This window comes from Mastigoproctus giganteus, chromosome 4 (genome assembly GCF_048544385.1).
Source record: "Mastigoproctus giganteus isolate SK-2022 chromosome 4, ASM4854438v1, whole genome shotgun sequence".
Taxonomy (NCBI): Eukaryota; Metazoa; Arthropoda; class Arachnida; order Uropygi; family Thelyphonidae; genus Mastigoproctus; species Mastigoproctus giganteus.
Genome location: NC_143578.1, coordinates 33,596,913 through 33,669,001, shown reverse-complemented (window position 1 = coordinate 33,669,001; position 72,089 = coordinate 33,596,913). Strand labels below are relative to the sequence as shown.

The 72,089-nt window shown below is 37.2% G+C and overlaps 1 protein-coding gene across 2 annotated transcripts; it reads left to right on the top strand.

The window, feature by feature from the left end:
• The first annotated feature begins 35,222 nt into the window (after nucleotides 1-35,222).
• Nucleotides 35,223-67,252, top strand: LOC150086612 (uncharacterized). Of its 2 annotated transcripts, none has more exons than XM_090372624.1 (33): nucleotides 35,223-35,450; nucleotides 39,670-39,846; nucleotides 39,974-40,054; nucleotides 40,153-40,275; nucleotides 45,292-45,402; nucleotides 45,640-45,816; nucleotides 45,933-46,013; nucleotides 46,130-46,255; nucleotides 46,995-47,039; nucleotides 47,215-47,391; nucleotides 47,477-47,557; nucleotides 47,661-47,786; nucleotides 49,765-49,815; nucleotides 49,940-50,122; nucleotides 50,215-50,295; nucleotides 50,411-50,536; nucleotides 54,000-54,095; nucleotides 54,199-54,378; nucleotides 54,489-54,569; nucleotides 54,676-54,801; nucleotides 55,041-55,097; nucleotides 55,306-55,473; nucleotides 55,562-55,642; nucleotides 55,781-55,906; nucleotides 58,676-58,777; nucleotides 59,847-60,014; nucleotides 61,337-61,417; nucleotides 62,216-62,341; nucleotides 62,526-62,582; nucleotides 62,728-62,904; nucleotides 64,148-64,228; nucleotides 64,583-64,708; nucleotides 67,124-67,252. In XM_090372624.1, exons 1-33 carry the CDS (start codon nucleotides 35,381-35,383, stop codon nucleotides 67,207-67,209), a joined length of 3,735 nt encoding a protein of 1,244 aa, XP_090228750.1. In that variant the 5' UTR covers nucleotides 35,223-35,380; the 3' UTR covers nucleotides 67,210-67,252. The 2 variants fall into 2 exon arrangements, with proteins under 2 accessions (XP_090228750.1, XP_090228749.1); XM_090372623.1 differs by having other exon boundaries at nucleotides 35,224-35,450; nucleotides 45,289-45,402.
• The last annotated feature ends 4,837 nt before the right edge of the window (nucleotides 67,253-72,089 follow it).

Below are 72,089 nucleotides of genomic sequence, written 5' to 3'. Positions count from 1 at the left end.
CCTAGGGTACTAAATAGATTTGGAGATAGGCAAATAGGATAATAAACAACTTGTTGACTAGTGTAGATTTCAGGCTCAGGAGAAGTTATTCTAACTCCAAATTAAAATTCTTAATAAGAAAACTTGATACTCAATGATACAGTAGATTAGAATTGCTATGCAGATAAATTGCTATCTCTCTCTCTCTTTGCAGTGCAGAATGTACTATGTGTTGTGATTTCATTATCTTTTCTGTTAGATAACAAATTTGTATGCAAAAACTGTTGTAAATGAAGAATTACAACTTGTCAAGAAATTTACTTTTCTTAACAAGTTCATTTATTGTAAACAAATTCTCTTGATAAAAATAAATTGTATTTTATTGTAATGGTATTATTATTATTATTAGCCGTATAGTGCATGGAAGCCTGAACCTTATACTTTACCAGACAAAAAAATTTCCAAGTTACCCTTAGCGAGAGAGAGAGAAGTAGAAGGAAATCACCAAGAAAGGGAAGAATGATGATATCCAGCTCAGGACCCTAGGTGTGCCAAGCCCATGCTCACCAGATGTGATCCCCTGGGGTGTTAACAGATAATTAAATGTACTGTATGCAAATGTTAGCTGTCACATGGTGTGATCACAAGTTCCTTAGTATCTTGGCGCCTCCATAGCCAGTTATGGGAAGGAGCAGCAGTGCGTAGCACACGCTTCTTGATTAGACCGGGGTTCGAGTCCGTCACCACCAAATACGGAGGATGCAGAAAGGTCAGGGAATGACCACCGCATATCCCGGAGCAATATGGCCTTAGTTGCTAATGCTCCTAAAAAAAAACCAAAACCAAACCTTAGTATCAGATAAATACTGTACGCTTTACAGGAGTTACACAGTCCATAATGGGGAAAACAGGTGATCTTTCTGATTTTCAAAATGTTATTGTTGGGGACATTTAGTAGGAGCAACAAAGGATATTACTGGTGTATCAAAAGCAACCATTTCAAAAGTTTATAATGAGTAGAAGATGAAAGAAGAATGCAGGTATGAAAGGAATACATGTGCCATTTGGTACTCCAACAACCACAACAATTTAAAGTAAATTATGCATCAGAGAGAGAGAGAGAGAAAAAAACTGTCATATTAGTAACAACCAAGAGCTCTTATCTGTGCATGTCTGTTAAATAAATTGTGTGTATTCTCTTGTAAATTTGCCTGTTTTGCTGGCAAAAAGCCGAAGTTTCCGGTGGGGCTTTTGTTCTCCATGACGGACCCCTGGACAGCAGTTGGTTTAATCACCATCCTCCCTACACCGTGTGGAAAAGACCTCTGTCGAATCCAATCCGGTCGATGATGAGACGAATATTTATGGGTCTTTTTCAACATGATTGAAATAGTCAGCCTCAGGTGAGGTTGCAAGTTGTTTTTTTCCTGCGGAAAACTCGGATTTGTCGTCCAGTAAACAGCAAATCGACCACAATTTACAGACTTATACTTCACAATATGGCCTATATTGTTGATGCACCTAAGACCGACTACTTTATCCATAGAGTGAAAAAAAAAAGCCAATAAAATTTCCTTGTGTCATTGATGGGATTGAACCCAGGCCTTTTCCACTTTGTCTAAGGAGAATGGTGTTTATAACCACTGTGCTACCACGCAGGCCGTCAGAAGAGAAGATTCGGTGTTCAGTAAATGAATGAAGAATTCAATTTAGATGATGAAAAAATTTCCAAAAAGTCCCAGATTCTCCAATTCTTGCCGAATTATGAAGCTGTAGTTGTAGTAATAGGGTTTTTTCAGGAGCATCAGCGTCTAAGGCCATATTGCTCGGAATGTACTGTCTGTAAATAGCATGTATTCTGTGGTTAATTTTCTGTTGGATGAAAAACTCGAGTTTCCATGAGGAAAAATCATGCTTCCCTCGCCTAACTCAGCCACGTGAAAAAGGCCCATAAAAATTCCCCGCGTCCTCGATGGGACTTGAACTTAGGTCTTTTCCACCTGGTGTTGGAATGACAGCGACTTATCAACTGTACTACACAGATGGCAATTATGATGTGAAAATTGAGGAAACTGGAATTTGGTAGTCATGTGCCTATACAATAGCCACTCTTTCTGCAGTGGTGCTGCTGCCGACGCCAAGACCGGAATGTGGAACAATGGAATAAGGTCGTGTCTTTTTTTCCCGCCAAAGATAGGGTGAAAGCGTGGTGTGAACCTCATCAAGCGCCACCCAAGCGACTCGTGGTTGTATCATGATATGGAGTACGTTATGCTAAAACAGGCTAGGTTTGATCATACCGTTAGGGTACAGAACTGTCTGAACTGATGCCCTGCAGGTCATAGCTGAAGTATTACCTCTGGACTTGCACATTTTACATCATGCCTTCTGCTGCTTTCAAAAACAGACCTCCATGGAATTCTATGGAATACAGAATGATGTCCTTGTAGACACCAAAGCTGAAAAAACCCGGATTTGGTCTGCTTTAACAAAAATTTGACAAGATCGTTGGAATACAACCCCTAAAGGCAGAACAACATATAAATTTATACCAGATGTCTCCTTTACTGCCACCAAGAAAAATTCCCTATGGTTCTCTCCAAACCTCTACACATCATTTATCATAACTGGACATGGCTCTTTCAACTCCAAATTCTTTCAGTTCAGAATAAGCAATACCGATTCTTGCCTTTGTCTTCAACTGGAAGACTGGAACCACCTGCTTTATCACTGCCCTCTTTATGCTGACCTACGGAAATCCCTAGAAGACTGTATAAACACCTCACTTGGCAACGAAAAACATCTAGTAGAATCTGCCTCACACTTAGAATCCTATAACAATTTGCTTCTGATTTATTTGCTAGAAGAAAAGAAGAAAACTTCTGTTGGCCTCAACTGTGAGCAGTGTCTTGCAAAGATAAAATATTGTAAAATAGCTCTTAGAAGATCACATAGATCCAGTTTTTTATTTATTTTTAAATTTTTTTTTTTACTTTTATCCCCTCAGGCCTGGGCAATCTGAGGATTGCTGGCACCCACTGGTATTGCACTGCCTCCAGTGGGTGCAGGATTTGTCCAGTCTTAGACAATTCACTTTTATTTATTTTTTATCTATTTTTTTAAATTTTTTCTTTTAAATTTATTTATATATATATTTTTTCTCTTTTCTTTTTTTTTTTCTCGTTTTTTTTTAATATACTTTATTTTTACTTTTGTGTAATTTTTTTTTCTTTTCTTCTATTTTCTTTAGTCGTACCAGGTAGAGAAAATAGAAGAAAGTCTGGGCAAGTGTTTTTTTATATAATTTTACTTCACCATCATTTTATTTTTTTTTAATTTAATTTTTTATTTATTTTTTTTTTTTCACTCTTCTCTATAAATTTTTATCTTAGTTGATTTTATTTATTAATTTTTTCCTCTATGCTGGTACCCTAAGTTTGGGTAGCTGTGGGTACGGGATTTGCTGGCACCCACTGGTATAGCACTATCTCCAGTGGGTGCGGGACTTCGCCCTCTTCAGGGCAACAAAGATTGTAATGGTCTATCTCCACTTGGCTAAGGACATCTAGTTGTGGCCCACCTCCTCGTGGTGTAGACGGGCATCAGGCACGCTTTCCAGGAGATTGCCTGCCCGGTGGCAAAGAGGCCAGAAACAACTAAACAACACATATACACAAACATAAGACTACACGTTTCTGGCCGCTCTACAGAGTTTTGTATCATCACAGAGTAACAGGGCAGAGATGAATTTATGTTCCTGGAGCCGCTATACAGAAGATACTATACATGTCTACATACCGTTAGGGTGTGGTCTGCGCAGTAGCACAGTGGTATCATCACCATCTGCGTGGGTAGCACAGCGGTATCGTCCTCCCCACGTCGGGTGGAAAAGGTTCAGCCACGGAGTTTGAATCCCGTTGATGACGCGAGGAACTTTAGTGGGCTTTTTTCACTCCGTGGCTGAGTTAGTCAGTCTCAGGCGTAGATAGCAAGTTTTTCCCCCAGAAACCGGTTTTTCTGTTCAGCAAACAAGAAAATGGATCAGAGAACACACGCAATTTACAGACAAAATAAATATGGGTAGATGTAATCATTTACAGGGGACCCTAATATCATAATTTTAAATAAAAAAAAAAGTTGTATCGTCACCGTCCTCCCCACACCGGGTGGAAAAGGCCCGGGTTCGATTCCCATCAATGATGCAAGGTCACTCCGTGGCTGAATTAATGGGCTTTCTTCACTCCGTGGTTGAATTAGTCGGTCTCAGACATAGAAGGTGCCTCCATAGCCAGGTGGGAAGGAGCAGCAGTGCGTAGCACACGCTTCTTGATTAGACCGGGGGTTCGAGCCCGTCACCACCAAATACGGAAGATGCGGAAAGGTCAGGGAATGACCACTGCCTATCCTTGAGCAATATGGCCTTAGTTGCTAATGCTCCTAATAAAAAACAACAGTAAAACAACTTTTTACCCAGTGAGTTCATACCTTCATAGGCATAGATGGCAAGATTTTCCCCCCAGAAACTGGGGGGTTTCCATCCAGCAAAACTGACAAATCGACCAGAGAACACTTGCAATTTACAGACACAAATACAGGTTTATGTAATAATTTACGCATGTCCTTAATATAATAATAATAATACCGTTGGGGTGTGGGTTACCTCCAATGAATATCTTTCTGTTGTATTGGACCAACTTCGCCCTGCAATACATCTTTTTTACCCGAATTACAATGGATTCTTTTAAGACAACTATCCACTGTGCAAAAATTGTATCTGAATGGTTTGAGGAACATTTTTTATGGTTCCAAGATATACCCTGCCCGTCTAGTTTTCCAGATCTGAATCAAAGAGAGAATGTGTGGGATTCGTTGGAAAGAGCAGTCCATCTTCTCAGCCTCTAGTGACTACGATACAGCAGCTGACAAATAACCTGATGGAAGAATGATCAAATCTGGAGTTAGACTCCCTAAGACACCTAGCGGAATCCATGCACAACGTTTACAGCTGTAATTCGGGCTAAAGGTGGCCCTACTAGACACTGAATAAAGATTTATAATTTTTTACCCAGTGAGTTCATACCTTCTCCAAAGTAAAATGCTGGAATAAACATCAATGTATATCAGCAATGCCTACTAGCAATCACTGGTTGTTAAATATTCCTACTTCTCACTGAATTGAAAGCTCTGACCTAAAAGTGTAAAGCAGAAATCCTCGAAAAATGAGCCAAACCACCTTCATTAAGTATCATCATCCTCGCTTGTAGCACTAGTTGAAGGATATTGAAGGTTGATTAACATTGAAGGATGTGGATTTCGTTATTTACAGAAATGCATGGCTACTGTCTTTTGTTTTGATAGATGATAGCCATTGCAGTTTGCCTGGGCAATGGTTCCATTGGTTGTCATTTGCAATTGTCGTTTTATAAAAGCCATATCTTGAGAGTGACGTTATATTTATAGGTTGCCTGCAAAAAAGTACATTTGCACTGATTTTAGTAGTTCATTAGTTTGCTTAAGTCTGAAAACAGAGAGTGGGGGCTTAGTACCGATCTCTGGAGTACTCCTTCAGGTTCAATCCGTCGATGAAGTAAGGAACTTTTATGGGCTTTTTTTACTCCATGGCTGAGTTGAGTTAGTCGGTCTCAAGCGTAGATAGCAAAGTTTTTCCAGTTAAAACGGTTTTTTTTTTCCAGCAAAGCAGGAAAATCGACCACAAAACACACCATAAAACATGGCTAGTTGAAAGAAACGTTCCAGGTGATCCTAATATAATAGTTTAGTTTAGTTTTATTTTATTTTTTTATTTTTATTAAAACTATAGGCGGCACCCAGAACATAAGTTCAAATCCGCCTAACAACTCTCAACTGAGTATCTTACATCTTTCATAAAATAAATGAATAAATACAACATTGCAAAAACATAAAATATATAAATTAATTAAAAATATATATAAATTAATTTTTAAAAAAAGAACAAGAACAACGAATAAAATTTACACTAGCAACTCATCCATATCTTAAAGAATTGTGGCTATCAGGAACTCTAACATCAAAAACAGACTTAAACACTAAGCATTGTCCAGGTCTTCTTGGTGAAACGAATCTTCTAGTCCAATTTTGTCTTCAGACTTGATTGATTTTGGGCAGAACTGGGTTCGCCCCCAGAATAAGCCTCTTCCTTCGAGCAAAAACTTCTTTTGCAAATGCCTGGAGTTCTGCAAGATTACTTGCTGTTTGAATTAGCTGTTCCACTGCAGTCGAGGAGAATGCCTGGACGTTATTCCTCAGCTTTTCTCTGGATTCATTATTTTGTATAGCACAGTCGAAGAGTATGTGGAACCAATTCTCCTTTGCTCCACAGAAACAAAGCTCTGACTCTGAAAGATAAATTGAAACAATTTCTCATTGAGGGCCCCATGTCCTGTAACTAGATAGGAGGTTTCCATCGTGAGAGTAAACCATTTCGTAACAGATTTTGCCATTGCAAAGGTAACATCCAGTATGAAGTTTTTCGTGACTAGTCCCTTGTTGGTTGTGTCCCATCGTGTCTGCCATATATGAACTAGCTCATTATAGCAGCATAGCTTCTCTCTTCTCACGTCCGTGTCTAAGTTAAGTCGGATGCTTGGAATTGCTGCAGGCATCCTCCGTATTCTGCAGCATAGTCCCCTATAAACTACAAAGAGGTCCAGTGGAAGAAGCCCTGCAATGACTTGTGTTGCTGCTGTGGAGACTGTTCTGCAGATCCGATGGGTGGCCAGGAGAAGTCCCCGTTGGGCAGAGTTCAGCTTCTCTTTAGTTTTACACTTAAATGCCTGGTGAAATCACGCCCCTGCAGCAAACGTGACTATGGGGAGGAACACCGCCTTGTAGTAAAGGAGTATTGTTCGCTTGGAGAGTCCCCAGTCACTGGAGATCCTGACTATTGAGGCTGGGAAGTTTCTTACTTTTATGTTGAGATTCTGAAGGTGAGAGAGGAAAGTAAGTCTATGGTCAATGATGACCCCTAGGACTCGGGTTTGGGTCACAAGAGGTAACTGCGTGCCTTGGATTTTAACTTGGGGAGGCCTTCGAAGGTCGAGTTTGGCTCCAAAGATCATCATATCAGTTTTTGTTGGATTGATTCGGAGCTTATTGGTTTGAGTCCAGTCGGCAAAGTCGTCAAGAACGTGGTCTCAAGGGCTCGCCGAGAGTGACCCGAGAAGATGATGGTGAGATCGCCTGCGAATGCAATGATCTTGGTACTGTCGAAGCTGCGGTGAAGCCAGTCCTGAAGAACTAGGTTCCAGATTAGGGGGCCCAATACGGAGCCCTGTGGGCATCCTCTGTAAATTGGTCGTGTTAGTTGTCTATGTCTTGCCTGTACTGTAACAGTTCTGTCGGTGAAGTGATTAACCAGTAGAGTTGTGGTGGACAATCAGCACATAGTGACATAGTATTTTTCGACAGGCGGCACCGGTGCTTTCGCACAACTCCCCATTTGAATCTCTTGTGAAGTAAGACAGTACTGTCAAGGCCAAATAGCATATGTTAGTGTATGTTCATGTTTGCTTAGTGCGGTTTATGTTGTTCATCTGGTCGCTTAGCCTAGGGTCTGTGGAACACCACAGACCGCTAGTTACCGTCACTGGCACTGGGAGCCGGACCAGGTAAGTGGGAGGAGAACTCTGGCTGGTCTACCCCAGAGTTAGCCTGAGCTTCCCAGGGAGGGCCAAAAAAAAAAATAATAAAATAAATAAAAAATAATAATAATAATAATCTTCTTCTTCTTTAATGCTGCCGAATGGCGTTTGCGACTTCGTTTTGATATTGTTCTCTGTCTAGCGCTGCGTGTAGAATTTGTGCTGTTGTCATGTGAAGCCAGATGTTGATGTTATCTAGCCATGCCATTTTCGGTCTGCCTGGGCGTTTCTTGCCTTCGATCTTTCCCTCCAGGATGAGTGGTAGTAGGTGATATTTTTGTTGGTTCCTAGCGATGTGACCTAGGTATTTGCATTTCCTGCTGATGATGGTTTTGAGCAGGTCCCGTTCCGTGTGCATGTCCTGCAGGACCTGTGCGTTGGTTATCTTGGCTGTCCACGGAATTTTCAGCATTCTTCGGTAGAGCCACATTTCGAAGGCCTGGAGCTTTTTTGTAGTGGCTGATGTTAGAGTCCAGGTTTCTACACCGTAGAGCAGTATTGGCCAGATGTAGCATTTCAATGTGCGTAATTTGAGCATGATGTTCAAGCTTCTGTCGGTGAGGAGGGTTCTCCATTTGGTGAATGCCTGCCTGGCTTGTTCAATTCTGCTTTTGATTTCGGCCTCATGGTTCAGCTGGTCATCAATGAGTACTGCGAGATACTTGAAGCGGTGTATTTGCTCTAATTTTTCGTTGTTTAGTTTGATCGTGATTTTGCTTGCAGTCCTGCTGACCTTCATCACCTTTGTTTTCTTTTTGTTGATTCGTAGCCCCCATGCTTGGCTTTCTATGTCCGCTTCGTTCAAGATGGTCTGTAAATCTTGTTCTGAATCCGCTATTAGTGCTGTGTCATCGGCATATCTTAAGTTATTGATGTAGTGTCCGTTAACTTTTATGCCGATGTTCTTGTCAGCCAGTGTTTGGTCGAAGATCATTTCCGAATAGATGTTAAAAAGAATGGGAGATAATGGACAGCCTTGCCGGACGCCTTTTTTTATTGGAATTGGGTCTGTCAGATCGTTGTCATAGCGAAGCCGGGCTGTTTGATTCCAGTAGAGAGTTGTAATCAAGTTGATATCATTGTTTTCAAGCCCAAGTTTTCTCAGTCGGTCAATTAGGCGGTCGTGGTCTACTGAATCGAAGGCTTTCTCGTAGTCAATAAAACATATATACACGTCTTTTTGATGTTCATAGCACCTTTGTAGCAATATTTGTAAACAGAAAATTGCTTCTCTGGTGCCTAGTCCCCTGCAGAATCCGAACTGTGTGTTTCCTAGTGCCCTTTCGCACTTACATCTTATCCTTTGCTGAATCACCTTGAGGAAGACTTTTAGCACCTGTCTCATTAGACTGATCAGCCTGAAGTCTTCGCATTTCCGGTGGTAGCCTTTTTTGGTAGGGCCACAAAGATGGATTGGAGCCATTCGGATGGAATGTCGTTGTTGTTGTAGATTTGATTGAACCATTTCGTTAGTTGTTGGATGTTGCTGTAGTCTAGTTGTTTCAGCAGTTCCACATGAATCTGATCAGGTCCACAGGCCTTGCCTGGCTTTGTTATTCGGATGGCATGTTCCACTTCAGATGTTAATATGTGGAGATTGTCTTCCTGTGTTTGTTGTTGCGTTTCTGCCGGTTTTCTGTTGGTGCCGAACAGATTGTATATATAGCTCTTCCAGGTGTCGAGTTTGGCTTGTTTGCTTAGTATAGGTTGATTGTTGTCCGTATATAAACTAATAATAATAATAATAATAATAATAATAAATAAATAAATAAAATAAGATAAAATTAAAATTAAAAATTTAAATAATAATAAAAAATAAAAATAATAAAAACATAATAATAATAAATAAATAAATAAAATAAGATAAAAAATAAAGATAAAATAAAAATTAAAATTTTTTTTAAAATAATAATAAAAAATAAAAAATAAATAAAATAAAAATAAATAAAAAAAAATAATAATAAAAAATATATATATATAAAAAATAAAAAAATAAAAATAATAATTTTTTTTTTTTTTTTTTTTTTTTTTTTTGAAATAGGAGTTTTTTTTTGAATAGGTGAGAGATTGAGAAGAAAGAAGGTAAGCAGAAGAAAGAGGGCGAGGTAGGGTGGGCTCCCCACCCTACCTCAGGAAGAAGAGAAAAGATTGTGAGGTCAAGTGACCCACAAAGTCAGTTGCCTAATAGCATGACCCTACATTTGATAAGTCAAATGCCAGTCCCACTCCCAGAGGAGTATTTATGTAAGTTCCTACACAAGTAGGAAAATCAGTATTGTCCTACACCTCGAAGAGAAGAGGTGCCAGCAAGTGAGTGGGTCCCAATAGTGGAATTATAGTATCCTTATAATACCGTGATAAATCTGACTAAAAAATGAATAGCAAATGCTTAGAAAACGGTACTCACCTTGTATAAATCTGCAATAAAATTTTTTGGTAGATGGTGGTTAAATTTAGGTTGAAAAGAGCATTAAATAGAACTAAGGCGGGGAATGGGATGAAAATATTTTCGACAGATTTTAAAATGAGCGCAAGGAACAAAGAAATCAACCTCTTTACATTACAACAGATAGGTATTCGCAACAACATTCTGCCCCACATGTTCGGAATAACCAAGTTACACAAACCTGGCCACCCACTAAGACCTATCGTTTCTTTTAGTAAATCAGCTTTTGCTAATTTATCCACCTTCCCTGTCAAAATTATATCCCCGCTCACTCGATTCTCTACATTCAAAATTAATAATACCAACCAAGCATTCCAAAAAATCAGCAACACCACCATATCCGACGGAGACGTATTAGCTTCTTTTGACGTCATATCCCTATACACTAATGTGCATATTCCTTTCACCCTGCAAGCATTACGCGTACTTCTAACAGCTGATGACACTTTAACGAAACGTACCTCTCTTTCAGTTGACCACATCCTTGAACTTACCACTCTTTTACTAGACGCTAGATATTTTAGATTCAACAATAAAATTTATCGACAAACATTTGTTTTACCAATGGGTTTAGGCATTTCTGCCCCCCTTTCTGAAATTTATCTCGCCACTATTGAAAACCAAATTTTACAACCTTTCCCCTCTGAAATTAAATTATACATCCGCTACGCCGATGATATCCTAATAATAGGCAACAGAACAACCATAGACAATCTTTTTTTAAAATTCAATACAATACATGACAGGCTAAACCTTACCCTCGAAATCGCAACGGACAACCAGATTAATTTTCTTAACCTCACTATTTATACAACAGACACAAATTTAAATACCAAGATTTTCAGAAAAAATACGCACACCGGTAAATATCTACATTTCACTTCACATCATCCCCTTAGTACCAAAAAAGCCGTCCTACACAACCAAATCTACAACGCTATCAAATTCACCTCTTCACAAAACGATCTACACAATGAACTTCAATACCTTACTGATAAATTCATAGCCAGGAGTTATCCCCCTCAACTCATCCAACACACAATATCCACCGTTAAAAATAGTATTAATAACCCCACCAGACACAGTCACAAGACAAATACTCGCATAGTTCTCCCTTACCATAGTGAACTCGCAGCACAATTCCAACGTACATTCAAAGATACCGACATCTCCCTCCCCTTCTCCACTTACAATAAACTAGGTTCCCTATTTAATTCTTAAAAAGATACACACAAATATCCCATCAATGATCTCAATAACTTAATATATCTCATAAAATGCCAACCGAACTGCGACACCTGTTACATCGGCAGCACAACCACCAAGTTCGGTTCCTCCACAACTTCCAATACCCGCGCATACTACCACTTCAACAGTTTCAAGACAAGTCAATCCTGCACTGAGTTAACAACCCAAGCTCAAACCCACAACCACACCCCCCTTGTTGACTCTGCCATCACTATTATTAAACTTAGATCGAGCTACAGAATTCTTCAATATGAAGCCCTCACCATCGAATGGTACCGACACCATTCTGATCTCAACATTATTAACGCTAAACGTCCCTTCAACCTTTCACCGTCTTGGAACCTCTCGCGGCTAAAGTTCCCATCTGTCAAAAAGAGCATCATGGGAATTTAGATAAACTTTAAAATACAACACACGCTCACTTCTCTTCCATTTGCCAACTGATGACGGTTTACTCACGAAAGTCCGTCGTAACGACTATTGGCACCACCGGTCTTCTCTCTTTTTTTCATTTTTCATTTACGTCTTTTAACCTCTTTATGACAACCAAGGATTGGAGATCGGCATTTCTACTTCCTTGCGCTCATTTTAAAATCTGTTTAAAATATTTTCATCCCATTCCCCGCCTTAGTTCTATTTAATGCTCCTTTCAACCTAAATTTAACCACCATCTACCAAAAAATTTTATTACAGATTTATACAAGGTGAGTACCGTTTTCTAAACATTTGCTATTCATTTTTTAGTGAGTGGGTCCCACATTGGGCAAGAGCCCAGTGTCAGTAATTTAATCTTCTTCAGCCAAGGGTGACTTGTAGGCAATGAGCAGTGTCCCACACTGGGTAGAGGACTTGGATAATCTTCTCTTAGGGGATGAGAGGAGGCACATGGATTCATGAAGCTCAAGGATTGCTTGGAGTTCTTGTGTCTACTGTAGAAAAGTCCTTTTTTTGGGTTGGTGGGTTTGTCAGATAGCTTCCTTTGTGAACGTCGAGAGATTTCTGTTAGGTCAGGATAAAGATCAATATCCTGTTAGTGTTATCTTTGATTCCATTCAGGATATGTTCTGTGAATTGAGTTTTGGGTTCATTATAAGATGGGGGTGCGCTGAACAGTTTGCTGTAGGTGAATTTGACGCATTTCAAATACAGTCTGGGCAAAAGTAGTGAAGGCTTTGTAGTTGGTTTCGTCAATTAGGTAGAGATGTTCCTGCCCACTGGGTATATTTCCAGTTCTGGTAATTAGGAGATTTCTGGGTAAATCATAAAGAGGGCAATTATACATGAGGTGAATCCAGTCTTCATTGTCACCACATGTGCAGAGGGGAGAATCGGTGAGACCCAGGGCATGCAGCTTGGCCCGAAACGATCCATGACCAGTGAGGAAGAACGAGACGTGAAGGCCTGGTGAGTACCACGGAGGAGGTTTTGGTGCAGTTATCATAACTTGTGGAAGAAATCTTTTAGTTGTTTCACCTTTGGCTGTTTGCTCCCAAGATCTTTGCCAATGCTGGAAGAGCTTAGAGTAAATCTGTTTCATTTCGTTTTTTGGATCATTAGCTAGATCGAGTGTTATATCCAGAATGGTGGTGGGAATTCCTCTCTTTATGCGGTATGCAAGGCCGCGACGAATAACCTCCAGGTCCAGAGGAGAGTACCTGCTAAGACCTGCAGGGCAGGATTACTGACTGTGCGGCAAGCTCTAGTCACGGTGAGTAGGATATTGTGTTGAATTGAATGTAGCTTTGCTTTATTACGTGCAATGATGGCACGAGGGAACCATACGGCTGCACCATAGCACACAGCTGGTAAGAAGATGGTTTTGTAAAGTAGCATGAGAGTCCTCCTCTTCAAACCCCAGTCTGCTCTGCTAATTCTTACGATCATGGCAGTATAACGACGTATTTTGTTGGAGAGGTAATTAAGATGAGGTAAGAATGTTAATCGGGAGTCGAAGGTTACTCCTAAATATTTTAGTTCTGTTTTGAGTTGCAATGTCTGCCCAGAGATTTTAATTTGGGGCGGTCTTCTTATGTCCAAGGATCCTTTGAGGAGGATAGTCTTCGTTTTTTCCCCAGAGATGACTAACTTGTAGTTGTTTGCCCAGTTTTGGAGGATCGTTAAGGCAGGGGAGGCAATTTGCTCAAGCTCAGTTCTAGAATCAGCTTTGATAAGGAGGATGACATCATCTGCATAGGCCATGCAGTCCACAGGACCTAGATCCATAAGAAATTCATCTAGTATTAAGTTCCAGAAGTAGGGCCCAAGAACTGAGTCCTGTGGACACCCTCTAACAACTGGTCGGGAGGTTTTCTGAAAATTTGTTTGAACGGTTACTGAACGGTTGAAGAGGTAGTTCTGGAGACAGCGGTAGAGGTTGAGTGGAATATTGAGTTGACGTAATCTCCTGACAATGCTGGGCCACCAGATGGAATCGAAGGCACCAGCAAAGTCAATGGAGATAGCCAGTAGATATTTTTCTGTGGTTGAGTTTGCTGTGTTGAGGAGATTGTTCATAGCGTCTTCAGTGGAGCATCCTGGCTTAAAGCCATACTGCTTTGGAGAGTCTAAGTTGGCTGTCTGGTAGTAGGTGGATAATCTGGATTGAAGCAGCCGCTCCATTACCTTTCCCAAGACCGGGAGAAGAGCAATGGGGCAGTAAGATTTGGGTAGAGTAGGATCTTTATCTGGACCTTTTAGGATGAGTCGAAGCACCGCCTGTTTCCAAGAATCAGGGAAAATTCCTTTTGCAAGGCATTTGTTGAACAGTGCTAATAGGTGGTTCGGGAGATGTGTTGCTGCTTTCTTGATGACCTCAGCCTCAATATTATCATGACCAGGGCATTTATTTATTTTTGTTCTGTCAAGTGCTTTGTTCATTTCCTCAGAGGTGAAAGGAGGTTCTATTTTATTGTTGGAGAAGGCCTGATTGTCTTGTTTAATTTGCTTTTGTTCATCATTGATGGGACTCTCATCAGTCTGAAGTAGGGCATTCAGAATATTATTCATGGATTCAGCCCATGTATGTGTTGGATTGCCATCGGGAGTCAGGGTTGCATTTAACATCTCTCCCCTGGGCAGCTTGTTCATAACAATGCGATAAACGACCCCCCAAGGATCTGCGTTACCAGTAGTTGTCACAAGGTTCTGCCAAGACACTTTCTTTTTCTGCCGAATGAGGCTTGTGTAGTCGTTACGATATCTTCTATATACTTCCCGTAGAGCCTGGACCTCAGCAGGAGGCTAGGAGTGCCTCGCTCTCTGGAAGGCTTTTCGGGCAGTGTGGACTCTCACATGCTTGTTGGATTGTGGTTGTTGAGAGGGAGAGGTGCTGGATCGAGATGGTTTAGTTGGGATGTATCCATTTGTAGCATTGATTTTATATTGTCCTTGAAGGCATTCCAATCAGCTGTTTTGGTGGAGTATCTGATGATATCGTGGTATATGGGAGGAGTACTATCAAGTTGTCTAGATAGATGGAAGGAGATGGCCCTGTGGTCTGAGGTGGTCCAGGCCTCATGAACCATCCATGATGAGAACTTTAGTGCTATGGACCGTGTGGCGAGGGTAACGTCAATGTTGCTTTCCCAGAGGGTATTTCTGAAGGTAGAAAGGTGATGTGGTTGGTTAAGGACTTCAAATGGAGATGAAAGGAAATCTAATCGCTGTCCATTCTGGGAACTACGTGGCCATCCACCCGGCTATGCCACAATCGAGACCTACAATTGGCATTCATCGTTACTAGGATTTTGCTGGAAGGTAAGAGAGTTATGACTGACTGGAGATATTCAATATATGGTGCAATATCAGTTCGTGGTCGGCAGTACAACGAGACTACGTGCAGAGAGCCTTGTTATCAGATAATGTGTGCACAAACACCAAAGGGGATGCATAACGAGTCGATCTTTGTGACTGTAATTGTAGTATTCCTAATAATGATGGCTGCCCATGGAGTACCTGTGGTTGTCTCAATGATCCTATATGCTCGAGGGTAGCCCTGTACCCGTCCCTCGTGGGTGTAGGGCTCCTGAGCACAGAGGATATCAATTTCTTCTTCATCCATTTTCATTCTAATTTGTTCGACCACATTTCTGGCTCTTTGGGCATTCAGTTGGAGAATCTTGAGGACGTTGGTGGAATGGCGATTATGGTGTACAGCCATAGTCGGTTTTGTTCTGGATGGTTCTCAATACCCTTAAATAGATTGGACATTTGACATCCCGGACGGAGTGATTGTGATCCATTTTTGCTGCTTTGCAGTTGGCGCAGTTAGGGGCTCGATTTTTGTTTGGACAATTGTTGTAGGTGTGTCCGCGTTCGGCACAGTGGCCACAGGTGAAGTCTTGTCGGGCACAGACATGGGATGTGTGTCCGAATCGGAGGCATTTAAAGCGCTTGATGGTAGGTATGTGCTCCTTAAACCGGCAAGAGCTCCAGCCAATAAATATTCGTTGTTGTTGGGATAATATTTTCCATATCTTCGGGGACAGTTCGACTACCCAATTGCAACAAGTACGCGATCTGGATTTGGTCGAGTACTTGACTTTAAGTTCACTTTAAATTTCATGTCTAGTGATATGATCAGCAAGGTTCCTGTCATATATTTCCCCAAGGAGGTCATCTTTGGAAATTCCTTTTTCGACATCGAAAAAGGAATTTTCCTCATTAAATTAAATTCTAACAGGAATTCATCCTTTTAGAATTTACTTATGTAAATTCTAAAAGGATGAATCAGATTGGTCCACTGGATCTCGATGGTTCAACTATTGATGATCCTGCTCAGGTACATAACAAACTAAATTAGTATTTTGCATCTACATTCACACATGAGGAATTATTCAGGGAGGGGAATGCCAGAGGTGAATTAAACTCTGGCAGTAAGCTAGATAATCTAGTAATAACTGAGAGTAAAGTGGAGGAGAAATTGTTGAAGATAAACACAAGAAAGGCACCTGTGGTGGATGGAATCTACCACAGGATCAAAGGGCGACACAAGTAATCACAGATCTGTTAGTTTAACTTGTTCCAGGGAAATCAATGGAGGTACTGGTTAAAGAAGCACTGCAGGATCATCTAGACAAGACTTCAGTTATAGCTCGGTATTTAGACATGCAGACATGAGTTTGTTAAGGGGAAGTCTTGTCTGACTAATTTGATTGAATACTATGATGTAGTCACAAAGGAACTGGACGCAAATAATAACTTTATCATATATTTGGATCTCAGAAAAGCCTTTGATACTGTTGCACATCGAAGACTGCTGCACAAATTGGAGCAGTGTAGCATTGGAGACAAATTGCTGCTATGGATAAAGGGATGGTTGAGTGGGAGAAGACAGAGAGTGGTAATCAATGGACACTGGTATTGGTATTGGTATTATTAGCCATATGGTACAAGGAAGCCCGAGGCTTATGCTGCACAAGCCAAAAAAAAAAAAAAAATTCCCCAGGACTAATGTTATTAGTGGAGTCCCTCGGGTTCAGTGTTGGGTCCATTATTGTTTTCTGTATTTATTAATGATATTGATGACGGTATATCAGGCTTAATGTCCAATTTTGCAGACGATACGAAGGTCGGCAGGGTTGTTAATGACACTAATGACAGTACGCTGCTGCAACAGGATCTAGAAAAGTTGAGTAGATGGGCTGAGAGGTGAGAACTGAAGTTTAACATTGGCAAATGTGAATTGCTGCGTATGGGAAGCAGTAAACCCCAGAGTAACATATCAACCGTGTGGTACTACACTGACAGTGGTAGAGAGGGAAAAGGACCTGGGGTTAATTGTGCAGGCAGATATAGTTTTCCGACAGTGCTAACGATCTGTAAGAGCAGCTCATGGTGTCTTGTCAATGATATACAGAAATTTTTCTAGCAGGGAAAAGGAGGTGATTATCCCATTGTATAAGGCAATGGTCAGGCCACACTTTGACTAATGTATACAGGTCTGGAGGCTTCATTTTAGGAAGGATGTAGCGCTGCTGGAGCGAGTACAGAGAAGGGCAACAAAATTAGTGAAATGAACAAAGGGATGCTCTTACGAAGAAAGGCTTAAGTTTTGCAAATTACAGTGTCTGGAGACTAGGCACCGGCGAGGTGATCTGATTGAGGTGTATAAAGCCTTGAATGGTTTGAGCATGCTCAATGCTGATGGGATTCTTCCTCTTGCTCAGAATAATCGCCTGAGAGGACCTAAATTCAAATTTAGGAAAGACAGTTGCAGGACAGATGTGTGGAAGTTTGCCTTTAGCCAGCGTGTGGTTGATTGCTGGAACAAACTTCCATCTGTCATTGTAAAAGTTTATAGCTTAGATCAAGGCAGAACTACAGAAACATTTGGAGCAAGTGGATGGGTGAAATTAGGCTTTTTTTGGCTGATTCTACATAAGTTTGCTTTATTGTATCATGTGCCTTTACTAATAATACTAATGCTAATACATTTCAATGAACCGATCTTCGATGATTCAATCGTCATCAAATCACCATAAAAAGTTTTATGGTTTGATTTCTTTGATTTCGCAAACAGGTTAGTGAAGCGTGAAAATACCACCTGAGCCAGAGACCTACTGGATCGGCCACAGTCAAAAAGAAGGGGATATATAAAAACCGATAAAAAATTAATAATTGATTAAATAACACCTAAACCAGGAAATTGTTTAAGTTTATTTACTATCGCAAGATGGCGCCACCAACTGATCATTTTAAATTTGTTTTTATGCATTGAAGTAATAATGGATAAAATGAGTCCTTTGGGTCGTAATTCGAACTAACAAACATGATCACTTCATGAGCCAATAACTTTAATTGCGCATTTATATTATTCGTTTTTGGTTATTCATACAGTACAGGAAAATTCGCAATGTTTTGTATTGTATTTCTACATGCAATGTAATTAATGCATGGAGAAATAAAAAAAAAAAAAAAACATTGTAAAGAAAATTACCCATTAAATTAAGATGTAAAAATACTATGTATAGTGGGTAAATTCAGTATAAAGCGACTAAATAACACAAACAATAAAAATTACTGAATTTTTTTTTTCAATACCTTCCGGTTTAGTTTTTGAACAACTTCCGGTTTCGTATATGATTTATTTTAGAATTTTTTTCCATGTCCTTGAATTTTGAGTTACTTGCATCTTTTGTCATTTTTATTTATAATATAATTATTCAGAAAAAAACTGATATATAATACAAATGAATAAACACATTTAAAGGAAGGATACTCTTCTTTAAGATACAATATTATAGGTGATAATTTAAAATATAATGTGGAGAAATCAACCAAACTGCTTATTCCATAATTTTAAAAACAATTTCAAAAATAAATATTAAACTAATGACTTTTCCCCCCATATCTTTGAATTTTTAGTTACTTTTATCTTTATTATTTTTATTTCTAATATAATTATTCCTTAAAATTTGACATATAGTACAAATTACACTTTTTTGTCAACTCATTTAATGAATGACAGCTAAAGAGAGGTTGCTCTTCTTTGTGATAGGAGTGTTTTCCAGTTTCAGTTTACAAATATACATCAATGTTGCAAGATAATTATTACAGTTATGTAAATTATACTTATATTCAGGAGAAACCATTATCTGAAAAGTCTATAACACATTATTGCTATTTGAGCATTCAATGCTGAAGGATTTTTGAATTCCCCCTCCCCTATTATATACATTAATAATTTTACATTCCTTTACAACTCATAATCCAATATATCAACATCACAAATCAGTTCAGCTGTTCAAGCAAAGCATTTTTTCTTGTTTGAAATACTATGCTAGTCATAACTAGATATACATATATACAATAAGACCCAATACATTTGCAGGTAGAGATTAATCTAAATCTTCAACTGCAACATTTATTCTCTTTATTACAAGTATTAATCATTTCAGGAGGCAGACATAAACTTCAATTTTAAAATTTGTCTTGGATGAGAAAAAAAAAAAGGCAAATTTGTTATTCTTATTTTTTTTCATCGTCTAATAACTGTTGTAGTGATACATGATATTAGTATGTATGTGAAAAGGATTGAAATGTCTGTGAACTCAGACCATACTGGAACTTGGATCTTTAATTCTCGTGCCTTTAAAATGTCTTTCAGTTTACAATTTTAAACCAACGATGAATAACTACTATGAATTTAGTAGTATCTTCCCACCCATTTAAACTGGCATGCATTCATTTTACTTTGTTTTATATTAACAAATACATTGAATACCAGATATATAGTGATAAACTCATGGTTTCTATTTGTTTCTTTGAATGGAATTTGGGGCCCCCAAATTCCAGTGGTGTATAACACACCACTGCTGCATTTGTGATAGTTTGTTTTCTCCTATAAATACAGAAAGCTCCAAGCGTGGAAAAACAACAAGACTTCCACAAATCATTGGATATTCCTTATTTTCATAATTATTAAACCATTATTGTCAAAAACGCCGCATAAAGAAAAATCGCTTTTTATCAGAGATAGGATACAATATCATTAAGAGAAGCAATTTTTGAGTTATCGACTTGTCCAACGTATTAATCATACTTTGTTTAATGGCACTAGCAATTGGGAAGAACTGTTGTTTTTTTCATTCACTCCACGTGCATCTTCTTTTTTGCCAGATGCTTGTTTAATGTGGTGCAACTTCTCCAAATATAGCTGGATATGCATTAATGGTAAGTTTTGGCCTATCTGTTTTAACAATTATTAACTTACCTGTATTATCTACAAAACTAGCTTTAATGATTACACACTCTTTTAGAAAATGACAAATATTTTGTGCATTTTAGCAGTAATCGGAGACAGTATAATTCTCATGGTGAATTTTGACCAGCCACTTCTTTTTAACATCTTCATCATTTCAAAAATGAAATACACTCACATAAGCTTTCCTGCAATTGGAAGTACATCCAGGCATGCAACACTTCAATACCATTTTTTTTTTCCAAATACAGTACTACTCACATGAAACACGTGTTAAACTAGGCTTAACGACTTACTTCCAAGTTTCACATTCCAAATAAAATCAATCCACACTTCACTATTAATCAACTACATCAATATTAACGTTCATTGTGATGTTGGAACATGTTAAGATGGATTAATGCTAAAACTAATTGAAAGTTTAAATCTAATTGAGAAGCACTCATTCAAACATCTACACCAGCTACCTTATCCTCGTGCAATGACGCCAGAAGCAATGGTGCATCTTCATGGCACAGTCTGGACTCTAATGGGATTCCCAATTTAAATACAGTGATATGTTTGACAGGTTTCCCAACCTGTGGTCAGGTTGGTAAACCTTGAATACATATCATTGTATTTAAAAAATAACTATTAATGTAGAGATTGAGTTAGAATTATCTATATACACTAACAATCCATAATTTGTGTACTCATAATAAATATATTTTTTAAATTCCCAAATTCAAAAAATATTTAAATTTTAGGTTCTCATCCACGCAGGTAAACATCCTTTTGCAAGGGGATGATTTTCACTGCACCAGTAAACATAGTTGTAGTGATTCAAATGTCCATTTAATTTCAACGTAGCTTCGTCTGACCATACAAATGCATCCTGAAAAGCATTGATTCCACCGTTTTTATGATAATACCATTCGCAAAATTGTGTTCAACGATCTGGATCATATTCCTGCATAGCATGCAGTAATCAAAGTCTAAAAGGCTTCAGATTTACATCCTTAAAAATTCTTATAACACTCGATGAACCATTGGCAGTTCTTGTGAAGGCTGTCTTGTTGACTACTGTGGGGAATGTTCAAATGCATTCACAACAGCTTCAACATTTTCAGTACTTCTGGATGTCCTGTTCCTCCCAATGCTTGTCTTATTGATATTGTGTACAAAACATTGTCATATTAGGGCTACCTGAGAATAACTGACCTGCACATGTGCAACATGTCCATAAATTGTGTTTACTGGTCAATTTGTCTCTTTTGTTGGGGAAAAAAAGCCATGTTATGGGGGAGAAGCACTGCTATCCACACTTGAGACTGACTACTCAGCCACTGAGTGATAAAAAAAAGGCCCATAAAAGTTCCTCATGTAATTGATGGGATTTGACCCCTGGTCTTTTCCACCCACTATGGGCAAGATCATTAACACTGCACTACTGCATTGTGGAACTATACACAATTTGAAGGACTGATATTGAGTATAGTTCCATGTTTCTCAAAAATATCACACGACCATGGCTATTGTTAGACGAGTAGGCACCCTTATTCTATATTGTCTTTTCCATGTATGCTGTACATCTACGACATTTTCAAATTTCCAGTACTATTTAAGAATTGCTGTTCTCTCATCAAAATTTAATTTCGATTTCTCCATAATTTCTATGGGTTTCGGTCAATCTAAAAAAAAATAATACTAATAAAAATAAATAAAATAATAATAAAAATCCATCATCAAATTAAAAAGTTATGGATTGCTGAAGTGTGCATATATAATTTCGACTCTCCCTGTATATTCGCACATATAATTTAATATTTTTTTGTGATCCATGGTCTCTACCTCAAATATAAAAGTGGGCTGTGGTTTCCACCTCAAGTATAAACCTTTTCCGTATCTGAAAAAAAATAAAAATAAATAAATACATTTGGCTAGACTTTTCTAGGAAAAAAAAAATTTTAATTTTAACTCTTAAATGCAATATCTAGCCATTCCTATTAATCTAGAGACTGAATGAGTAATTGCTATAAGAGTTTCTTTACTTAAAGTAGCCATAGCAAAATTTTTGTTTTTCCAAAAGTCTGACCATAATATATAAATCTGTTTAAAACTGGTAACAAATATTTGCCCAATGGTTTTAATACCATTTTGCCAATGAAGGCTCTCGTTTCCAACATTTCATTTATAACTGCCAACAGTGTAATAAGATATTGTGTACAAAACATTTAGGTGACGTATCAATTAGAAGAAAAGCAACATAATAATTCATTTCTTTTTCTAACATACCATTCATATGAAATTTTGTAATTCTCTAAACACTGTAGAAATTTCACAAATGGAAAATTGTTTTACTTTATCATACTCTTCCTTAGAAGCTGGAAGTTGACAAATTGTATGTTATAAATTTTCATTACAATCTTTTTCTCTGCTGATCTGCACTTTTGTTGGTTGATGTCAATGAAGAGATGTTCCAGACAATTTATTAAGAGAGAAATGGCAACTCCATCTCTTAGCCTAGGCCTTTTCATTTATTATGGTCTTGTGGTAGTAGCATTCAACTTCATTACGAATATCTTCCTTTACAAAGTGCAGTTCGCATACCTCGAAAAAATATTAATACATTTCAGATATACAGTGCAATTCTAAATCAATATATCACCAGGACTGTGCAATGGTATCTGGGGCCCTGGATGAAAAGTTGGTTTTGGGGGACCTTTTTCCTTTGTTATGATTATGTCATATTTATAGGAAATTATTAACCATTCTATGTCATGGGAGCAGGGTGTATTGCATACAGTGCACAGTCCTGAACATCACCAAATTATAAGGCAAAACTTATCAAAACAATAATGATTTTGAATTCATTCTTCACAAGTCAAATAAAAAAATGCTTGTCAGAACAGTAGAACCTCAAAAATATGGAAGTTTCGAATATTAACCAAAAACAGCAGCAGTATGTTTTCAAGGCAATTTGATTGCTGAAATCATATCAAACTATTTACACTTCATATTAAAAATATTGGACAATCACAGCATATGTACCGAAGGCAACATTCAAACCTGCATTCTTTATTTCTCAGACAGATATGTCAGCCACTGGACCAACCTGGCTTAACAGTTTGACTTAATGCTGGTGACTATCGTTCTACAGAGATCACATCTGCTGCACTATATAATAAAAATAACGAATTATTCATAGATATTTAAGATCTGTGAGTAATTTTTAAATCCCCCAAACCAAAAACAGGAATTTTCAAAAATCCAGAATGTGTTGTTGTTATAGTAGGGTTTTAAGAGCATCAGGGACTAAGGACATATTGTTCCGTGTATACTGTCTGTAAATTGCGTGTGTTCTAAGGTCGATTTTCTGTTTGATAGACAAAAGACCCGAGTTTCCAGGAATAAAAACCATGCTATCATCGCTTGAGAATGACTAATTCAGCCACGTTGTGCAAAAGGCCCATAAAAATTCCTCCCACCATCGATGGGACTCGAACTCAGGTCTTTCCACCCCGTGTGTGGGGAGGATGGCGATCCTACCAACTGTGCTACCCACGAATGCCTGGAATGTGATATGTCCCCAAGGATACAGTAGAATCTCATAGGTGGTAAAATAATTACAGTTCCCCCCCCCCCCCCCCCCCGGAGAACAGTAATGTCTATAAAGATTTCAAACAGTACAGATTAGGTCATTTATTTAACAATTCATCCCATGTGCATCAAGAAAAACAAAGCAAAAAATATATATAAGCATGAAATATTGTTTGCCTCGTAATAATTTGTTGAAATGAAATTCTATGAATGGATGGATCGCTTGAATCTATTTTTGTTTGAGAATTTCTTCTTTGGGGAAACTACATTGCTATACATTCAGTCTACTAGAATAATTTCCTCTACACTCTACTCAGACACAAACAATAGCAATAAACCTGGCGTAGGCAATATCAGAATTAAAAACCGACAACAAAAATGTTCTGGACAAAGTGCAAACGTCACACAAAGTAAGTATTACTGCTTTGTGTGAAATCACAGATCCTTTCGAATCATCCATTCTGATAGAAGATGACTCGAATCACTGAATCGAGTCACTCACTGCCTTATCACCACGTTGAAGAGACAATTCTACCAACGAAATAAGGTTTTCTCTAAACAAATATTTTTCTTCAGGGAATAAAAGTTTTCACTTACGATTAACTTGATAAATTACTTAAGTCGAAAGTCATATCTAAGCAATAAATAGAACATGAAAAACGCGGAATATGGAAAATAGAGGCATTTAAAGAACAGATAGTTCTTTAAACTATCTGTTCATAAGGTCTCAGACAGTTTTTAAATTCTGTACAGTGGGACCAACTGATGATGTTAGCAACAGCAAATTCTAAGTAGGAAGCATTCAAGGAATTAATCGTGGAAGCTACTAAACGTTTCATACCTATTAAGAAATATTGTTCAAGGTTTAGGCCTAAATGATTGTCAAATGAACTAATGAGACTCGTGGCAGAGAAGAAAATGCATGGGATGCATATAAATTATCAGGCGACACAGAAGCCTATGATATATATAAGCTAGTTTGTAATCAAGTCACAAAGGAGGTTAGGCAGGCGAAGACAGACTACGAGAAATCTTTGGCAAAGGATGCTACGACAAACAGCAAGGATTTCTTTACTTATATAAACTCTAAAAGGAAGGGGATGAATCTGATTGGTCCACTTCATATCGATGGTTCGACTGTTGATGATCCTGCTCAGATAGCAAACAAACTGAATGAGTATTTTGCATCTACATTCACACACGAGGAGTTATTAAGGTTTGAAAATTCCACAAGGTTATCAAATTGTAACAGGGTGCTTAATGATTTTATAATAAGTGAGAACAAAGTGGAGGAGGAATTGTTGAAGTTAAACATAAGGCACCTGGGGTGGATAGGATCTATCCAGTTATATTAAAAGAGGCGGCAAAGGAAGTAAGCAAACCCTTAGCCATAATTATGAGAGCATCCTTGGACTCAGGGGAGGTCCCCACCGACTGGAGATGTGCAAATGTGTCCCCAATTCACAAAGGGGGATCGAAGGGTGACACGAGTAATTACAGACCAGTTAGTTTAACTTCTGTTCCGGGTAAAATAATGGAGTCACTGGTTAAAGACGCATTGCAGGATCATCTAGACAAGACTGCAGCAATAATTCAGACACAGCATGGGTTTGTTAAGGAAAAGTCTTGTCTGACAAATTTGATTGGTTGTTATGATGTGGTTACAAAGGAACTGGATGCAAAAAATAATTTTAATATATCATATACTTGGATTTCAGGAAAGCTTTTGACACTGTTGCACATGGAAGACTACTGTACAAATTGGAGCAGAATGGTATTAAGGGTAAGTTGCTATAATGGATAAAAGGATGGTTGAGTGAGAAGAGACAGAGGGTGGTAATCAATGGGTGCTGCTCTTCGTGAACTAATGTTATTAGTGGAGTCCCACAGGGTTCGGTGTTGGGTCCACTGTTGTTTTGTATATTTATCAATGATATTGATGAAGGTATATCAGGCTTAGTATCGAAGTTTGCAGATGATACAAAGGTTGGCAGGGTTAGTAATGGCAGTGTGTTACTGCAACAGGATCTAGAAAATTTGGGCAGATGGGCTGAGAAGTGGCAACTGAAGTTTAACATTGAAAAATGCAAAGTACTGCATATGGATAGAAGTAACCCCAGAGAAACGTACCAACTGTGTGATACTACACTTAAGGAGGTAGAAAATGAAAAAGACCTTGGAGTAATTGTGCAGTCTGATATGAAGTTTTCTGAGCAATGCAGACAGGCTGCCAGGGCAGGTCAAGGGGTGTTGTCAATGATATACAGGAATTTTGTTAGCAGGGAAAAGTAAGTGATTGTCCCTCTGTATAAAGCAATGGTCAGGCCACGCCTTGAGTACTGCGTGAAGGTCTGGAGGCCTCATTTTATGAAAGATGTAGTTTTGCTTGAGCGTGTACAGAGAAGGGCAACAAGATTGGTGAGGAGAATGAAGGGATCCTCTTACCAAGAGAGGCTTAAGTTCTGCAAATTGCAGCAGTTGGAGACTAGGCATCTGCGAGGTGATCTGATTGAGGTGTATAAGGCCTTGAATGGGTTGAGCACGCTGAATTCTGGTGGGATTCTTCCACTTGTTCAGATTACGAACCTAAGTGGGCATAAATTGAAAAAGGACAGATGTAGAATAGATGTTCGGAAAATTGCCTTTAGCCAGCGGGGTGGTTAATTACTGGAACAAACTTCCATCTGTCGTTGTGGAAGTTGATAGGTTAAATAAATTTAAGGAGGAACTAGAGTTACTAGACAAATATTTAGAGGGGATTGTTTTGTAATTTTTTTTTTTAGCTGATGCTGCATAAGCTCATATGCTTGCTTTCTTGCATCACATGCTACTACTACTACTATTACTAGATCATTGAGCAATCATGACCTGTTCTTTAAACTAGGGCAAGTTATTTATGAATTTAGTCTCTCGTGCTCACTGGTCGTATTTATGACACTGTCCTCACTAATTTTTCCGTGGGCTTTCAAAGGTTTCCACATTTCCAAGGTATCGTATATATTAATGGTACTTTTAGCATATTCTATTCACGAGCGATTATGTTGTTCAATGCAAATAAAAATAGGATCAAACACCCATGAAACAAAATAATACAATCTGTCTGAAACCAAGGAAAATTGATAGCCTGTTGCAACATGCAAATCGAGTAACCGGGTAAAAAGTCTGTTTTGGAAATCCTACAATTCACAATATCGCTTCCGTAACTCATTTCAAGGCCATGATCGCAAATATGTCAGAGCACTGTTTGGGTAATTCTTTGAGATGGAAAATGGAGCTAACACAAACTTAAGCAAAACTGGCCAGGTGGTTCAATGTGACTTGCATCGTCGAAAGCAATGAAACCTGATCCAAAATACAGGGAATTTGAGAGCCAGTAGGGATCCCCACCCCCCCCATTGGATCAAGCAGCCTCATCAGACTCACATTTCCCCGTCGACTGCCATTCCTTACACATGGCAGTGGTCTGGGCTCCCTACACAATAACTCGGCCCATCAGCGGCTGATCCGCTTGTCACACCCACATGATAGCATCTTGCCGACCCACCTAACACTTCTTCGATTCCACTATAAATATTCTTACACCCTTCTGTTTAAATTTATCCCATCCCGGTCTCTCCTGTTAAAAATTACAGGCCATGCCTAGAAAAATTCTATCCTATCAGCCTGGCACAATTTCTCCGGAGTCGAACTGATTGAAAAGACACTCATCATGCACTCCTGCCTTTAATGGGCAGACACTTTCAAATTTAATTCGAAGTCATGGCTTTTTTCCTGAACATAGCTAACTTAGCCTATTAAGTAACTCTTTAGCTCACTTATTCTTAATACCATTAGGACCAATGTGTACAATAATATCACCTTTGTGCCCTTAAACGATTCTTTCCCATCATTAAATTTTGTTCTAATCCTATCCTCCTATCTTTATGTATAAGATATTTCCCCTTTCTTTGACAAATATTTCCTGCAGGACCAGCTCTTTCTGCTCTTCGCGATTTCATTGTGTTGTCTGACACATGAATTCTGCCAGATTCTAACACTTAGCTAGCAGCTAAGTGCTTGATGGCTTCTTCACTTTAATTTCTTTAGTGGCATCAACGCTTTTTTCAAGCTCCCATATTCGCACACCAGAACGCTGAATTTTCCCTTAATCTTCTCACACTCTTTGCATCGAAAACACACAAACACATCCACTTAAACTGCATCATGTTCAGCATAGATTGATCCATAAATACACCCTAAGTAGTGCACCCCATGCGGCATTTTTAAGTAGGAGCACTTCCCTTAGCAGTTCTCCTTGGAGCCAAATCATTCACACTACTTTGGGTCTCTGCTTAGCTTGGCTCACATCTAAGGATAGATTTTAATTTAAATTAATTAAAAAATATCATCTAAACTAAGAGATATGCAGATACAATAATAACGCTATACTATTCTAAGTTTCTATGACGCTATATTCAGTACGTAACATCTATAAAATGACGATCCATATATTCCCTGGCCAAAAAATTACAAACCTTTATTCAGTACTTAGTAGGGCCACCTTCTGGCTAAATTCAGCCCGGACAGTTCGTAGTATGAATTCTGCCAGATGTGTGAGGGAGCCTACATCCAGATTAACCATTCTTCCATCAGCATATATTTGTCAGCTGCTATACTGAGGTCAGTAGAGAACTGAGAAGTCGAACTGCCCTCTTTCCAACACATCCCAGATATCCTCAACTGGATTCAGATCTAGAGAATTAGGCTGCCAGATAGACGTTGGACGTCTTGGAAATTTTTCTCGTAACACTCACATATTTTTGCACAGTATACAGTTGCGTTGTCGTTTTGAAATAATCTATCCTCTTCAGGGTAAATATGAAAGCATTGCAGGGTTAAGTAGGCCTGATACGATAGGATATTCATTGGAGGTAACGCGACTTATATGAGCGGACCCAGTCCATACCATGATACCACTTCCAGCCATTTGAATGGTGAACACGAGACGGTCTGGATGCACGACTTCACTCCTACAGAATTCACGCCACACTTCCTTACCATTGGTGCAAAGAGTGCAAATTGAAAGTCATCAGACAATCTATGTTTCCACTGTTCCACAGTCGAGTCTTGGACGTTGCCGGCAGCACTTCAGTCAAATCTTTTGTAAAAGTACAGCGCTACCAAATCCCCCGCCGAATAGTTCGGCAGCAAATGGGTCTTTCTTTATCTGATTGAATTTTTCAATCATTTGGAGCACACTGGACCTTCTGTTCTGACACATATAATTCCTTTATATTGTTGCAGTCTTGTTTTTGTTTTACCAACATTCTTCCACATTTTCTCCTTGTAGAACTGAATTTTCCCTTTATCTTCTACTCATTGTATACTTTCAGGTGGTTGCTTTCGACACACCAGTGATTTACTTTGTTTTCTCAATTGGGGATCTTGCTAAACTTGCTTCAATAGTAACAACTTTCTGAAAATAAGAATGATCACGTGTCTTCCCATAACCACATTGACTAAGAAGCTCCAGGAAAGCAGTATTTATCTGATAGCAAAGAACCTATGATCATATCATTGACAACTGCTATTTGCATATTGCAGTTGCACAGTAATAGCACTAGTAGGGTTTTAGGAGCATTAGCGACTAAGGCCATATTGCTCTATGTATACTGTCTATAAAGTGCATGCGTTCTGTGGTCGATTTTCTATTTTGCTGGAAAAACCTATGCTACCTTCACTTGAGATCGACTAACTCAGCCACGTTGTGAAATAGGCCGATAAAAATTTCTCATGTCATCGACAGGACTCGAACTCAGGTCTTTTCCACCTGATGTGGGGAGGGTTGGATGGCAATTCTACCGTGCTTCCCACGAAGCAGTTGCATAATTACATTTGCATAATGCTTTGACCAGTGAATGTAGTCATACAATTACGTTCGTATTGTTATAAATTTATAATTTATGGATTTAATAAAACGCTTACAATATTAATTACACTCCTACAGAATTACAAAAAAGAATATTAGTGTTTATATGGTTTGAATTAATGAAATTCTATCCAATCTCCACCCACCTTTTTGAATAATTTCCTAAGCTAAGTAAGAAACAAACTATTGAGCAACAATGTATAGTCCATTTTCTTTTGAGGTCTCCCAGCTCAGGTATCCCTAAACGGCTTTAGCCTAAAGTGACCAGACGTCCTGGATTATTATTATTATTATTATTATTATTATTATTATTATTATTAGCCATATAGTACAAGGAAGCCCGAGGCTTATGCAGTACCAGGCAAGAGAGAGTCAGAAATAAAAGGGAATCACCAAGAAAGAGAAGAATGATATCCAGCTCAGGACTCTGGGTGTGCCAAGCCCATACTCGCCAGATGTGAGCCTCTGGGGTTATCCGGGACAGTCCCGGATTTCAGTCGTTTGCCCCGCATTGCAAGCTGTCCTGAATTGGACACGCAGCCTCATACTTAATGGCAAACATAATACAAATCATTTGTATTATGCTTGCCGGACACCAATAAAACAACGGAAAGTTTTTTCGATACCAAATAAGCTGTGGACGTCAACAAAAACATAGCTGACTGTAGGCCATCAATGGATTTAATAAAAGCAATACTACAAGTTAAGTGCAATTTTGCTAATTCTTGTGAAGAATTTTACGAAGAAATAGCAAATAATGAAGAATTATTAAGAAAAATTCACTCAGTGGAAAATATATATTTAATTATATTACTTAATTTCTCTTGTTTTTATTGTTAAACGAAGTATATATTATTATTATTGCTCTTTTATATTATTTCTCCCTGATTGGGGATTCCATCTCGTGAGGGGTATTGCTACTAAGTACACAGCGGGGTTGTTGTTATGTCTGGTGTTACTGTTGGTCGAGGAACTCTCTGACTATCCTACAGGTGTTCAGGATTGCAACTTTCTGGAGTTCCTTGTAGGTGTTCGCTGGGAGACCTATTGCTGCTAGGCTGTTATGTAGGGTCTTTGGCACCATACCAATGGTTGACACGATGAACGGGATGGCTGTTACTTGTTGCATTTGCCACATCTCTTTGATCTCCTGTCTTAGGTTCGTGTACTTCCTGATTTTTTTCCACATGCAGGTTGCCAGTGTTGGGTACCGCTATGTCAATCAGACAGGTAGCCTTTTCCTTCTTGTCCACAAGGGTTATGTCCAGTCTGTTGTGCGGTATTGTCTTATCCGTTATTATGGCGCGGTCCCAGTACAGCTTGTGAATGGGGTCTCTAGTACTGCCTGGGGTTCGTACTTGTAGTACGGTACACTTTCTTCAACCAACTGGTATTTCCTCGCTAGCTTGTGATGTATTATTCTGGCTACCTGGTCGTGTCTATGAGTGTACTCAGTTCTGAGTGATCTGATCTGCACCCGTGGTGTGTTGGAGCGTTTCTGAGGCCAGGTGGCATCGTCGACACGTGTCATCTGACATTCCGGGCTCCTTTGCGATGTATTTTCTATAGTTTCTGGTGTTGATTACCTGGTCTTGGATGGCCAGCATGAATCCTTCGGTCTGGGGGAAGAGCGTCCCGCTTTTGAACCATGGATTGGAAGCAGTGTTATCGATGTGATTTTGATGGAGGTCATTGTAGTGTCTGCCATGGAGTGCCACTTACCACTCAATACTGATGATGGTCTTACCATTCTATCCCCACACTTTTATGTCCATAGTATAACTGGCATTGCAATGTTCATTTGGAAAAAATGATTAAAAATCGAATAAATTTAAAAATATATATAAAAAGTAGGAATATACAACACTTATATATAACGTAAGTTTTATAAATTATTATTATTTATTTGAATATTTTTTTAAATTGAAAATGGCACCATTTCTTTAAAGAATAACGAGTCTATGCAATTTGTCCTTTAGATATGAACGCCTGCAAGTGTCGCCATCTACAGTTATCTACGGTAAGTTTTATTCGGAAAGTTACTGATGTTGGCATAACACCGTGACAAACAAACAAGCAACTGAGACAAACAAACAAACAACTGAGACAAACAAACAAATAATTGAGCCAAAAAAATAAAAATAAATAACTGTAATAACTCAGTAATTGCTCTGCACAATCTACTAAAGTTATTGATAATCAGGGCCGCGCCAGGCTATATGGCCACCCTATTCTTTTTCTTATATCAATTTTTTTTTTGGGGGGGGGCGGAGAATTTAAAAATAAATATTTCCAAAATATACAATTTTATTTTTTAAACACAAAGTAACATATATTACTATACATGAAATAAATATTTTAAAAATACAATAAAATAATGAAAATATATTAATTTATTTTGGCTGCAGACAATAAAAGTTTCAGAGAGATTCGAAACTTTGTTTTTTAATATTGCCCACCGTTTAGAATAAAAAATTATATTTTTCCAAAAATTCTAAAATGAATGTAGTTTAAGGAATATATGAAGATAAAATTACAGTAATCACCCATATTTTTGTAGTTCGTTTTGCTTGAAAAAAAAAAAAAAAATTATCATGTGATAATACCACTGCCTAAATGGAATACTTTCTCCCTTTTCATTGTGCTATATCAGTGTATATGCATGGTGGATATAAAGTCGTTAATTTTTAAATTAACTACTTTCGAGTTGTTAATATACTAATTATTTAAAATTAATTAACAAATTAACTTTTTTTTTACATTACACCTCTGCTGTGGATCAATGAACTCTCTATCTTATGCTGCTACACCAGCCAAAAAAAAAAGAAAATTCCCCGAGTTACCCTGAGAGAGAGAGAGACAGAGAGAGAGTCCAAAGTAGAAGGGGATCACCAAGAAAGAGAAGAATGATGATATCCAGCTCAGGACCCTGGGTGTGCCAAGCCCATACTCACCAGATGTGAGCCCCTGGGGTTTTCCAAAGAATATCTGAAATAGCTTTTCAACAGCTTGCTGCAACACTTGTGAGAGAAAACTGGTCCCACGACAAAGGGGTGTATCCAAAAGGCAAGCGGGGAGCGTATCAAAATACCACAAAACAACCCACCAACAGTTTCTGTAACTATGTCGACATCACAAATGAGGTCATCCATGGAACTTTACTTCTGGAACCATCGATGTAGTACTGCAGTGTATGTTTGGGACTAACAGAACCACAGAAAATTAAAAAATCCAACAAACCATCAACTGTCCTGAATTCAATTTTTTTTTTAAATACAGGACAAGTTAATCATTAAAATTTACAACAAAGCAATTATACTATTATTATATAACCCTGCAGTGGTGGCGCCTCCATTTATAGCAAAAATAGTGGCAGGGCATCTGACAGGTGCACATTTCCTTTTTAATTTTTGGAAATCGTTTTGGATTTTTTTTTTTTTTTTTTTTAATTCGGCTTGAACAATGCCAATAGCTCATCTTTTCTAAATGGACTGCAATATCTATTTTATGTAACATTTTAAGTTTTAAAAAATATTAAAATTTTATAACTTTCGTTTAAAAAATATATATTAATTTTGCTAAAAATTACAAAAGGATTAGACATAAAATAGAAACGTCAGTCTCTTAGTGTTTCCATTCTCCAATTTAAGAGTCGACTGCGTGAAATTTCAAACTGCGCATCCGCATATATTTTTGTTTATTATGTATATAAATATTACATATTTATATACAGAATAAAAAGGGAATGGATGTGTGAAATGGTGTTTTTTTTCATTTTTGGGTGATGCTACATAAGCCTGCTTTCTTGCATCACATGCTTCTACCACTACTACCACAACTACCATGCCAATGTCACTTACCTTGCCAAAGTTCTGCAACTATTTCGACCTATCGAAAATCAAAGTTGCAAAAACGATGGCGGACACCTGACAGGTTCTCGCGCCCAAGTTCCATAACTTCCAAAGGAAAATCACGATGCCAATTCAACTACTTTGGTAGATGGCTACGAATTAAACTGATGCCATTGCACTTACTTATACGTTAGTTATTCTACAACGTAGCATGGGGATCTTGCCCTAAAATACTCTATAGTTAAAATCGCAATATTCAGGAACTCCCCGCTTACGTAAGTCGGAATTTCCCCCATGCTTGTGCAGCCCTTGCAACTGTGCTCGCTGAATTGATCGAAAAAAAAAAAGAAATGTTCGACGAACATGTAAATAGAATTATTTATTGTATTTATTCAATTTTTTATCTCATGCGCAGGAAAAATTACAAAATCGTGCAATTTAAAACAATTTCAAAATTATAAAATTACAAAAAAAAAAGAGAGGAGACAGGCATAACGTCAGTAAGTTTTACCTGTTGAGCATCGTTGCCAGAATCGACGTCTTCAGCTGATAAGTACGCCGCTGCGGAGGAGGTTGAGGGCTGTGGAGATTTAGAGGGGTCGGCCCCTCAACCTTACAAAAGAACATATTAATGGATGACTGGACGGTGGCTTTTTTCTTTTCATCATAGATTTCTTTGTAGCAAGCAAGCATATCATTCATCCCTCTGTTAACTTTTAAGAATCGTTCGCTGTCAGGATCCATCTTCTCAAACTTCGCCATTGCCGATGAGATTTCACGAAATGCCATTGCCATCTCTCTGGTGATGAAGCGCCTCGGCTCTTCAGTTGGTTCATCCTGAGCTTCGTCAACATTTTCTTCTTTCACTATCGCTGCCTGCAAGTCAATAAGTTCTTCGTTAGATAATTCCTTCTCTTCTTCCTCTATTAACTCTTCCACATCTTTGGCATCAACCTCCAACTGAGGTAGCTCTGCAACCTTTACAATCTTATCTGTAACCTCTTCATATGATTCGTCTTTTTCAAATCCTTCGAAGCCTTTTACGTGCCGTGGGCATATTTTCTTCCGTGCGCCTTTTAAACAACTTTTAGTAATTTCCGCCCAGTTAATGGGCAAAACTTATCCTTAATGTTTAAGATGGCGTGGTAAATATTGTAAGATTTCCAAAAGTCTCTTAACGTAAAATTTTTTTAATCGTCTACTGCAGACAATGCCTGAGCAAATATGCGTAAATAACACCCTGATAAATTCAAAATAACACCCTGATCCATAGGTTGGATAAGTGAAGTCGTGTTTGGCAGTAGAAATATGACTCACGTTTGAATTGAAATCATTAGATGCGTAGGATCTAATAGAAGCAAAATCTTGAAAGGAACGTCGTTGTCTTTAAAATATTTTTAACCTCGGGAATGAAGCAGCATTTAAACCAATCCTCAAAGACAGATATTGTTATCCATGCTCTCTGGTCCTATCAGAAATGCACTGGTAAGTGGCTTTATTGATGTCCAACGCACGAGGATTTCCAGAATGGTTCATAAGCAGTGGTATTAATTTCAATTACAATTTCCATTATAAAAATGACCTTTTAGAGAGATAAATACTTAGTAATATATCGAAAAATTTTCAACTTCTAAGGACTTGGAACGAATTACAAAAAACTTATATAAAGTCGAATTTCCATAAGTCAAGATTTCCATAATAAGTCAAGTATTACGTAAGTCGTTGAGTTCCTGTTATTTATAAAAAAATAAATAAAAAAATAAATATAATAGATACTTTCTGACGTCACTATTATATAAATTTCATTTCTAGTTAAAGGACACTGACATTTTCGTGAAGATGATAATCGGAACCGGATTTCTCAACCGGACATTCTAAAACCAACAGGAACCTAACCTTCAGCGTATTTTCCGCTTCGGGCTACACGGCTTTCAGACGAAAGTCACATAAGACTCCGGAGAGACCGGACGGGGTTCATTCGTAAATATGACCGAGCTCCGTGTTGCCGTTTTCCTCTTCTTCTCCTTTTGTTTGTACAAAGTCGGCCATTGCCAAAGTAAGTGTTGTTATTCAGTTAAATTAATCACTTATTTTTGATTAGATGACAATAGTAGAGAGATAGATAGATAGATAAAATAGTACAGATAAAAATTTGATTTTATCTAAATTGAGTGAGTAAAACTGATATCCCAGTGGCGCTCTTGTCTTAACAGCAGTTGGAAAAAATAAATAAAAAATAAATTTTTTTTTTCTTTTATCTGTACTCTTCTTTTTCTTGAAGTGTCACTAAACAAATTTTATTATTTTAATTAATGTTAATTTTCAAAGTTTTATTTCATGGTTATGTATAAATATACATAATATGGCACTATTTTTAGACAGATTATATCGAGATTTTCAAATAGTTATGTTTTTTTAAAGTTCTCTCTCACTCCCCTAAAAGTCTGTCCAGTTCCTCCTCGAATTTATTTAAGCTATCAACTTCTACAACGACAGATGGAAGTTTGTTCCAGCAATCAACTATCCGCTGGCTAAAGGCAAATTTCCACAAATCTATTCTACAACTGTTTTTCCTCAATTTGAATTTATGCCCCCTCAGGTTCGTAATCTGAGCAAGAGAAAGAATCCTATCAGCATTGAGCATGCACCCATTCAAAGTCTTATACACCTCAATCAGACCACCTCGCAGATGCCTAGTCTCCAGCCGCTGCAATTAGCAGAACTTAAGCCTTTCTTGGTAAGAGGACCTTGGTAAGGGGATCTTCGTTCCCCTCACCAATCTTGTTGCCCTTCTCAGTACATGCTCAAGCAACTCTAATTATAACATACATCTAATGGAACATATTAAAAGTCAGCACTCCTGGTGTTCCCGGATATAGACTGGCGTAGCTAGAAGTTTTGGGCCCATGCAAAGACCAGCGAAGGAACCTATTCCCTTTATTTTGATTAACATGAAACTTCAATGCTTATTCTTAAAAATATTACTTATAATGTACATTTTAAAGTAACATTGTACTATAAACATTAAAAAAAACTATTAAAAATGGTTAGGATATCAAAATAAGCAATTTAGTAAGCCGTTACGTTAGATTAATTTATACATTTTTTCTTATTTAAAAATTCATCTTCCTTGCCTAACATCATCAGCCATTTTCAATTCACTGCAGGATGAAGGCCTCTCAAGAAAATTTCCAGTTCCTTTTGTTTTATGCAATGGCCATTTATTTACTGCCCAAGAACTCTTGAATTTCATCTGTCCATCTCCGTTGTTGTCTTCCATGTTTTCTTTTAGCTCCTCTTGGGTACCATTCTGTTATTTTCTTAGTCCAGCGTGAAGAGGAAAAGACCAAATCTTCCTTGCCTTTACAAAATCGCCAATTAGTTGTTTAAGATCTATTTCGGCTTTTACCTGTTCAATAGCGGGATCATTTAATCTGGTTTGCCCCATAGAATTTTTTTAATACGAAAATGTAATATAAGTATGGTGGTTCCCTATTATATAATATTAATAATATTATTATTAGATTTAGTTTTATTTCCAAATTATTTAGAAAAATGATTATCAGTACAGACCACTGAACCCGTCTCCATGGTCCCTTACAATTTGCTAATTCATGTATCATGGGAATCGAGCCTCTAGGTTTGAGGCTATTTATTTAAACTGAAGAATATAAAAATGCAGTACCGGTTGTTTGTTGTAAGCACCGAGACAACTGAGGCCATGAGGATTAAATTAAACACGGACGAAAGTGGTTATAGGTATAATTAAAACATACAGGGTGATTCTGAAAAGGTGTGAAATTAGAAGTGAATTCCTAGCTCAAAAAAAAAAAAAAACAAAAAAAAAACGAAAAAGCTCAAGATTCCTGGAAGGAAAAACATACTGCCATCGCCAGAGACCGACTAACTCAGCCACGTTGTGAAAAAGGCCCATAAAAATTCTTCGCCTCATCGACGGGACTGGGACTCAGGTCTTCTCCACCCGGTGTGGGGAGGACGCCAATTCTACCCACCGTGCTACCTACGAGGGTCGCATATATGGTTCGAAAATATCAACTGAAGTTTAATGTTTCTAAATGTCAGGTTTTAGGAACAAATCTCCTAGTAAAGTATAAAGTAGAGGGGGGAAAAACTAAATATGATTCAAAACGAAAGTCTTGATTCAATTTTAGTTCGAGTAGTACGATTCAATCTGAGAGGAAATTTTCTGTGAAGGGTAAACAGGTGGTTAGGGAAGCCACCGTAGCCGAATGGTCAGGAGCAGGAGTGCAGCAGCACACACTCTTTGAGCAGACTGGGTTTCAAGCCCCTGACTGCTAAATACGGTCGATCTGCCAACCAGCACTGGACCAGAGTGGCAGATCATGGTCCATTTTCCTCAACATGAATCGTTGAGGAGGCTTCCATCCTGTAGTGGATTGATAATTGCTGCAGTTTACCTTTAGGCCTGACGTAGCCGAGTGGTCAAGGGCGTGAGTGCAGTAGTACGCGCTCTTTGAGTAACCAGGGCTTCAAGCCCGTGACTGCTAAATACGATTAACATTCGTATTGATGATTTAGGTAAAATTTAGAACAGGGTCCCCCTTCCATTTATTGTAAACTCCACTGGTCGTACAGGAGTATAAACAAGGATTTTAAAAATCTTAGCGACGAAGGAAGTGAGTCTGTTATTAGAATGCAACTACTAATTACGAGAAGTAAAGAACTTGAGAAAGAAAAGCCATGCGAATGGTCATTAAAGTATTCCTGGGATTTGTACAAGGAAAATATGGTCAGAAATTTTTTTGTTTCTTTTCGGCCGAGGAATTCAATCCTTAAATGTCTGCCCACCTTTTCGCAAATCATCCTACATACCACCAAGATAATCTTTGAATTTTTATTAGATTAAAAGATTGGTAAAGTGGTGCTTCATCAACATCAATTAAAAAAAATCATTGAAATTAATCTTTTAAAATGGTATAGGAAATAACACATCATCTTCTTCTTCTTCTGAACACATGAAGTACGAAATAAATTTAAGAACAGTAATAAAATAACTTGGACCTGGATCAAAATAAAAATATTATAAACTTTGCTTACACGGAGATAGAAATTTATAGGTACGTGAAAATAAAAATTTATTATCTTGTTTAAGACAAAAAACCTCTAATAAAGGAAACAAATTCACACATGTTTAAATAATTATAACCAATAAACTTTATATTATTTATGAAACATAAAATAATGGTTCTCAACTGAAGCAAGCTTAGATCGTATTGTTTTTGTTTCTATCTCAAATACCGAAATAAAAAATTGCAAGAAAATAACTCTGATAACTTTAAAATATATATTTGAGATTACAATATAATTCACAAGAACTTGAATTATCAACTACCAAGGCGCATGCGCACTTCTTACTAACCAGAAGCCAAATATAAGCAGCGTTGATTGTAACACAAAATGCGAAAAATTTAGAAAGATTACAAAAAGTAAAAAAGATATAAATAAGCATGATTCAGTCAGGGAAATCACAATTAGTTGAAGAATATAACAGGAAGGTTGGACTACCTTTCATTTAATTTCTGCACATACTTTTAAAAAAGAAAGGCCTAACTAACGTTTTAACACCATACTTAGTTGGCTTTGTCTTTCTGACCTGCGCAGTTAATCTCCATTATCGCATTTCAAGGTTTGGACACTTTCCAGATCTTCCCTTATTCTTTTAAAACCTGTTTATTCTCATTCAAGGTTGCAGCAAATTGCGCTTTACTTTGTTCCGTGATTTTCAAAACTCCATAGTATATCCGAGACTGGCGTGACGTCATTACCTGCCTATTTTCTAGAATTACACTATTATGATGCAAGCGATCACTTGATTTAATATCTTTAAAATATGCTAATATTAAATGTCAAAGATATATTTAAAAAAAAGGAACATATAACAAAGGATAATTAATATGAGAGATTTAAAATATTAAACGAATATTTTACGATTGAGTTTATAACTCTACCATGAAAAATAAATTTGGACAAAATTCGCCGCTAGATGGCAGATATAACTAAATATCTGTGATGGATAAAAATTAATTAAATTGATTCAAAATACAATTACTGCATAATTATTAATTATACAAATACTAGAGAAATTAAGAATTTTTAAAGGAAATTTTAAAACTAAAAACACTTAGGTGGTTAAAAAATAATTAACAATGAAAATTAATTAATTAATAGTGAATATTAAAGGAAACATTTTTATGACTGAGTACGGCTTAAATTTTCCGTTTTTTTGTTTGCAGACCAACTTGCTGAAGTCAGTTCAGCAGTTTTAACTGAAAATGCAAACTCCCCTTCACTGGCCACAGATGGCAATATTTCTACCTGTGCTACAGCTGAGCGGCAAGAATCACTGGATTTTTCGGTGTTCCTGAAAGAGATTGGTGATGTAGAGGAAGTAAGGATTTATATTCCTGAAGGTGAGTACAATCCGATTAGAGTGTACATTTTTACATCAGCCGGATATAACCTGCCATATGCATTCTTTATATGTAGACTGCAATTAGGAAAATTTAGAAGTGCATATTTCCTTTTTTTCCCCTATAGGTCTCTATTTATTGACTGTTCTTGTAGAGAATTCGGTAGACAGAATCGTGGATATATGCGATGGAATCAGTGGGAATTTGGGTGAGAATCTTTTATTTATTTATTGTTTTATGATATCCATAAATTTATAATCTCAATGATATGATTCTATTTCAAATGTTCAAATTTATCTTTTTTAGAAACTGGCTGGGTGACACTAGAGTGCCTGAACTCAATCAGGGGAAATATCATCCATGTCAGAGATGATAATTCAGCTGGCCACGCTTTTCAGTTATGTGAAATAGCCATTTACGTAAAAACAGGTGAGTAACCCGACTGCTGTCTGTCCTCTTTCAACAATTCCTTGTTAAGGCGAACTGCTGTCTGAAAACTAGTTTCCGCAATACTGAAAGGGAAACCAATTACGACGCTTACATTTTCAATGTCATTGTAGCTGTTTCCCAACGTTCTTATGTGACCTGGTAGAGTAATGAGTCATGTGGGCTTATAGTGACCCAAGTCCTACTTACGAAATATAATTAATTTCAACATAAAAATGTAGCAAAATAAAGAATTTATTGGGTTATAGAAATAATGACCCGGACTTGTTTTACTTTATTAGTTTGCTTTATTTTAAATTAAATAATTTTCGAAATTACTGAAACATTTAATTTCTGATTTGAAATTCACATTCATACATACAAATTTCAAAAGTAATTTTATTAAAATAACTGATTGTAACTACTAATTTTTAAAATAAATTAGTGTACAACAAACAGGATGTTTTAAATATAAATTCACCCTTTTATTTAAAGAAATGAAAAAAATTCTCATTCCTTATCCATAACAATTATTTAGAAAACATAGAAACAAAATGTTCCGTTTGATTTTGTAATCTGTTTTTATGGTTCTTAAGTTGTTAGGTTCAAAGAACGATGACGTTGTTTATTAATCAATTTTAAATGGCTACTTACACTCGTATTTACTATTCTTTTCTTTATTTGTCAGCTAAAGAAAGTCTTTAATATCTTAACAAAATATATTATGTTTGAAGTTTATATACATTGTGCTGCCACTTTATTAGATACACTCCTGGTGTGCATACAAATGGTCTGTCCCACACCGTTGCAAGTCACATGACCACAGTTGTGGATATAAATGCAGCAGAACAACCTTTCTAGTATCAGTTAAGCGTATAAACCGTAGCAAGAATGGGGAAAAGGAGTGATCTAATGGACTTCGAACGTGGCATGGTAGTAGGTGCAAGACGTGCTGGACAAAGCATCTCTGAAACGGCAGTTCTCCTGAACTTTCCACTCATCACAGTTTCAAGGGTGTATCGAGAATGATGCAACGAACAGAAAACATCCTCTCAACGGCACTCCTGTGGAAGAAAATCGCTTGTTGATGAGAGAGGTCGAGGAGGATAGCTAGAATTGTGGAAGCAAACAAACGGGCCACAACGTCGCACATCACGTCAGAATACAACCGTGGTGCAGAACAAAATATCGCAATGGACCACTAGTCGCACTTTGTCGCGAATGGGCTACAACAGCCGACGGCCACATCGGCTGTTGTAGCCCATTGTTATCCTTGTTGTAGGCCTTGTTATCAATGAAGAACATGGACCCGTCATGTCTGACGACTACTGTGCAAGCAGGTGGGGGAGCAGTGTTATGGTGTGGGTCCATTGATACCCATAGATTCACGTCTGAATGCCACATCGTACCTAAGCATCGTTGCTGACCTAGTGCATCCGTTCATGTTGACAGTTTATCCTCAGTAAGATGGTTACTTCCAGCAGGATCATGCGCCGGTGCACAAAGCCCGAATCATTATGGAATGGTTCCAGGAACATGACAATGACTTTTCTTTGCTGCAGTGGCCCGCTCAGTCCCTGGATCTCAGTTCTATTGAACATCTTTGGGATGAGCTGGAAAGGGCTGTTCGCTGCAGGCCTACACCTCCGTAGAATCTCAAGGAACTGCGTGACACACTCATGTCTGCGTGGTACTCCATTCCTGCACAACGTTTTTAGCATCTCGTTCAATCCATGCCTAGACGAATTCAGGCTGTTTTGAAGGCCAAAGGAGACCCAATACGTACTAGATAGGTGTACCTAATAAAGTGGCAGCACAGTGTATGTCTATATGACTTTTGTTTATAAATTTGTATATGTTTTCTTAAGGACATGTTGCCATTTCTGTACTAAATTTCCATGACCATAGTATGACCTTATAAAAATTTCATTAGGTGTTCTTACTAACGCCTCTGAAACCTACTTTACTCTGTTGTTATAGGCGTTTATCCATCTTAGCACGTCTGCTTTGCAATTTCCCACTTTCAGTTTACTATTATCCTTCACCCTTATTATTTTGAAATTTTTATGTGACAAGATTAGTAATTTGTTCCTCAAAAGTCGGCAGAAATAGTCGATTCAAGATTTTCTATATGACTTTCCTACTTTGACTGACTAGTCAGCAGACTGCTCTTAATAATCACAGCAGAACGAATTTCACCTTTACCTCAGATTGCTTTAGTATTGCACTACTCTTAAACAAATAGTATTAGTATCAGCATTTGTAGTGGCTAAATCCTCTGGGACCCTCGTAGGTATCACAGTTCGCAGAATCTCTGTCCCCCCACACCGGATGGAAAATACCTCAGTTCGAATTCTATCAATGACGCGAAGAATTTTTATGGACCTTTTTCACAACGTGGCTGATTTAGTCGGTCTCAGGCAGGGGTTTTTACATTAGTTTTTCTCCCTGGAAACTCGATTTTTTTTTTTTTGTCCAGCAAAGAAACAAATACCATGAAACACACGCAATTCACAGACAATATTATATACGGCACAATATGTTCTAAGTTGCTGATGCGCCTAAAACCCTACAACAACCAACCAGTCCTCTGGGACAGCCTGTGGTTTTTCCACTTATCACCCGTGTGGAGAGAGGGCTGGGCTCTAGTCCCGTCGTTGACCGGAGAAATTTCTCAAGTCCTCTTCAATTGAGACTGTAGTTAGCCGATGTCAAGCGGAGGAGCAGGTTTTCTCCAATGAATTATCCGGCTGTTTCAGCTCGCACCGCACGCAAATCTGCCTGTGAACACACACTTCTATAGATACAATACACATATGGATATTGATTATGCCTGGGGATCGTTGCAAAAATAATAATAATTATTATTATTAATCGTAGCAATAGTGTCAAATAATGCAAAAAACAAGTTTATGCAACGTTAACAAAAAATTACCCACATTTTTCTATTCGGCTTTAAATTTATTCAAATTAATCCTCCCCCACCTGTGTGTGTTGTTTCGAGCAAGATTAAGGATGCTATCAGCATTTACTTTACCCAATCCAGTTAAAGCCCCAAATACTTTAATCAGGTCTCCCTGCATGTGCCTAGTTTCCAACTGCTGAAATTTGCAGAAAGTATCCTAACTAATCTCGTGCCCTTCTTTTCACTCATTCCAAGATATCTTCCACAACCTTTCTAAAATGAGTCTTCCAGACTTGTATACAGTACTACTCAAGATGCAGCTTAACCATTGACTTATGCAGCAGGATAACCACTACCATGACCCTGTTGGCAAAATTTCTGCTCTGCACTGCTCAGAGATACTTCATATTTGACTGCACAATTAATTACCTGGGGGTAATTGCGGTCTCTACCAATTGGTACGTTATTCTGTAATTCTGGGATTGCTGATACTCATAGCAAGTACCTTGCCTCAAACACTTTTTTCCCAGGAAACTTTTCCTTTCAGATGGAATGCCGTCTACCGAAGAATCAATAAGTTCACCAATTCCACAAAACATTCCTCCACTTGGGGCCTTCTTTCCAGTTCCACCTATTCCTGACGGAGATGAAGAATCGTCCATTTTTCTATTAATGTTAAACTTTAATTGCCGCTTCTTAGTTCATCTGCCTAATTTCTCCAGATCTTGTTGCAATAGAATACAATACACTCAGATTTCTTTTATTAGCGACAACTTTTGTATCATCTTCAAACTTACAAAATAAGTTTGGTATGTCTTCATCAATACCGTTAATAAATATTGAAAACAGTAAAGAATGCAACACCGAACCCTGAGGGGTCCACTAATAACATTTTTCCAAGAAGAGCTGTGCCCATTGATAATTACTCTTTGTCCCTTGCCAATAAGCCATCCCTTTAGCCAAACCCTGTCCCTAATGCCAAACTACTCCAATTTGTACAATTGCCCTTTTATATAGGCCAGTGTCAAAAGCTTTTCTGAAATATAAGTATATGATATTAAAATTACTTTTTACATTCAGTTCTTTTGTTACTGCCTTATAGAGTACAGTCAGCGTGAGCAGATAAGATCACCCTTTAATAAATCCATAATGTGACTACAGTATAACTGAATTCCTGTTAGATGGGCATGCATTTCTTCTTTAACCAGTCACTCCATTATTTTCCCTTGGAACAGAAGTCAAGGTAAAAGGTCTGTAATTACTCAAGTCACCTTTTGATCTCCTTTTTTGGAGAGGATACAGATTCGCACCTTTTAATCTGTAGGGTGCCTACAGAATCCAAGGATGCGCTCATAATGATGGCTAAAGGTTTGCTTACTTCTATTTCTGCTTCTTTTAATACAATAGGATAGATTACATCAGCCCCAGGTGCCTTATTCTCTTCTAGACTGAGATTCGGATTATCAGGGGGTCTGCTGTATTTGCAATTAAAATTTTAATACCGAATGCATATACTGATAAAAATTAGTTTGTGTTTTTTGTTGTAGAATTTTAGGCCCATCAGAAACTTAAGCCATATTACTTGGTATATGTCTGTAAATTGCAAGTGTTCTGTGGTCGATCTTGTGGACGAAAAACCAGAAATTCCTGGAGAAAAAAACGTTCTACCCTCGCCTGAGACGGACTAATTAAGCCACGTTGTGAAAAAGGCTCATAAAAAGTCCTCGTGTCCTTAACGGGATTCGACCTTAGGTCGATCACGCAATGTAGGGAGGACGGTGATTATACCAACTATGCTACCTAACAGGGCATAAAATTGGTGGTACTGCAACGAATAAAATTCTTTTACTAAAAATACAGTAGAATATTCAATTAACTTTTTACTCTTTATTTTTTCAATGGAACATTTATTTATTTACAACAGAAAATGTCTTAGACACATCTTTTGAATATTGGAACGAAGATAAGCAATGTGGAACAAATATCAATTGCAGTATAGTTGAAGATAAATGAGATAATGTTATATTAAGGTCATTTTGAACCAAATATAAAAGAAAATCACGATAATTTTTAAAAATTTCATCTGAATTTTTGCAAATGTTTCCTTTCAGAAGGAATGCCGTCGTCTACTGAAGAATCAATGGGTGCAAGTTCACCAATTCCAGAAAATATCTCTCCAATTCCACCTAATCCTGAAGGAGATCAAGAATCGTCCATTTCGGATGGTAAGTTCTTTTGAGATGACAAAATGCTTTGTCCAAAAAAGTTAAAAATCTTCACTTTGTTCTGAGGACAATCATTTTAAAACTAAAATAATTGTCCTCAGAACTGTTTTAATAAATATAAGGATGCCACCTACTTCTGAATCATAAAAATTCCTTATTGATTCAAAACAATTTTCCAAGAAAAGGATAAACTGGCTTTTATATTCATTGATTTGTTATCTTTGATTTCTTTCGTAGATAGTAAAGCGAAAATAAAATTGGTGACTTTAACACGCAATGACAACTCCCCTCTGCTGGCCATAGACGGAAACACCTCAACTTGTACCATAGCCAAGCGACAACAAGCAGCAGACTTCGCACTGTTCCTTAGAGAAATGGGTACCGTGGTAGAAGTGAGGATTTTCATACCGGCAGGTGAATACTTGTGTGGCGCGTGCGCAGTAAACAATTCTCTGTTTATACTGAACTTTTGAGACACACCATGACAAACCATGTTCCGTTTTAATTTTATATTTTCCCCTCCTCATCAGGACTGTACATACTAACAGCATTGGTAGAGAATTCGGTGGAAAGAACTGTTGAAATCTGTGATGGAACAACAGGATTGATTGGTGAGTTTTATTTTCCTTGTGGACATTGCCAGCTAGTTTCTTTACATATTGCAGAATAGTGAATAAAAAAAGGCATTATTCTATCTGTAATCGGTGTCTTCTATTTTTTTTTATAGTTGAAGATTCGTGGGAGGTTTTCAGGTGTCCGAATGGCATTGTGGGAGATGTGGTACATGTTAAAGACGATAATTCAGCCAATCACGACTTTCATCTGTGCGAAATTTCTGCTTATCTGAAAACAGGTAAAGAGCTTAATTATTAACACATTGTAGATTTAGCTATGTGTGTTCTGTAATTTCGATGGGAATGCTTTATATAATTAGCGCGTGTGTATGTTAAGTGCGAAAGCAACTAAGGCTATGAGGTTACAGTAATCGTGTCTGTAAATTATGTGTTCTGTGGTCGATTTGCTTCTTTGTTGAACGAAAAACTCGAGTTTCCAGCAGGAAAAAGTCAAGGCATTCTCTCCTGAGACCGACTAACTTGGCCACGTTGTAATAAAGTCCATAAAACTTTTTGAAGGAATTCGAACAGAGGAATTTTCTGCGAGTGGAGGATAGTGATAATCCATCCACTATCCAAGAGGGTATATTGCAATGCCTCAGATAATAATAATATTAATAATGATATTTTATTCACAAAAAGGAACTCTCTGGCCTGGAAAACACAAATACGAAACAGATTAATAAATCCGAATTACTTAAATAGATTTTTTGAAAAAGCCAGGCATATTTCTGTTGCTTTTTATCATCATAAAACGAAAAACAATCTATTTACAGCCATCAAGCATAACAGGAAATTCTTCTATAAATAGGTAACAATAAGATATATAGAATACCAAATGGTATTATGAATCCATCAAGGCTTAATCTTTTTTGTGTATAAAAAAATGATTGATTAAATATATCAATATTTGCGTTTGTTATTTATACTGCCACCAGATGGCTTCACTAACTGGCCAATTTTAATTACTTTTAATAGATTCTGGAACGACACCTACAATTACTTCTGGGCCATCTCTTCCAGGTAAGGATTCTCTCAAATTGTAAAAAGTCCATAAAATCTATAAAAGTCCATAAAGTTCATCTATAAGTCCATAAAATATTTAATAAGCAGATATAGAATATAGAACATTATAGACATAAGTATTTTGATACTTCATTTTCACTTTGCGCGTGTATTATTTATATTTTCTCTTTAGGTATTAACCCTCAAGTTAAACTCGTGACTTTAACCCTTAATGAAAACTCAGCAGTGCTGGCGGTAGATGGCGACACCTCCACTTGCACCATCGCCAAACGACAACCTGCAGCAGACTTTTCAATGTTCCTTAGAGAAATGGGTACTGTGGTAGAAGTGAGGATTTTCATCCCACCTGGTGAGTACTTTGTTGCTTATGCTCATTGTACCATTACATTTAGGTTTGTCTCGTTTTTATTTGTTTTTCTCTTTTCATTCATCAGGACTGTACATGCTAACAGCTTTGGTGGAGGATTCGGTTGAAAGAACCGTTGAAATTTGTGATGGAACCTCGGGAGTGATCTGTGAGTACTTTTCGGTTTCTATGACAACTATGAACTTGTTTTATTGAGAAGTAATTAGTAAAACAGGAATGGATTGTTTTATAATTTAGTCTTATTTTTCTAGCTGAAAGTTCATGGCAGGTTTTTAGATGTCCTGAAGGCATTTTCGGTGATGTGGTACACGTTAAGGACGACAACTCTGTCAATCATGATTTCCATTTGTGTGAAATTTCTGCCCTTGTAAGATCAGGTAAGAAATTCTTCTGTTCTTAAAATGTGACTTCTTTTTTTTTTTTTGACATTCATCCACAATGTTTATCTATGTAATTTAAACGTTACAACTGAATCCCCCTCCCCCAAAAAAGTATTTTAAATATTTTTTTTATGAAAAACTTTTTTTGACATATTTCCAGAATCTTTTGTTCATGTATAAATTGAGGAAATTTTTGAGGGCAACGTCACTATACATTTTAAATTGGTTAAATGAAAAATGAAAGAAGAAGAATTTTCACTAATCACATCGGTACTGGACTGCTTCAAATAACCAAACCAAATCTTATAGCATTTGAAAAATCCAAAGTTTTTTTTTTTCCGTAATGACAAGGAGCTGGACATCCACTTTCATCATATTTCTTGTGCTGGCTGGTTGTCCTGCCCTTAGTTTATCAGTTTGTACACTGAGTGGACAGAAATCATGGGATACCTACCTAGTAACGGGCAGGCTCACTTTTCGCCCGGATAAGGGCAGTTACACGGCGAGGCATCTAGATCACGAAAGCGTTCCACAGGTATTTCCCTCCATGCTTGCTGCACTGCTGTCCATAATTCCCTAGCATTCTTGGTGGAGGATCCAAAGCTCGAACGGACCTTTCCAGCATCCCAAAGATGCCCCACAGGGTTCATGCCTGGTGAACGAGGAGGCCATTCCATGGTCGTAAAACCTGCGGAATGCTCTTCGAACCAACCATGTTCTAGTCACAACGGCTCTGTGGGGAGGCGCATTGTCCTGCTGGAAGAGTCCATTGTCCTGTTGGTGCACAATGATCATGAAGGGATGCAGATGGTCTGGAAGGATAGCACATCACCTGGACCGTTCAGAGATGTGTCTAGACGTACCAGAGGTTCTAACGTGTGCCAGTTGAACACGCCCCAGACCATTACCAACCGTCCATCTGCCTGAACAGTTCCTTGTTGACATGACGCGCGCGGTTTCCGCCAGGTGCGCACCCTCCCGTCCTCTCGAAATAACTGAAAACGGGACTCATAGGACCAGGAGACCCATCTCCAATCATCCAAGGTTCAGTGCAGATATTCTTTCGCCCAATTGAGGTGTATTGCCTGTGTCGTGGTGTTAGCAATGGGACTCAGGTAGGTCGGCGGTTCCCATAACCTATTGCGGCTAATGATCTCCTGGTGGTCTTGGTGGAGACATTTGTGGCACCTCCCTCGTTGAAGTCTGCGGTGATTTGTGCCACTGTCGCTCTCCAGTTGGCTGAAACAATGCGAGACAGACGGCCACGTTCATCCACCACCTTTCTTAGCCCACAGCGCTGTCCACGATGAGATGTTATTCCGGAAATGGCGTGTTCTCGATACATTCTTGATACTCTCGAACGGAGATAGTGCAATTTCTGTACCACCTCCGCGATAGAGTGACCCATACGTCGGGCACCCACTATCATTCCTCTTTCAAAGTCGGTTAACTTACAATTACCATCTACTTGAATGCAGTGATGCAGTGTACCTATATACCTCCCAAGCGGTGGGTTCGTCCACTAGCAAGAGGGGTGACAGAGTCGCATTGGAACCAGATATCTCATGCATTCTGTCCTTATATAGCTAATACAGCTCTAGAGCCGCCCGTTCGATGTGCTTTTCGCAGAGATTTCCATCTACATTCTTATCACCATAAACCACCTCTTATGTGATCTTCCAATTCATGGCATTTTCCTATTCTTGCACTAAAATTGTCCCATCGGTGGTTCAACTCTTTAAATTACTCTGAATCGGTTTTTTTTTCTCCTGCAAACAGATGGTTATATTTCAATGACAACTCAGTGCATTTATTTAAGCAACCTCACTGAGTTGTCATAATCTAGAATTTTTAAAATTCTTTAATTTTATTTTTTGCTATTACTATTTACGTTTATATTTATGTCTTGTTATATTTTTAGTTATCATACCTTGATAATGCACCGGCATTAACTGTTGTCATTTGCCTTTTTTAGAATCTTCCCAGAGACCTACAGTACCTACACCCAATACACCGCTTCCTGGAGGTAAGGGATATTTTTAAATACAAATTTGAATTTTAGGAATCTTGGACATATCTTGTTTATTTTCTATCCAGACAAAGCAATGAGTGATAAAAATAACAGATGCGTATTATTTTTTTGGTTGTAGTTTCAGTTGTTCGAGCTGAGTCCAGACTGACAACTTTAACCGCCAATGAAAATTCACCCGTATTGGCTGTAGATGGTGATACTTCCACCTGCACCATAGCCAAACGCCAACCTGCCGCAGACTTTGCAATGTTTCTTAAAGAAATGGGTGTCGTGGTGGAAGTGAGGATTTTTATCCCGAAAGGTCAGTTATTTTATTATGACGCATACGCATGCCATTACCCACATATGCTCACCATTTCCGATTTGGTTGAATCTTTGGGTTTTATTTGTCAGGTCTATACATGCTGACAGCATTGGTCGAGAATTCGGTGGAGAGGACTGTTGAAATTTGCGATGGAACAACTGGAGTGATCAGTGAGTTTGCCTTTCTTGTTTCCATGGCAAAAAAATTTACTGCGGTTTTTTTTTGGGTGTAGTCAGAGGATGAAGTTGTTCTGCAATCCAACAGTCTTTTTTTTTTTTTTTTAAGCCGAAGATTCGTGGCAGATTTTCAGATGTCCGAAAGGTATTATGGGAGATGTCGTCCACGTGAAAGATGACAACTCAGCCAATCACGATTTCCAACTGTGTGAAATTTCTGCGTATGTTAAAACAGGTGAGTAAACTTACAATTTTTGGTAGGAACAGAATAAGTTAGTTGTAAACATAAACATAAAAATCAACAAAACATTAGATTTAAATTAAAACTAAACAGAGGTCCAGACGAACCTTATTTATTTGAACTCGGGTTTGTTGTCCACCAAACCGACTAAAGAACACACGAAATTTGCGGACATATTACATATGTCGCAATGTGGCCTAAGTTGCCGATGTCCTAAACCCTACAACACACTAAAGTTGCAATAAGGTGAAAATAACTTAACTCTATGGTTTCTGGCTCGGATGGAGACTGATGACATGAAGTTTTTGAGCATCTTATAAACTGATTTTTTTCTGGTTAAGAGGATATGTGAATACCCATTATTGTCGGGTGTTGGGAACATCGGCGTCATATATTATCGACGAAGTTCCTCTCCAAGGACCACATGTTACTGTTTGGTGTGGGTTCGCATTCGAAGAGGTTCGAATACGTGGTCCCGGCACATGTACCGGTGAACTTTTCTGTAATCTTCTCCGACACTATATGATTCCTGTCCTGGAAGAAAGAGAGAGAATGCTTGGACACAATTGTTTAAATGCAGGGTGCTGCCCCACGCGCATTGGTTCAAGCTACATTTCACGATTACCACCTCAAATTCCGGTATTATTCGCAAAATAATGAAGGAAGCAAAGCTTAAGCTCCACTCCTTTAAATACATTCAAACTACTCACTCTCATAAAACCAGATGGAAGTTTGTTCTAACAATCAATTACTCCATGGCTAAAAACAGCGTCATTTCTATTCATCTATCCTACAACTCTCAGGCAACCAAAGCGACTAACCACTTCTATTTACCCTACCTGTTCTGTGGATCTGCGCGTGTAGCACAGTGGCATCATCACAGTCCTTTCCACACCGCTTAGAAAAGGCCCGGATTCGAATTCCATCAATGACGCAAGCAACTTTTATGAGCTTTTTTTCACTCTGTGGGCGAGTTAATCGGTCTCAGGCGTAGATAGCAAAGGCTTCTTTCCCCAGGAAATCAAGCAAATCGACCAAAGAACACACGCAAATTCACGAACTTATATGTACAATGGACAGATTAATGTATATTCCGGGTGGCCCTAGCGTGGCATTTTGCCTATTCTCTGGCTCAATATGGCCTAAGTTGCCGATGCGCCTAAACCCTACAACAAACAAAAGTTGCCCTAGAACTTTTTATGTTAGGACTTTGGAATTTATGATGTTGGGAGTGTAAGTACAGACATCGGTAAACAGATTAAACTTGATGGTATCTAATAAAGCTAATCCATTAAATTGGTGGAACTAAACTGAATCTACCACAAAATAAGAAAAGTTTACTATTTCTATCCCTTTTCAAGCGGTGTTTCGTGAGTGGAGATATAGTCTTTCTAATCTTCCAGTATATCTTCAATAACATGCTTTAAAATATGTACTAATGTTACAATATCTCCTTGAATCATTTGTCAAATGGCTCTAGAAGATCCGTTCTTTTGATAGTGAGGATTACAAATGTGACGGCAATATTCAAGTAGTTGAGCAAGAGTGGTTTATCACGATTTCCATCACAGCAGGATTTTTAGAGTCAAGATCCTTTTGAAAAAAAGGTCCAAAGTTCTTCTTGGAAGTTAATAACGGATGAACGCAGGTCAGTGAGTAATCTTAGGATTGTTTCTTTGGAAACGATGTCTACATTTATTTCCGTTGGCCTTAACATAGTTTGAAGAAACGCAGTAAAGGCTGTTGGTAGCAGCCAAATTATAGATTTTAGGATCGTTAGCAAGCATAGATGTTGGGTAAGACATTGTCTACAATGCTGTTGAACGTGTTTCCATTGCTGTGAGTTAATGGAAACCTGTAATTGCATATGGCACTTATACTAACCTCGTCCCTCTAGGACGAGGTTAGTATATCTGTCTATACATTTAAAATATCTTTCTTTTCCAGCAAGACATGAAAATAATAATAATAATAACTTTAAAAATAACTTGTTTAATTGCAGAGTATTTATACTTCTCTGATGTCCTTCCTCAGTAAGGACCTGCTTACGTGTTTAATGAGATTCCAGTTTGTTAATTTAGTTTACTACCACTTCTGTCTTGGTGATCCACATGGTACGTGTACAGAGTGCTGCAACACACAGGCTACAGCCCTGACCGGCTACACAGCGATTATGACATCTTCCCTGATACTTAGGCGTCAGTGAGATGAAGGAGACTTTAAACATTCGTTTCACCAACAGTCAGCGTAATTCTGTCAAGATTGTATCTCTCCTGGAAATCAGCATGACCCTTTGAATTCTTTATTTCAAAAGTCTCTGTTTCATTTAAATTGCGGAAGTACTCATGCTTCTACTTATAAAATTGCGGGGTGGGGCCGGTTCCAAATAGATTTGTATTCACCCAGACGTAGTTGTGATAGAAAGATGAAATATTTTGTTTGATAACTTGAAATTTCTATAGCAACCATACAGATTTTGGTTTCCATCTTACAATTCTTTTTTTTTTTCTTGAAGCGCTGAGTGAAGTGAAGTTTCAAAATGGATAAATTGGAATACAGATTAGTGATTCGGTTCCTCTTTTTGCAAGGGAAAACAATCCACGAAGAAATGGTCGCTGTTTATGGAGAAGACTGTCCAAGTTACAGTTTTGTTGCACATTGGTATAAACAATTCAAATGTGGAAGAACCTCGCATGATGAAGAAATTCCAGGACGCCAACAACTGCTGTAACAGAAGACTGCGTTGCAAAAATTGAGGCATTAATCCTAGAAGGTCGCCGTATTAACATCAAAGAACTAGCTTCAGAGCTCCAAATTAGTGTAGGGTCTGTGGAGAACATCATCCATCAAGAATTGCCAAAGAGTAAAGTGTCTGCTAGATAGCTTCCGAAACTTCTGAAGCCCTACCAGAAGAAGGAAAAGGCAAAATGTGCACATCCAATGTTGTCGATGTACCAGGAAAAGCCGGAGGAGTTTTTCTCATCACCAGTCACCATGGATGAAACTTGGATTCATAACTAATGTCAAAACAATGGAAGCATACAGAATCACTAACCCCCAAAACTGCCAAAGTGATGCTGTCAGTTTTTTGCTTGGGATCAGTATGGTGTGATACTAACAAATTATCTTCAGAAGGGGTGTATGACGGTGAAGTGTTATTCCAACCTCCTCATAAAGCTAATACTGCTATAAAAGAAAAAAAAAAAAAGACGGGAAAAGCTGTCAAAAGGTATGCGCCTGCTCCACGATAATGCCCCTGCACATTTCTCGCATGCTGCATCGAGGATTGATCACAAGTGTGGGTTTGAAATATTGCCGTATCCTGCTTATACCTCTGAACTTGTACCCTCAGTCTCTTTTAAACTATTTTTGACCAATGTACAAGTTCCATGCTATTGCAGTTGTGGACACCTTCACTGATATTTTTTAAAATTATATATATTTTTTACTTTTAAAGGGAGTGATGATCACGACAACAGCGTATCTACTTCTGAAAGCACTACCATAAGCCAATCACCAGAAATTCCTACAAGTATGCTGCCTCCTCCTTTAGGTAAGAAGCACATAGGAGATTTATACAATCTCTTTGAAAATAATGCAAAATATCTTTAATGTTCCATTAAAGGTAAAGAGGACTACTGTATTCACTTTTCCAGGTCAGCTGGTAACTAGGTTACGTCAAGTGACACTAACTCGTAATCAAGATTCTCCTTTGCGAGCTATAGATAGAGATATTAGCACGTGCACTACAGCTAGGCGACAACCAGCTGCAGACTTTGCATTATTTCTCAAAGAACTGAGTTCAGTAGTGGAAGTGAGAGTGTATATTCCAGCAGGTAAGCAACTCCACAATATTAAATAAAAAGAAAAATACTGTCTATAATTCTGTGCACCTATACTCTTGCATGCTCAGTGTATATACATTATTATATTTTCTATTCAACAGGAGAGTACATTTTATCTGCTCTGATAGAGAATTCAGTGGAGCGTACCCTTGCAAGTTGCAGCACCTCGACTTTAAATCTCGGTAAGTTTTATATTTTTCTTTCTTATTAACTTTTCAAAGATAAAATGGCCTTTGCACAATCTCAAGTTTGTTTGTTTTTTTTAATTTTTCTTGGGGGTTTTTCCAGCTCAAAGCGGATGGGAAATTCTTAGATGTCCAAATGGAGTCTGGGGAGATATTGTTCACATCAAAGATGATAATTCTGCCAATCATGACTTTCAACTGTGTGAAATTTCTGCTTTTATAAGACCAGGTAATTATTTAGTGTTCAGGTATACAATTTCTTCTTAATTCTCTTTATTTTATTATTATTATTTTTAAATATAAAATAAATCAGAAAATTCGTTTGTATTATATAAACAAATCGCTGCATTCACCGTGATAGACAAAATGTAAACAAATTTTATTTGTTTTTATATTTTGCCGCATGATGGCGCTTCTACTTACTGCGCTTTTTTTTTTCTTTATTGTTATTATTTTATTTTTTTCAAGAGCTGGGTGATGTGTCAACTACAGCCGTTCCAACAACCGATATGCTATCTAGGAGAGGTAAGTTGTTTTTCTTTTTTTTCTACAAAGTTTTCAGAGTATTTTCAATATTTCAATTTTTTGATAAATTGAGAGATAGCAAATACCCATGCATTCGCAATCGGGCAATGAATCATATCCACACGTGTGCATACCAAGTTTGAATTTGTTATTCATATGATGCGTGGATTTTCATCCCTTTTTTATACTTTGCTTTGCTTTTTCTCAGCGGATGTAAGACTTGTGACTTTGACCCGTAACGAAAATTCGCCTCTGCTGGCTATAGATGGAAATACTTCTACGTGTGCAATAGCAAAACGACAGCCTGCTGCAGACTTCGCAATGTTCCTTAGAGAAATGGGAAACGTGGTAAAAGTGAGGATTTTTATCCCTGCAGGTGAGAGCTGTTTTTAGACATATATCATATAGACACATCAAATATATTGTTCCCGTTTAACATCATTTTTTCCTTTTATATTTCTTAGGACTGTACATGTTGACAGCATTGGTAGAGAATTCGGTGGAAAGAACTGTCGAAATTTGCGATGGGATCTCAGGAACCATATGTAAGTTTGGTTTACTCCATTTTTTGGTTCACCCATTATGTATTTCTCAATAAAATTGATGAAGTTTGCTTATTTATTCCAGAGCATTGTTATCGAGGAAAGAATTGATTTATAATTCGGTTTTGTCTATTTTTACAGCCGAGAATAGATGGCACACTTTTAGGTGTAAAAAAGGCATTATGGGAGATGTAGTACATGTAAAAGATGACAATTCAGCCAATCACGACTTCCATCTATGTGAAATTTCTGCGAATGTTAAAACAGGTAAAATATATGACTTTTTGCCTACAGATAGCTTAAAAATCGCCAACCAAACAAGATTTTAATTTATTATTTTTACAACTTCTTCTAGAGCGAAATTCCTTTTTTTTTTAAATTAATTTTATTTATGTGTCTTCTAATATTCTGCTGTTTGCTTCAATACAACTTATACTTCCAAATTTCCAGGACTAATTATGCCATCAATCTTTTAAATATTAAAAATATTCAAATTCTACTCCAAATTGAATGCACAATAAAGTGATGATTGAAAGATGGCTTTCATTATATTAAAGCAGATTGGCTGCTTTCACATGGTCTATAGTACGATACAGTTTGTGGGGTCCTATGATCGGAAAGTTTGTTGACACGAAAAGCCAACTGAAGCTGACTGAACTTATGCAGGGTAACAGGATAACAGTCAATACAGACTGGACAATATCAGACCATCGAGCCATCTGTTTTAATATATGTTCCACAAGAACCATGGGCTCTTCTCCACGCGAACTAGTCAGGTGCTCATTGAGGAACAACTTTGACCTGTCTGTTGTCACTGATCTTCTGATCATACTACTTCCTGTGGCCATTTTAATGAGCACCAGTGATACGTATTAAAAACGTCATCCACACAGCAATAACTAAATATACTAGAAAGAAAACAATTACATCCAAATGTACCTCGTAGTGGATGATATTAATAGACTGCATGTCAAATATAAAAATATTTAAAAAAATATGTTAAGTTAAGCTCTTTCCTGGAGAAATATTTAATGCAATAAACAAACAACGAAGATCTTAAATAGGCTGTTCCCAGAAAGTAATATTGATCAATATTCTTTCTGCCATCTAAATCTTAGACTACAGAATAACCAATACAGTTATTCCATTTCTTTCAAACCGTTTACTGAAGAGGAGCTGCAGAGGGTTGTTTCATCTTTTAAGAAGAATAAATGTCCGGGGTTTGATTTCCTGGAAAGCATTTTCATTAAGAGATTCTTCTTTCTCCGCCCAAATCATCTTTTAAAATTATTTAATAAATGTCTTGAGTCAGGTGCCTTTCCACAAATTTGGAAATCATCACTTAAAGATAATACCAAAACAGGAAACAAACCGCTCATGATCCAAAATCCTATAGGCCAATTTCACTATTGTCACATCTTGGAAAGCTGCTTGAACGTCTCATGGCCCTAAGATGTAATTTACCATTTTCATCATCTGATACTTTTTCATCTCTCGGATAGGCGGATTTAACGGCGGGCGCACCGGGCGCACGCCCTGGGCCCCGACTTCTGAAGGGCCACGCAAAACCCCAACAAATTAGTTGAACATATTAGTTCAACTAATAGTTAAACTAATATGTTCAACTATTAGTTCAAAACTTTGTGATTATTATTATGCTATTATTAATTATATTATACATATATTATATTCAAATTTTATTGGAGATAAAACATAATAGTACATAATATTTTTTACTTATTTAAAAAAATGGTTAACATGTATTTTTATTTTCCCTGTCTCTCTCTTTTTTTTAAGGGGCCCAGTATTTTCTTCTGCGACCGGGGCCTCAACCGACCTTAATCCGCTCCTGATCTCTCCAATTTGGCTTTCGTCGCAGAAGAGGATGTGACGATATGAGGACGCTCATTTTGAACTCAAGAAGAGAACTGACAACTTTACCTTTAAACACACACTTCGGAGTCGAGATCTGTAATCATAAAATTTGTAACAACTTTAGGAAGCAATTAAATCAGCATGGACCAGCATCCGTGGCATATTTTTGTACACCTCGTTGAGTTTGGTGCTTTTATTTACGAATCCAGGCTGTTCTGAAGCGCTGAAGGGAGTGGACTTGCTTGCTATTATCTTTCTTTATTAGATAGATATGCCTAATAAAGACGCCACTCAGTGTGTAGCTCTTCGGAATACTTCTTTAATGTCCATCACAATATGATATTCCAATTGCAGATAGTTCTGTTTCCCAAAACAGAAACTAGAATATCATATTTTGATGGACATTAAAGATCACTGATGCCTCTACCTCTAATTTACTACCTTTCGTTCTGCTGATTGCTTTCTGTACCCAGTGAATCAGTCATCTAGTATCCCTGTGCCACTAGACTATGAACCTTGACTCAAATGTCGATATCTGAGTACAGTCGAACAGAGAGAAACAAAGTTTTAATTTACCCATATTTGTATATTAGAACGAAAGATGTGCATATGCACACATGTGCTCATTTGTATCAGTTACTTGATCTTTATGAACAATATTATTTCGGTTTACAAACAGTAGGTATCCTCAGTGACATTTAGGGAACTCGTCACTTGTTTGAAGAGGAGTTAACTCGGATCCGGTCACTTCAATTGACAGTCCACGGAAAGCAATAATAATAATCAATAAGAATGCAACTTTAACTCTTTTTTTTATTTTTTTTAGGGTTAAATTTTTCAATATTTCAAGTTCACCCTTACCAAGGTTATGACTTCTCAATTAGTTTTATACCAATAAAAGCTTGTTTTTATACCAGTTAGTTTTGTGTGCTCTGTTTTGATGTATGCGTCCCTGCAATATTATCTATGTTTTGCGAAATAGTTTATATAATTCATTGAAATATAACATGGATCTTATGGATTAATTTCTGAAATATGCAGATTACCTAATGCATATCTACCAATGAGCATTTATTATATTGGTTTAAAAAAATCTTTAAAGTTCACCATTATTCAGGCTATAATTTTTCGGTTAATTATATATATATTTTTAACTTTTAGATGAGGAAAAATTGGATATAGCTGTACCAGTAAGCACCAGTTCATCTAGTCCTGAGGATGTTGGTACAGTAACTCCTGTTAGAACTAGACCTTATCCTAGAGGTAATTTTTAATAACAGTAGCTGGAGTAATTTTTGTCATTACATTTTTAAATTTTAATTACAATGGTCAATACTTTGTAGAATTATTTTTCTAAGAATTTTAAAAGATTATAGGAAACTAACTTAAACAATTCATATTTGACAAGAATGGGATTGGGAGTAGACTCCGTTGGGTTCGTTAAGGGAAGACGATGCCTGACCAGTTTGATAAATTATTATGATATAGCCATTAAACAGTTTAATGCAGTTAACATTTGTGATATTATATCTCTAGAGTCTAGACTATCTATAAAGCTTTTGATACCTCCCCTCCAAAGCCTGCTACTGGTAAGACAGCCTGCTATCTTACCAGTAGCAGGCTTTGGAGGGGACCACGCTGCATCGCAGCCTGACTAAAAGATAGGAGACAGAGGGTTGTCAAAAATAGTCAGTCTCTCCTTCTTATTTTTAATTTTTGTAAATGGCATTTACGGGGGTGTCCAAGGGAAGCTATCAAGGTTATCTAACAATTCAAACTAGCCCATGATGTCTCAAAAAAAGACTTGGATCGTTGCAAAATGGCAACTAAAGTTTAATGCTCCTAAATGTAAGGTTATGTATTTGGGGAAACAGAAATCCAGGAGTCACTTATAAGCTAAGGGGAGCGCAGTTAAAAGTGGTTCAAGATGAAAAAGGCTTAGGTGTTAAGATTCAGTTTGATATGAAATTTTTTATAAGTTGTAAACAGGCAGCTAGGAAGGCACATGGTGTCCTCTCCATGATTTACAGGACCTTTGCTAGAAGGAAGAAGGCGTTATTATTCTTCTTGTGGGCTGTGGTCGAACACTGGAATAAATTGTCTCCGAACATGGCAGGCAGTAAGTTTGGCCAAGTTCAAACCGAAATTGGATGTTACCTTGTGGTAATGGAATTATTTTATTTTCACTGTTATTTTACTGATTTATTTAATTTTGATTTATGCAGAAAAAAATTCGCGTCTTTGCATCATCTGGTCTTACTAATACTAATATTTATCTCATTCATTTAATACAGTTTTATAACTCCTGCCTTTCTTGTCATTCTTCCTCTAGCTGAAGTGATTTCAGTGAAGCTATCCGGGAACGAGACTTCTCCATTACTTGCTGTCGATGGTAACACAAGCACTTGTGCGTCAGCATTTCTGCAGTTTGAAGCTGAATTTGTTCTTTTTCTGGATAAGAGTTCCCCGGTTATGGAGGTGGATATATACATTCCAGATGGTAAGTTTCAAAGTTATCGTATAGGTGCTAATTATTTTGTATATTTTTTTAGCAAAAAAAATTTTTGCATTAGCTGGGAATTCTCCCAGCTAATGCAAAAAGAAAGAAAGAAAGAAATTGATAGGCAGAAACATTCAAATATAGAGTATTTACTTTATTGTAATTAGATGTCTGCGCGGTAGCACCGTGGCATCATCACTATCCTTCCCAAACCGGGTTGAAAAGAAGGCCCTGGTTCGAATTCCATCAATGACGCGAGGAACGTTTATTGGCATTTTTCACTCCTTGTGAATTACTAGGTCTCTAGGCTAGATAGCAATGTCCTACCACCGAAACTCGGTTTTTATGTCCGGCAAATCGATTAGAGAACACAGGCAATTCACGAACATACTACACTTGGGTAGTTGAATTAATATTCCGGGTGACCCTACTGTGACATTTATTGCAGTTAGGTGTTGGAAGATGTGTGCGGCATCAATAACAAGACTTACACAACTTATAGGTTCTCATATGCAGGATTGTGCTGTGTGATAGAACAGAATAACTCAATTAGGGTGAATATTCATTCCCGCATCTGCAAAATCGACATCTTCGGTTTTCTTTTGATGTCCATGTTGCTCCGTGTATATTGTCTGTAAATTGCATGTGTTCCCAGGATTGTTTTCTGGACGAAAAACCCGAGTTTCCGGGAGCCTATAAAAACTCCTCACGTCACGGACGGGACTCGAACTCACGTCTTTTCCACCTGGTGTGGGGAGGACGATGATTCTATCAACTATTCTACCCATAAGGGCTTGTCCCTTGGCAGTTCATGGCGTTGTCACCATTGCTATGATTACCACAGGCAATTCCGAGTACTGGATTGGACGCTCGGAAGCTCCAGTTCATAAAAAACTTCTAGATTCATGATTCTAGAAGAACTCCCCCAGCTCCTTGTGCAATTTGTGATTCTATAGAGCTCAAGCTCATTGTGCTGGCAGTTCTGTTTTCTGCAGGCCTTGGACTGGACTTGAACGCCTTAACCTGGATTTGAACACCTCAACCTGGAGCTTGAATTGTCCCCTATATGTATGCGTATTATTTTTTTTTTCTTCTTTTTGTTATTACTTATCTTATTTTTTCTTTTTGTCACTTTAAGGTCCTCCCACCCTACAATTGGGTAAGCAAGGGGGGAGATAAATAAAATATTATAATTAAAGTATATTATTTGTGTATTATAATTAACATTAAAATAATAACGTTAAAATGAAGTAAAGGATCCATGTTTCTATACCCAATAAATGAAAATTTCATAAAAATTCCATTTATTTCGTTTTAATTAGGTGTTTACATCTTGTCGCTTCAGGTGGGCAATTCCACTGATCGAAGTAGGGAAGTGTGTGATAGAATTACCGGCCACGTAAGTAAGTATTTGATCAGAAACAAATTAATTCTTGCAATCATAAAATTTAATTATGAGTTATTTATTTCAAGGGGAATAATTCATATTAATTAGTAAACACATTATCCAATCAACGTTATCCAAATATTGTAACATTTTTACTGCAACCTATCGTTACAATTAATCTATTTATTTTAAATTAAAATTTCACTAATTTCAAGAAATAAATTTAATGTTATTTTATGATGTGTGAGTAGAATAATTGAGAAATTTATGTTTTTCTATTATTTTTTAAATAACAGTTACCATTTATTTATTATTATTATTATTATTTTATTTATAATTTTTATTTATTTATTTTTTGTCTTTTGGAATTAGTGATGTAGCATAACGCTGCTACCGCCATCTATCAGTTAGTACGTTAATCTTCAGCTTGATTGTTTACGTATGTGTGAAACGTTAATTGTGTTGTCTACAATTTTTAAAATCTATTTTACTTTTTAACAATTCATATTCGCTTCAACTGCGTAAGTAATGTAAATTTTGTTTTATATATCCTGTATAAAAATAAGCTTTTACGATGATGTATAAAAATACAAACTTCGCAATTTCTTCCTTTTCTTAAGCCTAACATTTTTACCAAGAATGTTTTAATGAACAGATGCGTTTTTATGTAGCTCACTGTTTAGACGAAAACAATATAATTAGCTTCTTTTGAAAACTTTATCATTCTAACACATCTTTTTGTTTCCTTCTTCTTTTACTTTTTTTTTTTTTTTTTGTCAAATATCTAAATTGAAAAATTTTTAAAACATTTCAGCTGGAAATCAGTGGACGACTATGCGGTGTCCGCATGGAATTATGGGAGATGTTATCTATTTAAGAGATGATAATTCAGAGCATCATACCTTCGAGCTGTGCGAAATAGTTCCTTTCATAAATCGAGGTAGAGATTGTTATTCAAATTCATAACTTAAAAATAATGTACAGACACCGCACAAAATATTAGTCACTTGTGCTTCAACCTGCATATTTTAATAACTATGAATTATTATTATTTTATGATTATTTTGTATATGTAAATGCAACTTCTACCCATTTTACTGAAGAAAGTGTTCTATTTAATTTAGATGGAATAGAGGAAGATTTGCCAATAGGAGAAACTCCATTGAGTGAACAAAACGAGAGTGAGTTTCACCTTTAATTTTGAATTGATCAGCCAGAATTTGGAGCTATTTGAAGAGACTTAAGAGTTTGAAATTTTATAAGTTTGTAAAAATATTTTGTTTTTCGCATAGCAATTTTTAAATAAAAAAACTTCTTTTTCTACAGCCGAACCTTCTGGGGTAAAATACGTTACCCTAACTGGTTCCACAAAACCTCCAGTATTAGGAGTGGATGGGGACATTGAGACTTGCACAGCAGCTAGATTACAACGTTCTGCAGTGTTTACTCTCTGGATGAGACATATGGCTACAGTCGTAGAAGTTGATTTGTATATTCCTAAAGGTGAGTGAAAAATAAATCCACAGTACCATAAAGATTTATCAGTTTATCCAAATTATTCGATATGGAGATAGATTAATACCTTCTGTTCTTTAAAAAAAAAAAAACATTCATGGGACTTTATCTCTTTTCTAGGATTCTTGATAAAATGTAACGTAATGCACCCCAATTTATCAGATTAGCTGTTTCTAACGAATCTTCATTTTTGTTAATTTCGTAAAGCCCAGAGGTTGAAAATTCTGAGTGGAAACATTGACTATAAAGTCCATGCCATTCAGAGCTTGAAGAAACTGAAGCAGTTTCTCTCGACATTAATAAGGCTTTCTGTCTAAGGTCTAAGAAATCTTTCTATGGTCTAAGAAAACGTCCATCTTATGGCCTTTTTCTCCCTAATCGTTTCCTACCTCTATTCTTTACCTACTGAACTAATGCCGGAATTTCCAAACTTTTATCTATTTTCATCTGTGTTATTGGCCTTTCTCCATTGATAGAAAATCCAATTCATAGGTTTGCTAATGATAGTACACTGGTGTGTAAAACTTAAGGACCGAAGGATTTGAATAATTAGGAAGCTCGAGGAAGGTCGAAGTGCGAGGAATGTGGCTGCAAAGTTCGTGTTTATGGATGATAACGCCACATCCCATCGCACTGCAGCTATTGATATGCTTTTGGAAAGTGAGAACATTGTTCGTATGGATTGGCCTGCCCGTTTCACCGATCTAAATCCCATCGAACACATATGGGACGCTCTGGGGAGACGCCTAGCGGCAGTTTTACACACCAGTGTATTTCAGTATACATTTCAACAAATCATTTTCTGAAAAACAACTCTAGTACCCACCACAGTTCCTTAAATGCTAATCTCTAGGTAATTCTTCAATGGAGAGAAAACTCAACTTTGGTACTTATAAATATCCCGTCCTGATTTTTAATTCCCAAAAGAAAGTCTGCTTCTTCCATGCTCATCTTCAACAATTTTTTAATTTTAGATATGATTACAGCTCTTTTCTGAAGATAACATAACCTTTCTTGGCATAAGCATATGACAATTATTGTTGTTTTCTACATCAAAAACTTGTTTCGAACTAGTCGAAATAAGTTTATATCCGGTTCTCAATCTATTATTCCAATTACCTTTCGTAATTAGGGTAAAATTAAGAAAATAAAAAGATCATCCGCTTCATTTCAAAAGTTGTTAATCATAACTTTATTCAGGTATAACTTTTTTTTTCACCTTTCTTTGCAGGTTCATATTCGTTTTCAGTTGTCGTAGAGAACTCAGAGAAAAAGACTTTGAAGACTTGTAGCAGGCACGTAGTTCGTCTAGGTAAGATTATTTTCTCATATATTAAAAGAAATATTATTTCTGATGAGTAGTTGCCTATGGGGTGGAGTAGTTGCTCATGGGGTGAAGCCCTGGTACTCCATCTGAGATCGACTGATTTAAATAATAAATTAATATTTAAATGTTTTGTTGTAATAACTTATCGATTAATGGATTTGAATTAATTTCAATTCAAATCCATGTCAACACCAACGTAATCAAATTAAAATCGGAGATTAACAATTCTCTTAAATTTTCTCCCCACGTATATTTTTCAATTTCTTAAATAGAATGGTTTTGCGTATATTTATGTTAAGAGATTCCATCGACTCAACACATTTTCTCATTTCGTTCCAGATGGCCCCAGATGGGAGAAGATACGATGTTCCAAAGAACTTAAAGGAGATAAGGTTCATGTGCAAGAAAACAATGCCAGTAGACAAGAGTTTCATCTCTGTGAAATGGTTGCCTACATTAAGCGAGGTAACTGATGCCGAACCTCATCTGTTAAAGTAATACATGGGTGCACGTGTTCATTATGATAAGTTGGCTAGGAAAGATAAACCTGAAATAAAGATGAACCTTCCGTTCTTAAGAAAAATGTCGGTTCTTTTCCTTAACTTCATTTCCTGTGGTTGTACGATAACATCACCGGAAGTGAAGAGATAAAAGAGAGAGAGAGAGAGAGCGAGAGAGGGTTCGTGTAATATATAACGACCTTCGATTTTCAGGCATTTCGCTTTCCATTAATTTATTAAATATTAAATTTAATGAAGTGCTTGTAATACGATATAATAATCCAACTTGGATTATGCAAGACGTAATGGATCTGTCGTTTTGTATTGCTTACGTCTTTAGGGAGCATAATCTTTCAGCTTTGCTCTTTACTAATGACAGAATAATTGATTATAAATTGTACTTATTTATAATTAATAACTAGTCTCAGTTTATTTAGCTCACATTTGGATATCCCCGTGGTCGCCATATCGTTTTAAAATAATGATAAAATCACCGAAAGCGAATTTGATTATTTCTCTGTTCTTTAAACAGAGCTAGTCGTACTAATTAAATATTACTCTAAATAGCTATTATCAGTCTAAATATTTGTAGTAAAGGAAATATACACTTACTTGCCGAAAAATTAGAAATCTTTATTCAGTAAGGCCACCTTTTGCCCGAATTACAGCCCTAAACGTCGTGGAATTTGTTCCACCAGGTGTCCCAGGAAGTCTAGCTGCAGATTTTACCATTATTCCATCAGGATTTTTGTCAGCTGCTCTATTGTGATCAGTAGTGGAAGCCGAACTGTCCTTTCAGGCATATCCCACACAGTTTCTCAGTTAGATTCAAAATTAGGCGTCCAGGGTAGATGTTAGAGACCTTGGGAATGTTCCTCGAACCAGTCAAATATAATTTTTGTCACAGAAAATAGTTGTGTTATCTTTTGGAAAGAATCTATCGCAATCCGGGTAAAAGGTAAAAATGGAGCGTTACCATATGAAGTTATACGAAGAAATGATATCCATTGGATATTCACGCCGCACTTCCATGACCTAACAGTATGAGCCGATCCAGTACGTACCACAGAACATACTCCATTCTATGATACCACCTCCGTTGAGTAGTGGACACGAGACAGACTGGATGCATGTCTTCATGAGGTTGACGACACACTTTCACCAGTGGTGACAAAATTGTAAATCAGTCAAAAATTGTAAAACGTTCCATGGTATCAATCCTTGGATGGATTTATACCATGGAATTTTAAAACTCATCTCTAAACTGTTTCTGTTAGCCTTACAGGCCTACTATGATTGTTTATACAAATTTGTATTATGATATTTTGATTTCTTTGTCCATTTATGGTGAAGAATTGTTTTTCGTCTAAAAGTGAAAAATAAAGTAAAGCAAATTGAATATTGAGAAAAATCAAACTTTTATTTTAGTAATTCATTCTACCTTAATTTAATTATAAAAACAATTTATTTAGTAATGCATAATTTGGATGATAAATTCTACATTTCTTCAAATAATAGGCTGGTAATAACCAACACCAATCTTTTTTTTAAATCTTGTATGGAAACCTTAAATATGAAGTGTGCTGAGAAAGTTCGGGGAATGATAATGTAATTTGAAACTGCGGCGTCGTAGTGAATTGTGAACTTGTCGCAACTTGTTCAAGTGACCCATCTAAATCTCTCGAAGTAGTCAAGGAGGCTACTTCGAAGAAGGGCCATTTTAATCTCGTTCATTTGCCGAACTTTTTTGATCACACTTTATAGTAAGCATATATAGTGACATTTCGTAGTACTTTATAATCTTGTTTAGGATTATATTTGCATATTTGCTCTGCCCCAGAAACTAATTGAAATCCAATTGGTTCCTGGAGCAGAGGTCTTACTATACTTCTGCATTTTTTATACAAGGTGTGGCTAAAATGAAACGAGAATCGATGCTTACCAACGCCTTACTACTGCGCATGTCACAACATAATAGCACCCACCTTATACTTCAGATTTGGCGCCGTGCGACTTTTTATTTTTCCGAAAATTATAATCCACCTCAAAGAAACACGATTTGAGGACTTAGCAGACATTCAGAATAACAGAATGCAGCAATTAAAGACGGATCTTCCGAGAATTTCGCTGATGTTTTAGATCTTGGAAATCGCGAATGGAAGGTTACATAGGCGCCGCTGGAGAGTACTGTGAAAGGTAAAAACATTGAAATTATTGTACTTAAAATAAATGATTTAAAAAAAAAATTCTCGTTTCTTTTTAGCCACACGCTTGTATTTCAACTACGTTAGTTCTTGGCTAGGTGTGTTCACAACTCTAGAAATTTTGTTTTTAATATTTATTCCTGCTAATTTTAATTGAATTTCATTTTGTTTTATAGGAAAGTGGCCTTTAGTTCTCCGGTCCCTCAAATCTCGCCACCCACTGTTCAATTTTCGACGTTTTATTGTAGTACCTCAGTATTAGTTTGGAGTGAATAAAGAATTCTTTTACGAAAGAAACAATCCTACTCTTGTGGCCTTATTTATCCTACCAAATGTCTTCATAGACAAGACTGTTAATTTTTTTGATGGAATACAGTCACACACTTAAAAATATCTTATAACTTTACCCAAAATCCCCTGTGTGGCAAAATTTATTCACTAGATGGAGCCACGCAAGTATTAAATCCGCCGTGCTGTACTTCGATAATAAATGTTTATTTATTTGAAATAAGTTAGATGATCAACCTTCCATGTTTAGGTGCTGCCATCTAGTGAGTTACATTGCTATACCCACATACCTTATGTGTTCTTTCTAGGAGACTTTGATTTTTAGCAGTCTGCAACGTATTCTTTTTTTTTTTTTTCTTTCTTTCTTTTTCGTGAGTGTGTCCGAAAATTGATGTTGCATTAAGGATATTGGCACTGAGCCATCTTAGTATTCGCTTTAGCCTTGATCTCGCGACGGTATAAATTACTGCTATAGATCTTCTCAGAGTACAGTTCGCTGAATTGCTTATTTCTTTCGCCTATGGCAACTTTGAGCAGCGAGCAATTAATGGATGATATAATGATATTGCCACGTGGGAATCGAGTAACTTGAAGAAACATTGAGAATAAGTATTGAGGTAAAAATAAATGTTCCATCTGTCACTTTTATTGATTTTATGTATCCTGAAGTACATTAGAATTTCAATATTCGCTAGAATTTCTATGGTTAGATATTTCTACAATTATCAATACATTGTATATTTCGATTGTATAAATACTGATACTGCCATCTAGCATAAATATCGAATAACATTGATCTATATTAGTAATGTTCCCTTGTGTTTTGTTTCATGCGTATTTTTCCTAAATAAGGAAAAATACGCATGGAATTGTTCAATTAAAACTCATTTGAGGCTTTAAATAATTTTATTTCTGTGGTTCTTGCCCTTCAGTAGTTAAAAATTGATCACTGAACTGTCTATTTGAAATTCCATATGAGAAATGATACACATAACCGTAAACAAAGAGCAAACGCAACGAACCAGGTCTATGTTGATTTTAGGGCACATGCGTCCGTTATTTTCCCCCACCCTGCTGTGACTGCTATGTTCTGCGATATTCAAGGCTGAGACTGCTGTGTACTGTGATGTTTCATGTATTCTCTCTATCTTGTGAACTGCTCTGGTCGCTTCGGAGTATAACAGGAAATCTATTTGTTCATCGTAACTGCTAAAAACATGCTTTTATCTTTAGACTGCTTTCATATTTTTAGTACTTCTGGAATCACTCCAATATACAGGTGTCCATTTTTCACAAGGATCCTTAACCTTTTATGGCTGTCTTTCAATTTCTGGTTGTTGTGGATTAAAAAATAAAACGCATTGACAGAATATTTTTGAAATGTGATTCAAAAAGACGTATAGATTAAAAATTATACTCATTCTCCTACTTCTATTACTAGAGATGTATGTACCACAGGCATGCGCATTCCATATGTGACATACCCATGCCTTTCGAATATCGTATGTGAAACTTCTATTGTTCCAGTATATTTTCGCAAAGCATCAAACGGCCCCGATGGTTAAATAATTCCATGTCCTCTACTGCTCTGAAATTCGCTGATTTACCAAAGTTTTTGCGAGGATTCTTATCACTATTGGAAGACATTAGAGTTTTTTCTTAGTGAAAAAGAGCAACCAGTAAATCAATTTGAAGTTGCGAAATAGCATTTAATTTGGTCTTTTTTTAACTGACCTTTCTACCTCATTTAAATGAATTGAATTGCAAATTGAAGAAAAAAAAAAGCTGTCTCATGTCAGACCATGATAGCTTTAAGACAGTTTTCCGAATTAAATTAATCTTAAGAATTTGTAGTTTTTAAGCAGAAACATTTAATTGCAGGAAAATCTTTCCATAGTATAAATGAAATAGTCGCAAAATATATTAGCCAGTTTAAGGTTTAAGCAGCTATAAATTTCGAGTCCATGACTGCTAAATACGGTGCTGTTTTTTGTACTTTTTCGGTCTTGTGAACTCCTGTGACCGTGTGGTCGTCCTGGAGTATCAACAGAAAATTTATTTATTTATTTAACTTCGAAAGAAACAAAAGATCGCTCTCAGCATTTTTCAACTACGACAACTATCTTAAAACAAATAAATAATTTATGGATTTTATATGTTTTCAGGATATTTTATATCTATTTATTTAATTCTCCCAGTTACTGAAATTGCAGGTGGCGCTGCTCAGTAAAGTGTCAGAAAATCTACAATGATTGCAATTACGTTCAGTGTCATTTTAAAACCTAACTTCCCGTTTGGGCAAACGTCACTTCCGTTCAAACGTAATCACTCCAGGCAAGAAAAAGCTGATCATTTCTAGTTGATATTGAAATCAACTTAATATTGCTGATGAATTAGTCGATTTTTGACGTCACGAAACCGGAAGTTGTCATCGAATATAAGCCCATGCTTCCGTTTTAAATGTGATTTTTTTTCAACCTAGAAATTGGCTGAACAACGCTCATTGATGTGCGCGTTTTTTAATTAAAATATTTTCAAAAGTTTCGATTGAAATTGTTTATTGGTTGGTCAAAAAAACCGTTTCCGAAGGAATTATATAAAAAAAATTTCATTAAAAAAATATATGTTAATTCTCTCAGTTACTTAAATTACAGGTGGCGCTGCTTAGTATAGTATCAGCAAATCTACAATTACTTTCAGTGTCATTTTAAAACCGAACTTCCTGTTTGGGCAAACGTCACTTCCGTTCAAACGTAATCACTCCACATAAAAAAATCTCTCATTTCTAGTCGATTTCATCGAAATCAACTTAATATAAGCTGAATTGGTCGATTTTTTTTGACGTCACAAAACCGGAAGTTGTAATCGGATATAAGCCGATACTTCCGTTTTAAATTGACTTTTTTTTTCAGTCGAGAAAGTGAATAAGTGTGCGCAATAATGCGCGCGTTCTTTAATTAAAAAAATTTCAAAAGTTTGGATTGAAATTGTTTTTTGGTTATTCAAAAAAAAAAGTTTTCGGCGGAATTATATTTTACTTATATTTTTCTCTCAGTTACTGAAATTACAGGTGGCGCTGCTTAGACAGTGTCAGCAAATCTACGACTGCAATTACATTCAGTGTCATCTTTTAAAACCTTAACTTCCTGTTTTAGCAAACGTCACTTCCGTTCAAACGTAATCACTCCAAGCGATAAAAATCTGATCATTTCTCGTCGATTTCACCGAAATTAATTTAAATTGTTGCCGAATTGGTCGATTGTTTTTTTTTTTTTTGACGTCACGAAACCGGAAGTGGTAATCGGATATAAGCCAATACTTCCGTTTTAAATGTGATTGTTTTCAATGGAGAAAGTGGCTAAATGTGCGCATTGATGCGCGCGTTGTTTAATTAAAAATTTGTCAAAAGTTTCGATTGAAATTGTTTTTCGGTTGTTGGAGTGCGTGAAAGCAACGTACTTAGCAAAGAAACAGTTTCCGAAGGGATATCGATTGATGTTACATAACCAAGCGAAATATTCCCAACGCTGCGTCTGCAGGGGGTGTTTGAAGTCGCATTACAAGCTAAGTTAACAAATTATCTCCGGGAGTGAGTGATCTGCCACATTTTCCACTCCACCAACCGTACACTCCAGCATAAGTCGGAAGGGCTGCTGTTATTCATTCTACTTCCGAATTACTTTCGGCTTTGATTTATATTCGGGGGGTGGGGGTGGGGGTGGGTGAAGAACAAGACATCGCGTCCGTCTAAAAGGTAACTGATTTTACTTTCCGAGTGGATTAACAGCAAAAATAAAGGCAGCAAATTTTTGTAAAGCTCTTCGAGTTGGAAGCTGCGTTGGTTATTAAGACACGCGTAGTTTTTAATTTTATTTCGACGTTTGTTGGGGGAAGGGGGAGGGGAGGGGGTTTTGTTTGTTAGCTGCAAATTTGCTTTGACAATCACGTGCCGTTTCCCTAGCAACGAGCACGCAGTGTTGATTTCAAACTGGGGTTAATGTCAGGTGGCAGGGAAAGCGTATGAAAAAAAAGGGGCCTCGGGTTTTTCACCAAATGTGTCAACAGTTGATCCATGAATCACGTGATCTGGCATATTAAAAATGGGCCCCGTTAAAAAAAAATTAAAAGGAAAAATAAAATGATACACTGGAATTCAAAAATGGAAAGTTAACCAAAGGGGCTTCTAAAATGGATCATTTGGATTTGGATTTAGTTTAAGGTTCGCTTTTAGTGAACTCGTTTAGAACGTATAAAATGGAGCAATTAGCTGAAGGGTTTCGTTTAAAGCTTTCTTTTAATAAACTCACTTAGCAACTAAATGATTGAATGGTTTCATATAAAATTCGCTTATAATAAACTCGCTTAGAACGTCTAAAATGGAACAATTAATTGTGCGTTATACCTGTATCACATAAGGAGCAAAACTGGCCGATTTACATGTTGTGCGGGCTGAAAAACCGGAAAAGCTAACGTAAAAAGCCCTATCCCTCCGCCTGAAATTGAATAATTACAGCCTCGATTGAAGAGGACTTTAGAAATTCTTCCATCATCGACAGGAATCGAACCTCGCTTAAAGTGACGTGGCTCAACCACTTAGAACGACTTAAATCGAACAATTTACTGATGGATTTAATTTCAAGTTCGTTTATATTGAACTCGTTTATAACGACTTAAATGGAACAATTAACTAAAAGGTTTTCATTTGAAGTTCGCTTATAATAAACTTTTCTAGAACGTCTAAAATAGTATTTAACTGAAGGGGTCAATTAAAATTTGATTTATAATAAACTCGTTTAGAACGTCTAAAATAAAAGGACCCATTGAAAGGTTTAATTTAAAATCCTTTGCTTATAA

Bases quoted from the DNA above. Each gene is read 5' to 3' on its own strand.
- LOC150086612 (XM_090372623.1), top strand. From the start codon at position 35,381: ATGACCGAGCTCCGTGTTGCCGTTTTCCTCTTCTTCTCCTTTTGTTTG. The intron at 47,787-49,764 runs GTAAGAAATTCT...TGCCTTTTTTAG, and splicing joins TTCTGCCCTTGTAAGATCAG to AATCTTCCCAGAGACCTACA. The intron at 54,802-55,040 runs GTAATTATTTAG...ATTTTTTTCAAG, and splicing joins TTCTGCTTTTATAAGACCAG to AGCTGGGTGATGTGTCAACT.